Source organism: Manacus vitellinus, unplaced genomic scaffold (assembly GCF_001715985.3).
Source record: "Manacus vitellinus isolate BGI_N305 unplaced genomic scaffold, ASM171598v3 scaffold_1_pilon, whole genome shotgun sequence".
Classification (NCBI taxonomy): Eukaryota; Metazoa; Chordata; class Aves; order Passeriformes; family Pipridae; genus Manacus; species Manacus vitellinus.
This window is the reverse complement of record NW_021939396.1, coordinates 42905471-42977559: the sequence shown is the minus strand read 5'-3', so window position 1 is coordinate 42977559 and position 72089 is coordinate 42905471. Positions and strand designations below refer to the sequence as shown.

At 40.6% G+C, this 72089-nt stretch overlaps 1 protein-coding gene across 2 annotated transcripts; it reads right to left on the bottom strand.

Annotated features, from left to right (window-relative positions):
• Positions 1-15498: 15498 nt before the first annotated feature.
• Positions 15499-67079, bottom strand: KLHL14 (kelch like family member 14). 2 transcript variants are annotated; one of them, XM_029959456.1, is made up of 8 exons: positions 66998-67079; positions 62280-62401; positions 33187-33276; positions 28675-28753; positions 22140-22330; positions 21808-21966; positions 18984-19141; positions 15499-18229 (listed from the first exon to the last, which is right to left on the bottom strand). In XM_029959456.1, the coding sequence occupies exons 2-8, from the start codon at positions 62380-62382 to the stop codon at positions 18089-18091; spliced, it is 921 nt and encodes a 306-aa protein (XP_029815316.1). In that variant the 5' UTR covers positions 62383-62401; positions 66998-67079; the 3' UTR covers positions 15499-18088. The 2 variants fall into 2 exon arrangements, with proteins under 2 accessions (XP_029815316.1, XP_029815317.1); XM_029959457.1 differs by lacking the exons at positions 62280-62401; positions 66998-67079 and adding an exon at positions 42670-42769.
• Positions 67080-72089: the final 5010 nt, after the last annotated feature.

The following is a 72089-nucleotide window of genomic DNA, read 5'->3' as shown; positions in this document are numbered from 1 at the left end:
GTAAAAACAAAAAGCCATTCAGTTCTGATAGGGTCATGGGGATGTACTGGTCCCAGTGATTGATATGTTTCTAATTCCTGTATTAAAATTTTAACTGCCTCTTCATGTTCCTAATCCCACCTCCAGTTTTCCCATTCATAAAAGTGAATATAATGTGCAAGCAATAGTAGAAAATCCAGGCACGTTTTCTCCAATATCCTAAAATTCCCATTAGCTGTTGTAATTCTCTTCTAGGCTGGGACATCTGCAAGTGTTCTATTTTTCTTAAGGTGTCTGGAGAAATAACTGCACTGTCTGCTATCCACCAAGTACCCAAAATCCCTGCTTCTTTACTTCGTCCTTGACATATTTCTTAGGTGGGATCTCAACTTCTGCTTAATGCAGTGCTTGTCACACTGTTGCTGCTGCTCCCCCTACCTTTTCAGGTGAATCTCCTGCAATTAGAATATCATCTGTATATTGATATTATTTCACATCTTGAGGAAGCGAGACTGTCTGCAACAGTTCAGCAGGGTCAACAAGCACAGCATGAGCAATCATGGGTGAATGTTTGTATCCCCGTCAGAGTCTGCAAAAGGTATATTGTACACCTTCCCAAATAAAAGCAAATTTCTCTTTATTCTCTTCCTGTAAGGGGACCATAAAGAACATATCTGTTCTATCTAGCACTGCCATCCATGGGTGTATGACTGATTGTAGTGTGGCTATTAAGTTTTCAGCATTGGGTACTGCAACTGTTAGTGGGGCTGTGTTGGCATTTCTGGTAATTCCTAGTTAGTCACCATCTCCTGTCTGGTTTTTGAACTGGCCAAACCAATGAATTATATGAATTATATGAGGAGTGAGTTCTGGAGATGATTTTTCATTTTTCCAAATCAATTGTAAATTCATAAATTCTGTTTCATGCTGTAGCAAAAATTGAGTATTGGGGGTGTGTGTGGGCAAGATGGGGATGGAGTGAGGATGGAATGTACCACCACAGATGCTCCTTACAACTCTGCTTACCCTGTTTTCACAGCAGCCTCATCTATCATTTCCCACACACCTCCTGGGCTTTCTACCTTGCTTATCTCTCCAACATTGTGCTTCATGAGGCATAGGTAGTACCTGGTGTAATGGAAGGACCAAAGACGTGAGAGAAGCCAGGATGGGAGACACATTGGCTAGTGAATTGTTGGATTAAATATCAGTGTAATAAAAGCAACTCAAAACAGTCTTCAGCCACCGAATGTGACAATAGGATACCAATATCAGAACATCAACGTTGTAATTTCCTGTCCTCGGCCAAGTAGAGTGGGAACTGAGCCTTTGCATAGGCAATAAAGGCATCGGGCTAGACTATGAGATCACTGAGCCCTGGTCTCTGTGCTGCTTACTCCAGGGTCCAGGAATCCAGGCTGAGGAGGGTGAGGTAGATAGACAGAGCTTGTACTGGAGTGCAGAACCCATCCCAAGAGCATCATCTCTGTCCCTGGAAGAAGAGGATGTATGAATACCTTTTCTCCAATCCAATATTACCCTTTTCTTTCTTATTCCTGAGGCAGGAGTAGAAATACTCTTGCATGTTGCTCACCCCTTTGAGAAGCTTGGGCTGGCTTTGCAGGAGAGTGCGATGCCATTCCCAATGAACTTTCTCTCTGTAACTTTCTCAACAGACAAAATTTTAGCTATTCTTTTGCTAAAGTCACCTTTGTCGGAGGAATACAGACATGTCAGAAGAAAATTTGAGGATATATAGGGTCCTTCTGTGTGATCATGTGTTATAAGCCAACTGGATGGTGAATTGAAGATAATTGGATGCACTGAGATAATGAGCTAAAGACCTATGTGACAATTAATAATTCTTACTAAATAAAGTTCTAATTTGATATTTTTGGTAATGTAACACTAAATGTAATAGAAGAGAAGAATGTCTTCTTTGTCAGCTTTTCACAGATGAGTTAGACTAACCCTGCCTGCGTGCTTAACCTGACTTCAGCAAGGCTACTGGCAAATATGTGAATTGAAGCAGATGGACAAGCATGAATTTATAAGAGGCACTAACTGGTATAAGTAGAATAAAACCATCACATTCTTATGCTGTGTGATGTGCCAGCACTCATATAACTGTATAGTCTCTTTGGATTCCCCCATTTTGATCAGAGTTGCAAGTCTTCCTAAATACGGTAAATTTCTTTCTTGAAGTCTAAGATCACTGAGCACTGAGCACCTCTTGTCATTAACAGTAGAGGCTTTATAGCTGGGTTCCCTCCTGTCTTCTGAAGCCAGAAGTGTTGTACATGTAATGCAATAATTTGGAACTCCCTGGGGCAGAAATATCAAAACAAGGAAGAAAAAAGCAGCTGAACCTTCATGGTTCCACTGGGTCCCTAGTGGAATCACAAGACAAAAAGTTTAAAATCCAAATTGATTTTAGGTTTTTGAAGGACCTATTTGGTGATTAAATATTTCAGGTCTTCACTAAAGCTTTTGATAATATTACTAACATCAAAACTCTCTCAGAAAGATGAATGTATAATATCAATAAGAAGAATGATTTTTCCATTGCCAATTTGTTCTTTGCAGTCACGTGTTAAAGGTGAAATGCAGATATTTTCTGTCAATCCCTGGCTTTTGAGAAAGTATTTAGCCTCCATTGAGTCACTTATCTTTGCTGTTATCCTATCATTAGTAGTTATATATAAAAATATAGACGCTTCTCTCATGCGGAAATGAATCCCAATAACAGGTTTCAATTCCAATTTTCTATCATTTTTTGTGCTGTGCAAATAAATTCTGGTCTCTGTAAAAGTAAGGTTGAATAAATACAGGTTGCAATTCAAAAATGGTCTGAGGTGCACGCTTCTGGCTCTTGGACAGCATTTCAGCAGGCACAGATTTGCAGCTCACACTGAATGGCACATGCTAAATTCCGAATCATGTTGTAGCTGTGATACATATCTACAGATATGACAGACACAGACTGTAGGAAGAAATTATACCTTTTATTCTTCAGCAACTGATAGAGCTGGAAAAAAATATGCAAGCTTTCTGGCACAAACTTCTCCGCAGATAAAGCTATGAAGTTTTTCTGTGTTTTACAATCAAATAATAGGTCTAACCAAAGGTATAATGTCTCCTGACAGATTTGCCCAACGGCAGCCTGGGCAGCATGACTCTGTCCTTGCTGGTGGTGTGTGCTGTGACTCTGCTGGCACCTACTGTGGGACCTTTCATGGGGACTGTGGCCCTCGCAGACACAGCAGAAGCTGGACAAGGCAGGGATGTGGCAGCAGGAGGTGAGCGAGGCAATAAAAAGAAAAACCTCACCATTTGCCCCCATAAAGCCCACATCTATCCTGCAAACCCCATCAGGCTTTAATTTCCCCTCAGGTGCCCCAGCTTTGTCCCTAGTTTGGACAATGTCCTTGCCATGTCTATCCAACCAACCTTAGGTCCTGTTACTCTTGTTCCATCTTTCCCAGAAAGCCCACTCACCACCCCAGCAGCCTCCTGCTCCATGGGTACCAACGGGCAGCCATGACTTGCCACAGACACCAACGATGAAAAAGCAGAAATGCCACAGCTTTTCACTGAGTACAAGTTCAAAGCATTTCTTTCCAGGGAAACATTTAATAAATCAAAGTCTCAAACAGGAGACAGAAATTATAGCAGAATAAACCATATCACTGCAAGATTGATTCCAAAGTGCTGAGAGGCAAAACAAAGTAGGAACATTTCTTCTTAATGTTAAAATAAGGGATTTAATATTATGAAAAGAGTCTAAGGAGCTACTTAAAAGAAGGGCAGATATTTTAAATCACCTGCTACTTCTGCAGGCATGGTGGTTTCACCATCTGAATACTTTGCTCGAGTCAAGAAGTACTTCATTTCCTCCATTAACTAGACTGTATTTCCACAAAATGTGACTAAAGTACCCCTTTTTTGACCTCCTTCATATTTTTACATAGACAAAAGCTTGTGGTAAATGCAGAACTGGGAAATTTTTAGATGCTGAATCAAGCTCATAATGAGGAAAATAACAGAAATCATAAGAGGACTAGTATGTACAATGAATCTCTTTCACCCTAGAGCTGCTTCCACCTGTCTTTCCCTGAGCACTGATCTGGGGACACGGTGCCAGTACAAAATCATCAATTTCTACATCAAGTTGGTGTTCAGCAAGTGAGGCATTTCACGAGGCGGTGCTGGTGCTCCGGTGGCCATACTCCCTGGGGGCTGTTTTCTGTGGAACTAAAAGCGTCATCCTGTGCCCAGAGTAAGGGTTTTGCCTTGCGCTCAGCAGCTCTGTGCCCCAGCCGGTGCCTCGATCCCTTTGTTCAAGGAAGCCAAAGCAATATTGCCCTCCACTGGTCCTGAAACTAGTTTAACTACTAATGTGAGTTGGACAAAACTGTTGTTGGTACCATCAGGGATATTTTGAAACCAAGACTCAGATTCCTGGGATACTGGTGTAGTTCCATCTGTGCTAGGAGCTTTTACCTTTCCATCTCAGCTGTAGCAGGGACAGTCATTATGAGTGGCACAGCATGACTGCGCAGCAGGAGGGGGGTACAAGCAACATCACATCCTGTGTGGACCAGTGCTCTGTGAGGGGTCTTTGGTCAGGGGATCTGTGGCTCAGCTTTTGTTCAAAGCAGATAGAAACTTCACTCAGCATGAACTCTGGCATTGTCCAATGTAAGCCTCCCTAGTGACTGGATTTCCTCATGTCAAATAGTTACTGTCCCAGCAGGTAAAACCTGCAGGTCCACTAAACGTTTCAGATTTCTAAAGCTCGTAATATTATGTTGAATGCTCGCTTTTTCAACAGCTTCTCACTGCTGGCTGAGGAAGAGGCAAGGAGCCCTACTTACAACGCCCCCAGGCCCTGCAGGTGTCAGCACTGGCTCTGAGGCACCCAGCGAAGCCAGTGTCACTTCAATAACCCATCCAAACACCAGCTCTGTGCTAACAGCAAGGGAGATTAAATACTTCCCATCGTGCTTTGAGGCCTATCTTGAGGCAGTGCAGGCAGAGCTGCAGGTTTATTGCTTTGGAGCGTGGTGTGAATGTGTGGCACCGGTGGGTTTCACCCGCGTGCTGGTGACACGGAGGAGGTCTGTTAGATGATAGGTATTTCTGCTATGGTGAGCAGCAATGAAATGATTAACTGTCCTGGCATTTAAGTGACCATAATTAGGCTTCCTGTGAACAGCCCTTTGAAATAAATAACAGAAATTCACACCTATCTGGGTCCTACAGCTTTCCAGCCTATTTGGGGCAGGCTGAAATTGGGTGTGTAAATCTCCTTGAGTACCTTGGGCACTCTGCAGTTGTCTTAAGGAGCTCTAGCAGTTGCTGACTTTGCCTCCTTAGTTCAGTCTTTTAACCTGCTGTTCCCAGCATCACCTCCATGAATAAAAATGTTCCTGGTTTGCAAGGTATGCTTCCTGGGAAATTACTCTTCTAAGGACCCACAAATCTTACTTCTGTCTGAGCATGGCTTGATACACCTAGAATAGCTGTGGAAAATAAGTCCAAGACTACCGTGCATGGTTGAATTATGAAAGATTTTAATATTGATACACTTATTGTGACTTATTAAGAAAAACTCATTTAATTTCCACCATTAATTTCTTTCAATGAAGTTGGAAGAGGTGTATGGGAGCAGCTTGGATGTCAGCAAGATTTCTGGCAGACTTAAGGACTTAATTTTAGAGTAATTTCCAATAAGTTGTGAGGAAAGATTATGGGCTGAACGTTTTTGCAGGATATTAAGAATTATATCACCCCTTCCAGAGCTATCTGCAAATCCTGTGCTGGTGTGATAAATAACCCCACGCTTGTCAGAAGACAGGGAGCAACCAATGTCCTTGCAAACTAGAAGAGGTCTGTTTTCCAGACAGAGTGGAAATGCGAGCTACAGTTGTTGTTCTAATGCTGTTAATGGGTGACTGTATGCTAATTAGTCAGATTAACTAAGCGGGTGAGTCATGCAGTAACCCTTCTTGAGAGAAAGTGCCCATTTTGAGATGCTAAATGAGAACATAAATGCAATCAGGTATAGAATTCTTGAAAGATAAGACGAGAGCAGACCTGGTTGTTAATGGAGTCAGTGAAATTAATTCTGCTTTGGAGAGGGGTGCACATTTTCATATTCAGGGTTCATTTTAATGGGGAAGGGTTCAAAACCTTCAGATCTATACAATGCAAAGCTAAGTAGCTTTAATGACCTAACATAATAAAGAGATTTCTGATATTCTCTGCTATGTTTGTACCTTCAGAAAGATTTCTTTCTTTTTCTTTTTTTTTCTTTAATTAGAGGCATTCAGATGTTTCAAATTAAGACAAAACTATAATATTCTGAAAAAACACAAAGCCCTCTCATCTATGATTGATGGGAAAGTATTAAAAATGTTTATTGTGAATGCTCAAGCAGTTTTCCCACATTTGAGAAGTCGGCATCGATGCTGACAGGGACCACAGGTGTGGTCCTGCTGTGGTGCTGAGAGTCACCACTGCAGGTAAGGAAAAGAGGGCTGGATGCCCTTCTATGGAGAAGATCTTCATTGGTTTTTTTGGTGTGTTCAATCCCTTCCTTTCTTGGTGGCCACCCCCTGTGTGTGTGTTAGCCTATTTCAACATTTTTTTCTTCATTACTCATAGCACTGTAGGCATCAAGGAAGTGTAGCAGTGGTGCTAGCAGCCATCACACACTGTCTGTGATGCTCTGGGTCTTGAGCTAAACAGGGTTCAGACAGCCCAGAAGCCCCAGTCTCCACATGAAATCCCTATCAGCTGCCCAAGTGCCTGACATGGCGAGAGGAGGAAGCACCAGCCCGGGCTCCAAGTAGCTGTTCAATGACCAAGCCTGTAGATGGCATTTACTTTTGCCAGCACCTCCAGCAGTCCTTTAGGCACCATAAGGCTTGCACACTGCATGTGCACATGTGAGCCAGTGGGGAGGTCAGTGCTGCAAGGAGGGCTGGTGCTGAACAGAACTTCTGAGGGAATGATGCCTGGGGGGTTCTGTGGTCATCAGGACCTCAGGAGAACACACACGACCCTTGGGCACTGAATTTATCATGACCTTATTCTGCCTCACACTTGCTTTTGAATATGTTCTGTTGACTCATTATTTGCCAGAAATAGCCTTTTCTCTGAAAGATTTTTGACACCTCCAGTCTGATACCAAGGTAGGTGCTTGGCAGTGGGACTGCTAGAAGCGTTGGGTCCATGACCTTGCCTTCCTTTCTAACCCAAAGCCTTCCCAGTGCCACTGCAATGGCCACCAGTTTCCAGCCCAAAGGTGGCTGGACTGAGGTGATTGGTGAAGTGATCCCTGTATATATTTGCAATTCTCTGAAGTGCCTTGAGGCTTGCAAAAGGCACTATATAAATCAATTAATAACAGTATCGGGGTCAGTCAGCCAATAAGAATACAATTTAGTTTAATGAGAGATAAATAAGACAGACAGAGTGAGAGGGGAAGGGAGCTAGAAGGCTCCCTACTCGGTGCCAGGCTCTAAATATGCCAGCTCTTGGCTTTATCACAGTGATCATCAGAAACATGGAAGATAATTGTATCATCGCCATTTCTTAGTCCAGTGGAATATCTATTACTGGTTTTGATGTCTTACTCAGCTCTGTACCAGTATGATTTTAGAAAGAATGTACATTATTTCATGAAAACAAATATGAGCATGAGGAAGCATTTTTCCCTTGCGTGCAATTCCTACTAAAGAATTTACATTCTTCTAATTTACTGGTTTACTGCACCACTTAGTGCACTCCTGAGATGTGCAGAATGTCCTCGCAGTTAAGAATGTGCAGATGAAATTTACCCTTTTTGCACTGAATCACTCACTCTTCCCTTGGAAGTCACCACGCTCTTTCCTCCCTCTAAATCTCCTTTAACCACTCTAATAAAAGATTATTCTGCATAGTTACAAAATGGATCCAAAATGGATAGTTGGCAGTTTATCTGGATTTTAGGGTAGTTATAAATTTTTGTAACTAGTCTAGTACTAAATAGGTGAATGGAAAGACATGGTTTTACATTTGATTCTTCCACTGATATGGAACTGTGGATATAGGAATGAAAATTCTTCACTCTGGTGAGTGAAGACAAAAAGCTTGGCTACATCATCCTCATGAAAGCAGTATTTGATAAGTTGTCAGAAGATGAAGAGGACATGGGGCAATAACCCTGAGTGGGGTAGGACAGAGGATGGGGGAGGCCTGTGTGGCCAAACAAGGAGGGGTCCCATGTTTGAGCCACACCAGAACATAAGCTGCACAGCCTATTGCTGTGCCTGTGTCCACATGAACTTGTTGGAATGTACTGAATGACACCTCAGGCCCCACTGCCCTGGATGTGCAGCTGGAAGAGCTGTTAGGGAGGGTAGCAGCTCCCATCCAGCCCCTACACGTCCTTTATGGGCGTCCAGAGGGGGCTTGTGCATTGGCATGCGTTGGTACATTGAACATTGCTAAGGAATGTTCCAAGGCTCAGTATTACAGAAACAGCCATTAGCAGCAGAGCATGAAACATGTATCTAAAGCAGAATAAAGCAGTATGAAAACTCATGGTGAGCAAGCCCATAGCTGTAGGGCAAGACTGACTTGGGCTAAAATTTAACACAGTTTAGTGTAGCATCATTACATGCAGAATCGTCTCACCTGGTTATTCCTAGAAACTTTTTTTTTAGCTGTTTTTGCACTCACTGCATATCTCTGTCTGGCAGTTGCCTACAGTGTGCTCTAAGGGGGTACTTGTTCAGACCTCAACCCCTGTGGTCATGGCAAAGGGAGGTAAAGGAGGCAAAACAGACCTTCCTAAAGCTCTTTGACAAAAAAACCGAAGCCAAATGGACCTGACTTCACACACATCAGCACTTCCAAGGTTACATGCCCCAAAAATACCACTTACATTTTTGAGTCCTTTCACGTGCCTCAAAACAGCAGCCTGTGCAAATCTAGGGCTGTCTGCTTCACACTTAGGTAATCCATTTGCAGCAACTCAGATCTGGACATGAAAACATTGCTTCTGCAAGGGGGGCTGCTCTTTGTTCTCTCTTCACTGTGCCAAAAAAAGCCAGCCCTGAACACTGTGACAAAGGATTAGCTCAAGCTGAGGCCAGGCTTTAATGTAAATAGCCAGACAGAGAATAGAATGGCTTCTTTTATCAAACTTAACATCCCAAAGCTCTACTGATTTCATTGTCATTATGGTGGTGATTAATTTGACCCAGAGTACTGCCACCCACTGTTAAAGCCTTCGCTGCATCCCTGTTGATAGCTCTCATGACAGAGATTACAGTCTGCCACTGCGTTGTCCATAATTAGTACTTGTCAAAATGAGGTTTGCCTATGGTAGCCCACTGCCCATGAGAAACCCATTCAAAATTAAACATGCTTTGGAAAATTGAGGACAGTTCATCCTCTAATTGGAACCAATGAGTACAGAATGACAACTCTTTTTTCTCATCTATTAAGTGTTGTTCCACATCTTAAAAAATGATTTTGTGAGTTCTCTCCATAGCTATCAATAAGTGTCCTCTGGTGAAGTAGGAGGGTATTGATTCTGTTCTGCAGCTGGGTCCTAAAATGTTTATACAGTAAAGCAATGTAGTTTAATTGCTTCATCCGAAACAGGAATGGGGTCAGGGCACAGTGGCCATCCCTGACACATGGACGATGCCAGCCCTACTGCCATCCTGGAGCGACAATGGGCCCTGGGGAAGGCAAGAGCTGGGCACAGCCTGGGCAATACTTTGTGCCAGGGGTGACACTGGGAAGGGGGCACTTGCATGAGCTGTCACATATTTCCAGGGAGTGGAGGGGAGAGGAGGGAGTGAAGCTACACAGCCTGTGGCCTTCCCCATGGGCTAGCATAGAAATGTGAGGTTTATAGTGACTGAGGTGTAGGCTAGTCCAAGGCTTCATTCATCGACTTTTTTGGTTGGACTAGACATGGAGTCTACTACACAATTCAGTGTGCAGGCCAAGGCTATGACCCTTTGAGTTTTTCCCCAATGTAAGAGGAATGGACAGTGAATCTTTGCAACCCTGAATGCAAAGATTCAATATCCAGTTTCACTAATGATTGCAACAAAAGATTTTCTGATTAAACTTTGAACTACAGGGCCAGGAATGCATTAAGTATCCAAGTTGGAATCAAGTGAAGTTGATGTCCAATGGCATTTTTCACATGACAAACAGGAGAGCCAGTGTTTTTCAGAAGCATGAATAGATACAGCTATGAAAATAATTGCCTTACATGACCACCTAAAAACAAGAGGAGGGGATCCAGAGCATGACACCCTCATGCTAGTCAAAACAGACTGCTGTTGGAGAAATACATCTTTTCATTTCAGGTACTGGCAGCGCTCAGTAGCTCTTGAAACCAGTGGAATATATCATGGCAAAAGTGAATGCTTGGAGAATAATTCACAAGAGGTGATGATGTGCCAGACATAATTCTTCACCAGTGTCTTTCATTTTATTCCACTAGAAGAAGCAAAAGAGCTTAAAAGACAACAGTAATTTTTTTTTTCTGAGTGGTCAGCGACTGATAAAAGTGCCACACTTTCCTACAGCAGGTTAATTAATCTTTATGCAGTCCTGTATGTAAACTCCATTCACTAAAGTTTATTGCACTCCCTACCTGAATCTTGCACAGCCAGATAGCGGCTTTCATCCTTATCTTCAGTGGAAGTGCTGTTAAGAAGTGGATGTTTTGTCTTGAATATTGCCAAAATATCAGTCTGGTCTGTTCTGTTCTGGGCAAGTTACAAGGAGGCTTCCTAGGGATAGAAAGACCTCATTGCAAAGCTTTGATCTATTGCAACCCTGGGCTGCACTACTGTAAGTTAGACAGAAACCTCCTGGTCTTCTCTGCACTGGTCAGTGTGCAGCTGAAGATGTGGGCCAGCTGGAGATCAGCTAAAAAGGAAAAATCAGGCTGCTAATAGATGTAAATTCTGTAGTTGGGAAGGAGAGACTGAGTTACAGGCTTAGAGAAAAGTGAAGACTGGTAGTCTGGGTTTGCAAAAACAAAGCTGTTGCAAAGAGTGGGAATAAACAGTTCTCCTTAACCACTGAAAGCAGGAGAAGGAAAAGCAGCTTTGAAGGTTCTGTCATTTGTAAAAATTTTAGATTATTTAATTGTGGATTTTCATTTTTGGAAAATATTTGTTTCCTATTTTAGGTTCTTCCTGGAATCACCTCTTTGAACTAATGAGACATTTAAGCTAGAAATTAGGAAGCATTTGCTAATGATGACAATGACTGCATCCTGTCACACATTGCTATGAAGGTTAGGCAAGTCAGCAAATGTCTGCTGGGAGCGAGCGGGCTGGACATCGCTGACCCCGCCGTGGTGTGGGGGAGGCGGGGGATGACCTTGGCAAGCGCCAGTCAGTCCTGTGCCCTATCACTCTGGCAAGTCTGAAGATTTACTTTCACCCTGAAGGTAATCAGTCAGTCGTGATTTTGACCTACAGTTTAATGTGCTCTCTTATATAGTTACAGACACCATCCTTCTGGTTATGCTCCCTGCTGTGACTAATGGCATCTTTGCAGTTAAAGAGGTAGTTTTTAAAGGAAAACATCCAAGTTTCAGTGCTGTTACTGAGTTTATGTTTTAGCAAAAACAGTGGCACAGCTGTCCTTGCTATGGCCTGTGAACTTGACATTTTTTGGGTGCAAATGTATACATGTGTATTTATACACCTTTCTTAAAACCCCTAAATATACAGGAAGCAAGAATTTTTCTGCTACTGTTTGTGCAATGGATCATCAGTCTTGGTATTCATTATCCACAGTGAAGTACATTTTAAGTTCAGCCTCCACTCATACAAAATAGTCTTGGTCAGCCAAAGTTCTTTGAAAAATGAATTATTTTGCACAAATGCAAACAAAAATGAAAATGAATTTGCAAAGAATGAGGAACTTAATACCACAGAACATAATGAGATATTAAGCAAGCTTTGCAAATATGATCCTGCCAGTGTGGTTATCTGGAAGACGTTTAAGGGTAACATGAGGAACCATTTCTTAAACATAAAACCATAAGGATTTTAATGATATTTTGTAAAATAACTCAACCATTCATAACTATTCCTTTTTAAAACACTGCAATGATTGAAGGCAATTTTCCAAACTGAAGAATGGTTTTTTAGATTAAATGATGAGACTGCTTTAAATAAATTCAATTCATTTTTTTGTCTGTGTAGATGCTGAAAAAAAATTTGTGAAAATGCTACATTTGTTTAAATCTCCTTCCCTGGTTTTCACTTTCTAAATAGGTTCCTTGTATCTATTCACCTCTAAGCCCAATTAAACTCAAGGGCAGCAGATCACAAAAGCTAATGCTATTTGACCAAAATTTCTACTCTGTGTGGCAAGAAAATCAGCAGAAAGTAGCTCAAATTTTGCTTTTCTTTGCTATATAAGACTGCAGATGTAATTTAGATGCTAAGTGGAGTCATTGTACAATCATGTTAGATGCCCTGTTCTCATTCAATATGTGGAAGGTAACATAGTACCTCTGTTCTTCAAGAAAGGATCAATGACAGAAAGGTAGTTTTCTGCTGCAGAGAGAAGACAGACAATTAGAAAATCACTCTTTGTATTCAATCTCTGTTTACACTGGTTGACCACATCTCTTGCAAGCGTGCATTTCTCTCTAGTTTCAGACATACACGAATATATCAGCACCAGAAGTCTCCTCTCGTTTTAGTTTGCAATTCAGGATTGCTTTATTAATCAACGCAAGATGCATTCATTGAACTGGATTAATCCTGCATAAGTAATTTTGAAATTTCCTGCTGAAGTTATTTTTCATTTCTGGGAACAAATCATTTATTTGGATTTTCATATATCAGGATCACAGAGATTTGCCACAGTCAGATTTTAATTTTAGTTACATCTGAGCTGGCTTATATATTAGGGCACATAGTTTTGCATGAGAGCATCTTCTAAAATCTGTAATTGGTGTGGAACACTGACATGCACAGAATACATCTGACAAGGTCCACAGAGTTAGGTTCAGTTTCGCTGATCAACATCTATGCTGCAGATTAACTGAATCTTTTATGGCATTACAAGCCCTCCAGAATTCATTAATGCGCTTTCCCTTCCTGCTAACTACTCTGACCTCCAGTGCTGCTGTCACTGCTTCCTTGGGCTGGACCCGAGAGGCTGAAACACTGACTCTTTTGCCCTGCTGCGCCAACAACAGAAATTAGAACGTGTATCTTATAACTACCCAGGAGTGTGTATGTTGGCAATTACTGTCTTGGCCTTCTGGCTCTGTTTGGGATATCTGTCTCCTTTGTCTGTACCCAGAAAGCTCCATTCAAATTGAAATATGGACTCTTCCTTAAAGCAAGGGAACTAGAGTACTTTATTGATGAGTGATTATAATACAATAGAAACCGGTATATATAATGAGGTTTGGCATGGGTTTTTCCTCAGAAATTGGCTCACAGATGCAGCTAGCGGAGTAAATCATTGTACTAAAAGCAGAAAGGGGGGCAAACACATGAAGGAAAGCAATGCCAGTTTTGGAAGGTGGCATGTATCTTCTAAGACAGTGCTATAATTAATGAAAAGTGTATTTCTGAAATGCCATCTTTGTCATTCTTAAGGGCATGTGTACAGATTGCAAGTTAGCAGCAAGCCAGTCTTCTCACAGTTCTCAGGACCACAGGCTCAGGACCAGGGAAATAGCTTCATTCACCACTCTGTTGTTTTCCAGGTCCAGTTCATCAGAGGTACCTAGGCAAGTTTGTCATGCTGAGGACAAAATGGAGAAGATTAAGGTTTGGCAGGAAGGACAACAGAGAAGGAGAACCATGGAACAGTCCATGTGTCCAGCTCCCAAAGATGACACTCACCAGAGGATCAGAAATGGAAAGGGTGCTTCTCTCCAGCCCAGTAGGGACCAGGAGTTGTTACCCATCTGCTCTTCTTGTGCTTTTCACCACCAGTGTCAATTCTCCTTCCTGGTCACAGGTGTTGGTGTAGTTGGGTGCTCACCACAGCCCAGGCACTGCAGAGGTGCCTCTGTGCATCTCCTTCATTGTTTTTGCTGTGCTGAAGCCTGTGCATTGAAAGCTTGAACACTGCATCACCTAAGTATTCTGCAGATTTATCCTTCTGCTTGACAGCTAGACCACTGAAAATGATTTGCTGAATAGGAGCAGTATCATCACCAAGTGCTTATTTAGCTTAATGTTTATCTCACATCCTCTTTTATTGCATTTTCTCATGTTTCTCTTCCACTCTTATATCATCTCTCCTGTAATTTCTTTCCAGCCTTGCTCTGATATGTGCTTCTCAGAAACCATCTTTGCTTTCCTCATTACTCCAGCCCTAACTTTCTCTGTGCCCATGATCCACAAGAACTTCCTACATTCTCCTCTCACAGCCTCTTGTTTTCTGTTCTTTCATTTGTACCTCTTCTTTCTCACTTCATTTCTTTCCTTTCTAAATCATATCTCTGTGCACTGCTTCCAGCTTCTCCTCTTCCTTCTTCTCCCACACTACTTGAAAAAAAAAAAAGTATAAATCTCCCTTTCTTCCTCTGCTGAAATAAACTAATTAATGAAACAATCCTATTCACTGTGCTTTCTTATCATAGTTGCTATTGGCTCACTTTTCCCTTCCTCACAAAATATCTGAACAGGGCTGATTCCCTCTTGTTAGAACAGACTCTTTCATTGTGCCATCAGCCACCCCCTAGCACAGCTCACACTTGCTGTAAGCACGGGGGTCAGGGACCACCTATCAGTTTGCTCAGTGCACCCACCTGGTTTGCACAGGGCGATTCTGTTCCATGACAAAGGTTGGTAGGTATGAATAAATAATGCATGTAGTAGTATAGTAACTGGTATTGATGATGCTTCTGCTTTCTGGTAAAAAACCCTGCCTTTATCTTGTCTTTTCAGCCTGGAAATACCTCTTGTCCCAACTCCTCTACCGCACACCCATGCCAGCATTTCCCCTCCAAGAATGGAAATACCTGTAGTTAGAAGGGTTAATTGCCACAGGAGGGTCATTTTGAAGAGGGATGAAGTTGCCACCACTAGCATTAAATTCCCCAAAGCAAGACTGGGTTTAACAAAGCAGTGCCCTTTCCACTTGAGATAAGCTAAGTTGGTTAGAGCACGGTCTGAATAAACACCAATGTTGTGGGTTTGATCCCTGTATGGGGATGGCTCGATTATCCTTGTGGGTCCCTTCCAACTCTGACTATTCTGTGAAACCATGGGACAGAGGAACTGGGGAGCAGCGCAAGGCACAGACATTTCAGAGGCATGCAATTGCTTCTGTGGTCAGAGCAGGCACACAAGTGGAGCTTTCCCTGCTGGAAGCACAGGACATGCTCTGTGCTCAGGGGAAGACTGACTCACTACAGACTGCATTTACAAGCACTGGGTAATGACACTTGGAAAACAATGAGGCTGTTATGTAACACCACAAAATAAAAGAAGTTTACACATCTGCATGATAAAAAAAGTTCCAAAGAATTTAATGTAGATAATATTTATACATACACTTTATAAGTCAGAATATGGCAGACAGTTGAATTAGTACATAAAGTTTTATTTAAAGTTTCCCCCCTACAAGCAAGCTTCATTTACACAGTCTAGTACTGTACAAAATTTACATTCTTTGTGTGACTTATTCAGTTAGCACTTTTTCCTTGGTCATGCCTTCCTGAAAGATAGAAAGATTTACATACAGTCCTCATAAATCTTTAAATTATCTTGGTAAAAAAAAGAACCACTTAAAAGGACAAGAAATATCCTTTAAAAATGGTACATTTTAATAGAGACAGGTGACAGTCAGTGTTTACTGGCAGACCATTTAAATGTCATTCGAGGTTTCCTCAATTAGTGTCTTAACAGTTTCCTTTTTATATATATTTATATTTATATACTTTCAACAGGAAAGAAAAAAAAAGTCATGATTGCACCAAATATATTTTACAAGGGATCCCTTGGATCTGAACAATATAAATAAATACAAAACCAACTAAGATTGCACTATATAGTAGAAATGGATTGAGATTTCAGGATATACACTCCACCTTTATGAGTTCCTTAGTGATGCTCACTGGAGAACTCCCCAATGGCACATTCAAATATTAGCATCTTCAGATAATGATTTCATTTAAACATTTTTTCCAGGCATGCGGCAACCTCATCAATTGGATTATTGCATTTGTGTGGTATCAGTCTTTACTGCATTAGTCCAATTTTACAACTTGCATAATTCTGCTGCAAGCAAGGGAGTTGCACTGCAATAAAACTGGGCTGATGCCAGAGAGAAACAGTCCTGTGGTATTTGCTCTCTGTTATTTATATTGCTCTCAAGCATCAATATATAGTGTAATTTCTGTGTACATTCACCGTTTTTATATTTTGCAAAGCAAATAATGAATTCTTTCTCTCATCTATTGCCTCTGTGGCAGAAACCAACCTCCAGTAGTTGCCTGCTCCTTGCTTAATGCACTAGCATTAAGTCCTGTCATGAAAGATATGTGCAGGGTTGAAAATGCAGGATCTGAGCGTCCTTTGCCTTTTATCTGGTGCAGCCAGCTACAACTAGGCAAATTAAAGGCCAGATATTCAGCTGACATAAAAAGTACATCCATTGGCTTCAATGGAGCAATGTCAGTTTATACCAGTGAAGAGGATGGTCCTGAAGGCAGATGCAGCACCAGTAAACCACAATAGAAGAATTATGCATATACGTTACTGAAGTGCAGATGATTATGTCTGTGAACATAATCATAGGTGGTGAAGAATCAGGCTCAGATGTTGTCACTGCTTTTGCAAAGCCAGGACAGAAAGGCATAAGTTTAACACATAGACAGTCTGATTTGTGCAAGCAACTATGAATTCATGAAGCAAGTCCTAAATGCTACTGGTCCCATGTGGTAGCATTCTGACTCGCTTTGCAATGTGTAAATAATTACACAGGCTATAAGGCAGTGGAAAGTCTAGCCTCATATTACTTTGGATCAATAGTAAAAATCTCTCAGAGTACATCTTAAGATCAACCACACAGGACTACTTTAACTACTTAACAGCATCTCTCCAAAAATGTGCATAAGCATTTCAGAGTCCAAAGTAATAAATTTATAATTAAATGCAGTCTTCTTGTCTTTGGAAGCAACTAGCATGGATGCTGCTATCTAACAGGTTACTGAAAAGAAAGTAAGGTTTCTGGTACTTTGTTGAGTGGTCATAGAAATAACTTACTTTGCAAAGCCAGATTTTAAGGTATAGAACCCAAATTCTGTTATATTAATGTAGAAACAGTCATTTCGTGTGAGTTCAGGGAAATGACTCTGACTTTACACAAGTGTGATTAGAAGAATTTGATCCTAATCCCTAAGCTGCTATTGCAAGAAGTGCTCTGTAAAGCATGGCTTTCATTGTAGTCTGCTTTCTGCTGCACTTACAAATGGGGACTTTGAAGGCAGAGTGTATTAGTTGCCAAGCTGTGCAAAAACTGAATGATATTTCTTTACCTTTTATAATCTTCTGATGCTGTGTTGCTTGCAGAGCGTGTGAAGTAGCTGTAGGTTAGGATTACAAAGGAGGAGACAATTCTGCAATGCAGTATGAGCTTTTCACTATCTGAATTCTGAAGCATTCATGAAAACAACATCCTCATGACTTCAACACAGATCACATGCAGGTAGATACAATGCACAATACTGACCTTGTCTCTTCAGGCTATATTTGAACAGTTAGCCATCTTTTTTTTTTTTTTTAAGTTAAATTTGATGTGAGGAGTATCTCTGCAGCAGGAAAAGTTTAAATCAGTCTGAAATGGCAGTCTGTCAGCATGTAATGTTCGGTGTGTTTTAGCTACTTGCTTCATAAGACACCGGCACCTATCTGAGATGGAACAATGCTTGGGTTTTCCTTTCTTTTAGTTTGCTCCTAAAGCATAAATATGGAATGAGGGGTCGATTATGGTAGCTTTGTTTTAACAGGAATTCTGTTCTAATAAAATATTTACGTCACCCGTCATTATTTTCCCAAATGCAATCAGTGTTCGTATGAGTGCTCCTGGATTATCACTTGTTGTACGGTACGCAGGCTGGCAATACCACAGTTGAGCAGGCAGGTCCTGCAAGTGGCTCTGCAACATCTCCTTCTAGCTCTGTCCAAGTCCCTTTCTCAGGACTATAGCAAATAGTAGAAGATTTGTAGGCTCCCTGTAGTAGAACAAAATGTCATAGTAAATGTGGCTTTGGTAAAATCCAAGTCACACATCTGCTCTAAAGAGGTTTGAAAGTGGCTCATGATTTTGAGCTCTAACTTAGAAGTCCTTCAAGAGGTTTGGTTTTCATATGGGTTAAGCACCTAGCCTCTGCAAATCAGTCTCCTTTACAAGTGCCTCATAAGCAGAGTTATAAGCATGCAATGTCAATCACATTTTCAAAATTCCATCTTTTTATATTAGTCCATAGCAGTGAATACAGTCTAATAATAATTTACCTATGATTCTATTCTTAAGCTCTGCCAGGGGAGTTTTGAGTTGGATATTAGGAAGAAATTCTTTACAGAGAGGGTAATCAGGCATTGGAATGGGCTGCCCAGGGAAGTGGTGGATTCTCTGTCCCTGAAGGTTTTTAAGATGAGACTGGATGTGGCACTTAGTGTCATAGTCTAGTAACCACGGTGGTAGTGGATCAAGGGTTGGACTTGATGATCTTGGAGGTCCTTTCCAACCTGGCTGATTCTATGATTTTATTCTATGATTCTACGATTCTATTCTTATCTAAACAGAAAAACACAAAGGTGGAAAAACACTCCATGTTCTCCACTGAAAGCTGAAAACCAAACCAAAACCTACCCCTTCAGCTACCTCCCCCTCTCATCTCCTCTCCATCCCATCTGAGTATTAAATGGACTCGTTGCAAGAACTCAGAAGAAACGGAAAGGTCATTGCAGAAAGCAGGTACTCACCATACTCCAGCTGTAGCCTCCTACAAGATAAATACTGTCTTCAAGGACTGCGCAGCCAGGGCCACTGCGACCCTCCAGAATAGGAGTCTGGAGGATATTCCACTGGTCACCTTTTGGATCGTAGCATTCCACAAGCATTACATCAAGATGGGAGAAACCTGGATGACGGCATTGAGAATAGAGAACATGCTATGTTATGACATACATGTCAAAACATGTTATGTTTTTTTACTCATTTTATTGTTAAATTTATTAAATTACAGTTACAATTATATTATTATAGCATTATAAACCTTTTCTTTTAGAAAATATTGCCATATACATTTAAGCCAACTTCTGTAACAATAATGTCTCACTATTTCAGTTTAAATAAATCTGTTGAAGGTTTTTACTGTTAGTTCTACAGTCTTCTACAAATCATGAGTACATACAAAACCTGGCTACTTCAGAAAAAACTCATTAATAACTTATCAGCAATGCAATCAGATTCAAGGAATAGTCTTCCTCATCTATCAGTGTTAATACAAGTTTGAACATGTGGGAAAAGACTGTCCTGGCAGTCTTTCTCAAAGGTCAGTAGATCTAATCTATTCAAAAGTCAACAGATGCCCCTTAGTTTCAGAGGGACAAAGTCCTCAGCACGATGGACATGATGTGCAGGACCAGTTTCAATTTTCCAGATGATTTAAGGTATACCCTAAAGCACGCAGCTGTGATAAAGTCCTTAAGGCAACAAAAAATGTAACCACAGAAACAGTGGTCCCATCCCTCCCTGACAGGCCAAAAAATGCTCCAAGCACTTGCTGCTTTCTGATCACCAAAGGGCAGATGGGTCTCAGCTCAAGACTCTCAAACTGTATTCATTAATATGAATTAAGTGAGCTGAACACAGACATAGAAAACAGGAGTCCTGGTTCCTGCTCCAATATTTAGGCATTTCCCTATCTCAAACTGCTTTCTTTATCAGAGCATTGCAATAAAACTAAGACTTTCTTAATATGCTGGGATGCTTTACTTGACACTACTGCCTTCTCTTCAAGGTATGACAGCAAAGAGAAGTAAGATTTTCTGCAAAAAGGGTATTGGTGATATCGGCACTTCACAATGATGCTGCTTGCTAGAATATTATTTATGTCAGGAATGAACAGCTAATTTGAAATAATTTTTTGCTACTGTAAGGTTTTTCAAGAGGCCATAGAAAGGCCGCTGCTGTGCACCCAGAATCTGTCCAAAGCTCTGTAACAAACTGCAGTATGCACATGACTGGATGTGATGCGGTAAATGCACAGCTAACACTACTATCCAGATCCAACTTCACAAAGAATGGATTTTCCATGGAGCCCTGCTATTCCCTGCTGGTGGAGAATTTGCAGCATTTCATTTGTGCTTCAGTCCTCTTCCTCCTCTCTTTCCTTGAAAATCTTCCTTTTGTTTCACTATACAGAAGAAACCAGTTTTCCAAAAAGCCCTTCTACCACACAGCCATGTGCTTCTAGAAGCCTGGATGTTAAATACCTCTCCCAACAATGAGCAGTTCATACATAACAAAGGCATCTAGGGCAACAGCTGTAGAGGTAAAAATATAATGTTCATTAGAAGTAGGTGGAACTGCAGGAAAAAAAATCAGAAGACAGGAAGGAAGTAATTCAAGGCTATGCAAACCAAAGCATGTGCTTTAGCTATAGGACAGTTGTGACATTTTTTACTTTTGTAGGAGGAAAAGCCAATATTGCAGAACTCTGTAACCTTTGCAAAATTTGCAGGTGTTCCTGTGCAAGCAGCTTTTACCCCCTTCACCTACAGTCCAGTCCAGAAACACCCATCACAACTGGGTGTGGAGAACATAGTTGCAACATCCTGGCTGCAGGGGTTTATGCACCCATACTATTTATCAGGGAAGATTTACATCTGAGACTTTGTCCCCTACATGCTCCACAGAACTCAGATCTCCAAAAGCAGAATGTGGTTTTACAGTTTCATGGGGACCCAGGTGCCAGAGTCATACATGGTCTGGTGTTACTGGCAGTTAAGGTGTTACTTTTTCTTTTGTATTACAATTTTCTCTTTTGTTGTTGAGAGTCTTTTTCTTTTTTTTTTTTTTTAAGTAAGAAAGGAGAAAGAAGAAAAAACATGAATATAAACTGTCAAATATTGTCACGGGACAAAGGAGCAGAGCTGTGCTTTTTGTCTAAGTGGCTGGATTAAGCAGCATCTCTTTAGCAGTAACAGCAATGACATGTAGGCATTAAGACAAAAATACCAGATGCCCCAGCAGTAGTTATTTTAATATGAGACCTTTTCAAAAGATGAAAACAAGAGACCTCTAAAAAGAATTATAATTAACAAGCTACATTTAATACTAAAAAGGGATCTAAAGAGCCTAGTCCTAATATTTAATGGCTGGAAGTTTGCTTTTTTTTCTCTTCATTAAATAAGGCACTTGTTTGTGTGTGTTGCTGTGAATAAAGCTCTTTTTAACTGCACATTTTAGAAAATGATTTACAAAGGAAAATATTGCTGGTACTTTCGGGTCAAAGAATAATCTGTTTGTTTCATTGAATTCTTGGTAATGACAAATTGTCCATGCCTTTGAGTAATGGAAGCTCCCATTTTTATTATCTAAAGCATTCATTACTCATATATTTAATGTACTGTTATAATTTTAAAATAATTTGCATAAAATGTTTTTAAAATTGCTGGCTCAAGTGTCCTGTTAAATTGTGTTGCTTGATTTTTAATGTATTTAACAATGACTGTATAACAAAAATATTCTTTATCAGAGATGTGGGACACTGAAATGCTTTTTTGCTATTAAAAATGTGACCTTTCAAATGGTTTCCTCCAATTGCATACAGTCGATCATTCATTACGGCCAAAGTGTGGATTGCTCGTTTCGTGTTCATGTCCTGTTTTCGGGCCCAGACGTCCATCACAGGGTCATAGCAGTACAGCCAGGGGACATATTCTCCATTGTGAACGCCTCCTGCAAAGTAAATACACATCAGTTAATTAATGTAAATAAAGATGTTGGTTGCAGCAGGAATTTAACGCTCTGATTTTGGGTTCTGTGGGGATTTTTTCGGTTTATTTTTTTGTGGTTTTGTGGTTTTGTTTTTTTTTTTTTGTTATATAGCAGGAATTACACAAGACACTGGCCTGAAATATATATCTTGCCATTGTGAACGGCTCCTGCATGGGCTGCCAAAGGTTGCGGTAACGAAGACACGTAACGCCACTCGTTTGTCTCCAGGTTGTAGCACTCGACGCTGGACAAGTAGCCAGTTTCGTTTCTTCCACCGATTACATACAAGTTCTTGTCAAGGCGACAGGCATAGAAACTGGCTCTCCTGGAGGACAGGGCAGAACAAAAAAAAAACAACCAACAGCAAACCAATTAGCCATGTCAACTATTTTTCCCCCTCTACAGTTGACTCCCTGCACTAAGACAGCTGCTCCTTCAATTGCTACTTCAGAGAGAAGTGTCCAGGAGCCTCATATGCTTACAGCTATCCTAGAGACAATGTCTGCTTTGCTAATCAAATACACACTCCACATCAAATAAATACTTCATTTTTTGTGTCAAAACAATTAGGCACACGTAAACCCGGCAGAAAATAACCCTTTTCAAAGCTGTTTGTTGCTTTTTCACACTCGTGAAAGATAAAAAGGTGCTCATTAATGTTTGGGGCATTACCTTGTAAGGGATATAACAACTCAGTAAGACAAAGTGAAAAATGAGATAGATAATGTAACAATAATAAATTATCTTGACATTCACTTTCTTTATGGTCCTTCAAGGGTCATTGTTCCCAATTTACTAAGAGAACCACATCATCAAAATTTTTCTTCAATTATCATTTTTTTCTTCTTTCTGCAGTACTGCAAATAGAACAACTTTCCTTATGCTAGCCACAACACTACATATGTGCCCTTTAACTCAAAAGAGATCTGTCTCCTTCAAACTAACTCTGAGAAACGTTTTAGCCACCTGTCTGCTTTCACATGCAACTCAGGTGTACAAGAAAAGAATTAATTTTTCTGGCCAGGACTGCTAGGCATATATTAGTTTGTCTTCCTGATGCCTCCAGAATTAATGGTGAGTATTTGTTGCTGAAGTAAAAATTGAGCAGTAGATGATTTTGAGGGACCCTGTTTGGTGTAATCCACTTTTAGGGAAAGCTCACTAGATCATTCAGCAGCAGGAAGGTTTGCTAGAACAGAGACCTTTAATTTTCATCTGCAATTATGTGAGAAACAAAAATTGCAAAAGAGCACAGCTGGGCTAGGATGAAGAACTGTACTAAATATTGAATGACAAGAACTGTCAGTCCCAACACGAAATTTTCTTCTAGGTGAAACCAGAGTGACGTGGAGCCCAGGGACGAGCAGGCAGGTCAGACATGGCAAGGTGTAGCTCTGATCGCTCCTAGAAAGGAGGCACACTGGAGTGTGGCTGTAGCTTTCCAAATCCTGCTCCATGACTGTTACAATGCACTCTGGTTCCTGCCCAGGTGGCCGAATTTGAATCTGGGAGCAGCTGCATATTGCACTCCTAAATCATTTGGTAAGTCCTGGGGGCTTGATGGTTGCCTGCACCATCAAGGACTTGAACCTGCAGACCACTGCAAAACATTTGGGATGAGCAGTGGTCCACCTACAGAGCACAACACCTTCAATTAACAGCTTTGGTATGTCTCAACTCCTCCCAAGGCATCCCAATAGTCATCCCATGACCAGGTGAGCTAGCAAAGCCTGGTGTGCCCTGTCTCTAACCTGCTATCTAGCCAGGGACATCTTGAGAGCATTTTCCAGTGAAGGCAGGAATAAGATTTCTCTCTTCTACACAGCTATCTATTTTCACAAAATTAGTAGAGTCCTTTAACATTTTAGAGAAATCTCCCTCTTTGTTAAAAGTGTCTGAGACTGGCTGGTGGTTTATAAGTTGGAAGAGAAGTCAGCCAGACACCAAGATACAGCCATGGAAACAGCAGGGCTGGCTGGGCATTCAGAGAGCAGGTTTGACACAATGCTGCCTGTTCCTGACCTTACTTTTTGGATTTGGTGCTCCTCACCAGTCAGTGTCACTGAGCACCTCCTGTCTACTTCTTTGCTTTCACCTTGCCTGCACATGGGTAGCTTGGACAGTATGGGACAGCACCCCTTGCTGAATGGGGGCGAGAACTCCACCACGAGGATAAGACTACTGAAAAAAACCTTTTGTAAATAGGACAGGAATACTGCTAAGTGCTCCAAATCAAGTGATGAATTAAATAAGACCATTTAATTTATCTGTCAATGGGCAGATAGAAGCTGATGGCATATATTGCTCCGCATGGTCGGGCAGCAAATTGTGCATCTATGTTTTTAGCCTGATTTTCTATGGAAACAAAGCTTACTTGATTACACTGTACATGTGTCCATGCCTGCCTGACTATTATCTCCTCAAAAAAACCCCGTTGGCTAATTTCACTCTAATCTGACAGAGGGTATAGGTATTACAGGCAATCAAGTGCTTATAAGCTTTCTGAGAATAAGTGAAGGGCCAGAGGCAAGACAGCCCACAGCTTCCCAAAAAGTAGGAAAAGCTGCAGACATCACCTCCCATTACACATCAGAGACCATGCATAGGCAGGCATACATTCCCCAGTGCTCCTGTGTCCAGCAGCCGCAAAGCACAAATCCACAGGGTCCCTGTCATCAGTGCTCCCACATCCACTCCTCTGTCTTTGTGCCCTTCTCTGATGAACCCATTAACAAACTGCTCTCAGTACATTTCGTAGTTTCATTTTTTTGTTTTTCTTGTTTTTCTTTTTTTTTTTTTTTCAGTTCAGGTTTAATAAACAGAGATAGGTACAACTTCCAGGCATTATTCCATTAACTAGGATTTCACTGGCATTATTCTGTACGTGTACTCCTGGTTTCATCCACACAGTGTCACTATAAGGAGCAAAATGAAACCATCAGCACGCTTCAGTCTTCTGCTTGAATGTGAACATTCACTCAGTAGCTCCTGTCACAAATATTTTAAGCTTTTTGGTTTTTTACTTTTCAATGATACAGTGTGTAAGGGCATGCTGTTACAGTGTGTAAGGGCATGCTGTCAAGTGATGATTTTTAAATTGCTGTAAAATGTGATTCAGATTAAAATATAATACAGCAATCTTTGCATGACAACTTTCCCACAATACTGGGAAGACACGATCCATTCTAATCAGATAACTGGAATGCACATCAGGATCTGAATATGGACAATAAGACAATTATTTTGTGATTTTCTTCAGGACTTGCAGGTACTCAATGTTCACTGGTCTCTGAAATGCTTTTCCTTCACAACCCTTCACTCAACCATCAACCCAACCAACTTCTTCTTTCAAGTATACACACATAAAAGGGAAGATTTTCTTCCTGATTTTCACAGATGATTAATTTATGCCCTGAAACACTAAACAGAACTACCAGTCTGAGATTTGAAACTACCAGTGCTATTACTGATCATCGGAATATCTGGACCTGATTTCAGTCACTTATTGAGTATATGCTTTGCATTTTAAAAATAAATATTCTTAATAGGGGTAAACATTGCTATTATTAAAGTTGAAGACAAAAATAAAATGTAAAATTGTTTTGTCTCTTTTTCTGTGCCTACTTTCCTCAGTTCACTCAGCCTCAGAGAGTACACTGACTTGCTCACTTCCCACTTCCACTTGTGCTTCTTTAGAACCTGGTACAATGCTGTGCTTTTTGCTGGACTTTAAACAAAAACTTTCAATTCAGAATATAAGAAAAAGCAAAGTGTTTTAAATGTTAATTTGTTTCACACACCTTGAACAGCTCTGTGCTGAGGTGGCAAGATGCAACAGTTCTGACTGAGGTGTCCAGCTGAGGCTCACACCACAAGTTCAGATACAACTGCTAGACCGTCCTAGTCTCACTGATTTGTTCTCCAAAAAGCATCCCATTGTTATGGCATCATCAGGGAGATGTGTATTTCCAAGCTTATGAGTAATTTGCTGGTTCTCTAAACAACAAACTTCTGAAAATAGTACATACTTTTCAAAAGCTTCTATTTTTGAGATGTTCTTCAAATAAAAAGAAACCAAACTTGGCTTTAAAGAAAATACACTGAGAGCACTGAATCCATAATGGGATTAGACTTTTCTTTATAGCTCATACAGTAAAATCAATCAGATATGGATTTTGGCATATGAGATAAAAGTTTACTTATCAAATATTTCATACAGATTCTCGACTTGAGAATATACCGCCTGTGAATGAAACCCACATTTACCTGGCAGTCATTTCAAAGGAGCTATTATAATCCATCCAGCCAATTATTCTCAGACTAAAATTCCTAAGTAGGTTTTGACTTGATGGACCATAATGGCTCAAAAAACCCCCATCAAACAGTCTGTCTTGTCTATGGTGGCTGTATTATGCCGACAGAGACAGGGCATGACCCTGTACTCCTAGGGGGAAAAATAGCCTGTTGACTTTAATGGGAGCTTTATCTGACTAAAGGAGCTGGGAAGGGAAGCTGCATAAAAGCTCCCTCTTATTTGTACAATCTTCTAAAAACTGGGCCAGTCCCTACCTCTGAAGGCTGCAACAACTTTGAGGAAGTCATTAGTGATGAGCAAATACACCATCAAAAACATTTTAGAAAGTGATTTGAAAATCCCTATTTTCCAACAATAGCCCCAATGCTTAGGACCCTTTAAAGAAAGAAAAGGGGCAAGCCTACGAGCTATGTATCCTGGACAAAAGAGGTGATAATTAACGTTGTCATAGTAAAAGTCCCTTGCAGAAGGAACTGTGTATGAGTATTCCATTACTTTTAAATAATACTGCAAGGAGCTAAGATGCTAATACCTTACAGTTTATTACCAGGCAGCTGCGAAGCAAGCACAATGCACAGCTGAATTTCTGACTCTTTGTTGACTCTTTCCACCAGAGCACAAGGCAAGTCACATGCCACACGACTTTCTAGTGAAACACAACTGGCCCACATGGAGGTGGAAAAACTCTCACTGTCTCCCTTCTCCAACCCTCAGCTACCTTCTTCTGCCTTCCGATCTTTGTCAGCCAAATAAACCCAACAGCTCAGCCAGCCACACATGCCCTTCAGGAATTCTGCTTGCAGATACCCAGAGGGCTTAATTAGGACACAGATTAGGCTCCATGGAAGAGCTTCAGGCTTGGTAAAAACACTAGTCAGTCTCCTGGTTCACCGAGGATGACCTGCATGGTGATGAGCAATCTGATGCTCAGCTTCTGTCACCCCTCTGCCAACACCTGAGCCAGCAGTGACTCAGTGTGGGGAGCAGAACCCTCTGTTTTAAGTTAAACAGTCAGAGCTGTGAGGTTATCAGTGCTGGCAGGAGTGAGGGAGAAGGCTGGGGGCTACCAGAGCAGGGCCACCACTGTTGGGCTAACTCTATTAACAACAAAAAAAAGAATTTTAATAAAGGATTTTTAAAGTAAAAGATGACATTATTAATAAAGCCAGAGACTATAATGCACTGTGATGCTCTTTTTTATCTCTATTTTTATGGTTAATTTTGTAAGTGCACTCAGCTCCAACAGGGAACCTGCTCAGAACTGCTCCACTTGCACTTTTCTGTGCACTAGTAGAAAGCAGTATTTTTTTGTGACAAACACCACACGTGGGTCTGCATAAGGATTTAGGTCAATCAAACTGAATCCTGAACAAAGGTCCTTCTAGGATTCTGCAGACTGACATTTTACCTGTGGAAATTTGAAAAAACAGCCATATTTTCATGCATCTCATAATACACACCTCGAATCACAATGCTGCACTGAAATCAATATATTTATGACTGCCAGACACCTGAATACTGTGGACAGTCAACAAAGAAAGAGCTATAATACTGACAGCACATGGAATAAGGAGACCGTCTTAGGGAGACACCGTGAGATCTTTTGTACATAGAATCCATGAGAAGATGGGTGTTGAACTGAAGGATGAAAAACACTGAATGTTTTTACAACTTTGGATCTTCTGCCTGTGAGATTCTCCTTATGAAACATGCATTATTCAGTTCAGGTTTGGTGGACTTTTTTTCTGTCAGGATAGGATTTGGGATCCACAGTTAAGTTTACATCATCTTTGCAAGTCATTGCTCAAGTCCACATGCACCTTTGCTCTCTGGTACACAGCAAGATTAAAACATGAGCTACTCTAATATGCATTAGCTGACAGCAACTTCACTCAAGATCACCTATGACAAGTGGAGACATGTTCAGGAGAGCTTTTCATGGCTGGTGTGGTGAAACAGGATGGAGTCAACATGTGAGGGTTTCAGTTCCCTCTAAGATATCTGACTATAATTACTGCTTGCTTACTGCAAACTCATCATGACAGTTCAGCCAGGGAACATGACAGGACACTATGGAGACTTCATAAAAATTCTTCAGACCGTACTCAGGCAACCAGTAATTGCACAAAGTCCATGGCCATTTTGCATGAGTTAGCACTGCAGGATTTGGCATCTAGAGTTCTGAATTTGGAAAGTTTTAAACATCAGGAGACGAATGGGATGCAACTGCATGCTGCAGTTTTATCTGTGTTTTCAGTGCTTCTGTAGGCCTCCTTACTCCCAGAACTAAGCCAAACCTCAGCTGCTCCTAGGATGAGAAAACAGAAATTGAAAAACACATAGCAGGTTTTTACCTCTCTTGCATGGGTGGAAGTTGTATCCAGCTGTTAAACCTGGGATCGTATCGGCTAACAAAGTTTGTACTGTGTTTCCCTGTAAAGATAGATTATTTTGACACTCAGCTGTTTGTTTTCATGTATTTAACATCATGATTGTAATATATATATCATATACTTCACAAGTTGACAGCTTTTATGAAGGATTCCCCCTTTTACAACAATGTCTGATTACACTATGTGTACAGTAATAATTCAACAAATGGGGCACTGCAAGGTTTGAATTAGCAGTTGCTAGCAGTAAAAGCAGACAGAGATTATTCTTGCTCTCTGTAATAAGATCTTGAAAATGTGTATTTAAATTTACTTACACATGCTGTGTATTTTCACAGTCACAAGAAATCACAGCACTAAACAACATCACTGCCCAAAAGAGGGCATCCCCACAATATTTTTATGACTGGAGTATTTTGTGTCAGGTAAAAAAATTAAAGGGACAACACGTGCTTTTCTTTCTTCTCACATCATCTCTACATGAAACATGGCAAAACACCCTTGTGCAAATAACCAGGAGCTGCATAAGCCATCAGCATGGGGTATGCAGCATTTGCACTAGATGGTTTATTCTACTATGTACTTTCAGTGTAAGTTAGAAGGAATTACAGATGTGCATCGAAGGGGGAATACACTCTTAGAATTTTATTCCAAGTGTGTTAGCTAAAATATGAAACATGAGCAACATACACAAGCTAACTAGCTTCTCCCTTCTGTCAAGCCCAGGAACTGTGTTCATGTCTTCACGATATTAAGATTTCACCTTATTTTACATGCAGATTGACATCGAAGTAAGAAAACTGAAGCAAGAGAGTGCATGGCAATTTCCTGTAACACCTGAGACTTTAACAGTTGAGCATTTCAGAAACAAAAACCTTTGTTTATGTATGTATGACTAAAAGATTGAATTAGAGGCTTCACAGGCCAGCAGAATAACCCAATAGCGTATGTCACAGTTCTATAAATGGTCACTAGGTATTCTACAAGGTGAATATTTTTGAATAAGACAAGCCTCTTGCAGGATTGGCTTTGCCTGCTTCATTCCACACCTACTTCATCATGTGTAAGTAGACCATCAAGATTGTAGAAAAGAATAACAATACAGCTAGAATTTGTATTTGGAATAATTTAAGAACATCTTCTACAAGAAAACAGAGAAAGAAACCATGATGACCACCCTGGAAGTAAACTCATTTCCTTGCTAATGTTATAAGCATGTTCTGTATGAGGAGGGTGAAGCAGAGGACTAATAACTAATGCAGTATTTCCTTTCCAATCCAACATATAGCCTAATAGGGACCATGCTTGGCACCATTCAAACATATCTCAAAATACAGGGTGAGATCCCCATACTCTAAGTGCAATTGGTCATTCTGCCACTGGGTTTAGATAAGTGAGACTTTGCTCTTGGTGCCTATCTGAATTCCTTTAGTCTATATAAACAATTTACAAAAAGAGGCATTGAGAGCTATAACGAGCAGTAAAACAGTAACAGCAGACATCTAAGTGCCTCTAGGTTTCACTATTTAGGACAGTTATTAATCTATTTGTATTTCAAAAAGTAGGATTTCAAAACAGTGTAAGTATTGACCATAAGTTTGGACTTCTACTAGGAGGTTTTAATGCTGCCATATTCACTACATCTTTCAGAGTTACTGGGGACTTCAGTGGTCACTGGTTATACAGCAGCTTTTTCAATGTTGTCATACAAACCTATGATTTGGAGACCTTGGCACATGTTCACCAAAAATACCACATATATAGAAGATCGTAGAGTGCAGGGTAGAAAGAGAAGGGTTTAGTAAGACTAGAGTAGGAATACTGGATACAAATCTGGTCCCTTCACAGGAAGGGAGATGAAATCAAACTAGAACAGGCACAGAGAAGAGCTACTATGGTGACAGGAGGAACTGAAAGTTTACCTTATGGCAGGAGACAAAGAACTTGGCCTGTTGCACCAAGGAAAACAAAAGCTGAAAGGGGATAGGAGTGCTGTCTGTAATACTTTAAAGAAACAAATCTCCAGAAGGGGTAGAACTATTAAGATAAAGGCCAGCTTTGGCATGAGAACAAGGTGATTTAGACAGCCAAAGAATACATTTTACTGGACATTAGAATAAGGCTCCTAGTCATTTAGAGCAATTGGATTCTGTAACAGCTTTCCAACAGGAGTACTTGGGGCTAGAAATCCAACTGCTTTTCAAATGTAGCTTAGAAAATTAACAAAATGGAACTATAAGATGCCTGTGATGACAGGAAAAGGACTTGATGACCTACCTAAACTGCCTGTTGTAACTGGTTTGACTCCAGTTTAATTCAGGACTTAAAGAACTGTTTCTACTTTTTTGCCTTGTTCATTAGTCAGGAGGTTACACAGGTTAGGAAGCACCTGTCAGAACACAGAACTTGGGATAAGTGATCGGAAATCAGGATTAGCCAATCAGGATGATGGGACAAAAGGTGGCAGATACTCTGTGCTCTACAGGAAGGTCTCCGCAGCCATGCCAAAAGGTGAAGGGCTCTGAAGGTTATGAAGGTTGGTCTTAAATCCATGTCTGTGTTGTGCATCGTGGTTTCATCAGCATTTACTCATGCAGGGACCCCTTGTGCCTGAAAAGGCATAGATATAGGAGGATCCAAAAAGTGAGAAAAAATGTCTCCCATGCTTTCTGCATTGCCAGGAAGCCAGAGGAGCATGAAGGAGGCATAAGCACTCCTTGGGGACCATACAGCTTCTCAAGAATCAGACAGTCTGATGGCTGAAGCAATGTATGGTGCTCTTTCCATTGCTACCACTTCAAGGATAATTTTTTACGCTGGAAAAAACACCTGGAACATTCTCATTCAAAGGAAAAACCTTCTAATGCCTTGGCAAGACAGTTCCAGCTAGGTCTGAAGCCCCTTCTGTGCTACAAGAATAGCATACAAGCAGGTATGTGCGAGTTGTTCCCCTGTAGTTGCACATTTAGAGCAAACTGGTTCCAAGAAAGAACTAGCCCAGCAGTAGCACAGGATGTAGTTTATTATTTCAGATCCACTTTTTGTGACAAGTATGATCCATTTCTCTTGGGGTAAATTCATTAAGAGACCAGTATATCAATGCTCCTACCTCTTTCGTTGCTGTCTTCTCTACAGAAAATAAACTAGCCCTGGTATTCACAGAACAAGGAAGTTGTTAGATGTATTCAGTAACATCTTCAGCTCAGGAGTTGATCTAGGCAACCATAGACCTAAGTTACTATTCATCTCACAAACAACTGTGCTTAACTCCTATCTCAGATGCAGGACATGTACCCCTTCTAATCTCTCTTCATCGCTTTGCCATTCAGTTTCCATGTCTTTAAAATGCGGGTAATTATATTTCTTTTACTCTTCATGTGACATGGCCATTTAAGTATAAACTGTCTGGAACAAGGTCTGCCTCTTACTATCCATATGCCTACCACCAAGCACAACGGAGGCCCTCAGTGGATGGATATGGCCGATGATCCCCCCCAAAAAATTATCATTAATGATACTGTGCTGTCTCCTGTTTAATATAAAGGACATTCAACAATAGAACTAAGGGGCTTGTCTCCTAAGACATTTAGTGATATTCTTAACTACACCAGAAACATGCTTATAGGGTGGACTGGATTGTTTGTCTCAGGTTTTAGGAAGTGAACAGATGTAACAATTTTCTATAATTTGGTTTAGTGCAGATGCTGAAATGGGGCATTCACAATAAAATATATTCAGTATATGTAATTTCAGCTGGATCCTCTGGTGTTTTAAAGTAAAAATGTGTACCTGCAAGCTGTTTTATGGTTTCTCAGTCATAATTATCTCTGTTACACAGACTGCTACAACTACAACTCTTTCTTTGTGTGCAAGCTTTTTAACAATGTCTTGACAATTTTGTGAATTTTGCAAGGCATGGTATTCTCCTTTTCCTTTGCTCAGAAGCCTGTTAAATTGTTTAATTTCTCTTTGCGGTAAATTTATGAAGTAATCAAATCAAAGAAGGTAGCAGCAGATAATCTATATGAGAAGCTCCTCACAAGACTAAAAAAAGGACCAGTGTAAGAATCTCAGAGTCTAGATAATTAACACATTAACAACTTGAGCTGCGAGTATCTTGTTTGACAATAGAAAAGAAGCATTCATCTATTGCTATTGCATTATTATATTATGACTGAAGGAGATTGGAAATGAAGGTTAAAATTCTTAACAGCTGCTGCCTGGTGCATGCACTTGAAAGAGTCTGTTCTGCTGCCTGTGGCATTTCTCAAGGGATGTGGGAGCTGATGAATGATGGAGATGATAAAGCAAAAGTACCAGATATTCATTACATCAACATCTAAAAGTAGCCTTTAGTAGGTTCAACAATTAGGCTGAAGGTCCTCAAAATCCCTTGCTAATCACTACAGCAGCTGACCTGACAGACAGACACAGGAAGGCAGATGGTGCTTTTGCTTTTAAGTATTCTATACATACCATTAGGGTTCCATTGGTCTTCTCCTCCCAGCACGAACAAGAAGTTTTCCACTTCCACAACACAGTGATGGGCACTGTTATATGGCATAACTGCAAGCAAAGCAAGAATTCTTTGTCAGCTTAGGACACTGATTACATCAAATATTTCCAAAGGTACAAAGTACAGCACAGAGATTACACCTGTAGGAAATGATACGGGAACGCATCACCCCAAGCATTTACGTCCACTGACTTAGCAGCAGACAAAGCCACTTATTAGTAAATTTATGCTATTCAATCTTGCAAATAATTAAGAAATAAAGCAAGAATTCTGGTCCCTTCTGGGTCCCCCCTCACCTGCCCAAGTGCCATATATACTGCTCTAAAAACAGCTTGTAAAAAGGGATGAAGTTCCTTGAAAATAAGCAGATGCTAGGAATCCTAGTACGCTAGAAAACATTAAAAAACCTCAGCCCAGCTTTGTTCTGCTGGCAATGTTTCCACAAGAAGAGTCAGTATGTTCAGTAGCTTTCTATTACACAGCAATGAACAAGCCGCATTTCCATACAGTTTTAAGTTTTTAAATTAAGGTCCTGCTGATTTAATGCCTTTTCCAAATGTATACGCTTAATTTCCTGTACAATGTCATTAGCAGCACAATCACACATCTTCTATTCATCTAATCAGGAAGCCCTTTGTTAACAAAGATCAAAACTGTGGCATTAGGTTAGCAATATCCCCTTTTTTTTACAGAGGTCTCTTGATTACTGTGGACCAGCTACAGATGCAAACATCTATTTTTTAAAATTTATGTTTTCCACTGTAAATGCTAAAATGCAAAAATAATTATTATATATACATAATATTCACATATCATTGCAGTGTGCCATACAGAACTATAATGATATTATAAGATAAATGTAAACTTACACAGCATTAGTTATCATACCACATAGAGTAGTTTTGGCCCAGTGACACCAGTAGGAAAAATGATGTCCTTGTTCAGCTCATCATATGGGCACCTTAAATCTAGGTGAGGACAAATGGGGTGGTGATGTGCATGTACAGGCAGGGAACTTATTGCTTGACACGGATCAACAGAGCACTTAGGAAACCAGTGCAGTGGGAAATCAATATGACTCAGGGCCAGCTTTTACTTTGTGCTCTTTTGCCAATGCCAAAAAAAAAAAAAAAAGAGGCAGCCTATCTCACACTTGGATTATTTTGGGTGATATATCTCTCATTTCATTTGTTTTATTATCTTTTATTTTTCTCGGAATGCAGTTGTGCAGTATAGCATATGCAAATAATAATAAAAAGAAATATGCACAGCTTTGTTATTTAAGACACTTTTTCTTAAAGATCAAGTGGGCTCATTTAAGCTTCTTATTGAAGTTTTTGCCTAGGCGATGATGAATAAGGAAGGTATGTTTTTAGTTTCTAGTAAAGGTTGAATATCATTTTCATACTCTGTGGTCTTACAAGTCATGTAAGTGAAATAGTTCTCAAATTAGGCAGCCAGTACAGTGAAAGTTCATTAATTAAGGTTATTTGTTACTGGTACACTTTATATTAACTGAGAACTAATCCTATACCAGACACTGCAAAAGATTTTATACTACCCAGAGATTCTCACAGAGGGATGAAAAAATTAAATAGATTTTTGCTATCTTTTGAGCTCTCATATCATATTTATCTCATTCTTTAGTCTCAGATGTTTTTCTGTTTTAAAACCTCTCTCCCAAAACTCCAGCACTTTTCTTGATTTTGTGGATGCTTGTAGTACATAATGAATTTGGGTCTCTCCCCTGAGAAATTTGTTGCCTTCCTTAAATGCTTTTTGGGACCCTTCATCTCAAGAAGAGATTCCCCAGGATCAGTCTGCAAGAGCTTCAATTCTTACCTAATCCAATGCTCTATTATGGTTTCCAGTTAGGTCCAAGCCAGTAGTTGCACCCTCAATCTCTTCTGTTGGTCAACCTGGAGAGCTCTAGCGTTTATAAAAAGAACTGTCTGCAGGCAGCACACATGCATGTTTTTCACATGTTTTCACTTTTGCAAACACTTGTGTTTATTTATACTCCATATTAACACAAAGAGGGTCAGTAGAGGAAGAAATTCTATTTTAAGCTTTTCAGCTGTTCCCATGCATATAAGGTAAGCAATAAGACTCCCATACTTATTACTACAACTAAACCTTGAAAACTAATGGCTTAATCCTGGCTCCTACTTAATTTGACGGCAACATTCTCACTGATACAGGATTGGGTCCAAATGACCAGAACTACCATCATGGGAAAGCTAAAAGGAAGCTTGCCTTAGAAGGAGGGTAGTTTTTGGGCTTCAGAAGGAAAGGTGACTGCAATAAAACACTGCAGACCTTTACTGTGACCTTAGTTTCTCCCAGTGCTTTGGAGAAAACTCTGTTCTTGGTCTCGTGAATCTGCCCATGGGGATGAAGGGAGTGGGAAAACACAGGGAGGATGGAGTGACACCTAAGAGGGAAGGAAGTTTTGGGCACCGAAACTGTGAAATCACCAACGTCACAGTCTTTCCCCTTGGCCATTTTCAGGTCCCTCAGAGTCATGAGTTATACACAGAAATCAAAGCTATGGGAATGAAGATTTTTTTTTTTCCCCACCATAAAACATCCCTTGAAAGCACCAGAAAGCTTGTGCTGTAAACTATAATTCCTTGTGAACACACAACCATATAGAACTTAGATTTTCATAGGTAATAGTCCAAATTACATGGCAGTGAGCGTGCTATATTTGATGTCTAGTAGGAACTATCTTCTCAAACTCACTGGGCTTGACAGGGTGTAACGGGAAGAATTTGGCCCATCACAAAGTCTGGCCAGGCTGCTGCTTTCAATAATTTTACATGAGCCTTTGTCTGCTGTTTTGCTTTAGTAGTATGAAAATCCCATCTTCTCATTTTTCGATTTCAACTCACTGGAACACCTGCCTGCCCCACAAAAAGGGTATTTGAAGAGAACTTTGTACGCCACGCTCAAACACAGCTCAGTGTGAGTTTTTAGCGTGTCAGTCAGTGAGTTAGAGGGAAAGGGTAAGGAGAAGCTAATCAGGATGAAATGAGATTAAAGGCTGTCTAATTTTACAGCAACTGTGATCCATCAGCCACTGTGAAAGTGACAGTGGAAATGAATGATGGAGACAGACAGGTGGGGCTGTACATTTCACTGATTTATCCTCAAATGCACTGGGCCTTATTTTATTGAGTGAACATGACCGCATTTATCATGACTGTCATCTAAACCCACTTCCCTCCATTTAAAAAGGTCACTTTACTAGAAGGGAGTAGGATAGAGGCACTTTCAAAACAGATTTGAAATTTAATAACACATGTTTATAAACCCCTGTGCAAGAATTCTCAACTTTATTAAAGACCAATTTAAAAAGAAGGGGAAAAGAATATTAAAAAGAGAAGAAGATGAAAAAAGCCATGGTCATCTGAGAAACATGGTTAGCTACCAAGGTGATAGGTGCCAGAGAAATATGTGAGATAGACAGATATAAACAGATTAGTTGGAGGGAGCAGAAATCACCTCTTCTAAGGCTCTGCCCCTCACACACACTTCCCAAAGCTCAGGATGCCCATGCTTTCCTGGACCAAGAGCACAAACAAGTCCAAACAGCCCCACTGAAAGACAACACCCCCACCAGCCCTCCTTCCATGCAATTAATATAGGATTGGTAGAAGACCCTTGGTAAGGTGAGAGGCAATTTCCCAGGTATGTATGTAACACGTAAAGCTTCCTAGCTCAAAACTAAATGGATGATTTATGCTTGAGAATGATCCAGAAGGCAGTGAAGTCCAAGACTGCAGCAGCACTGCACATCAGGATAGCTATCCCAGGCAGAAACTCCTCACACATGCCAAAGCTTAGCTAATGAAAGGTACTAGACAATGTTCTGGGACCTACTTTCAAAAACAGAGACTACAGTTGACAGTCAAACACTCACAAAATGAAACACTCTCAATTGTAATGCCTATGAGGACAACTAGACACATCGATGCTTCAAAGGCACCTCCATGATACACCTCACTCACCTAACAAACAATAATGTGTGCTCTTTGTCTTACCCAGTTTTGTTTAGTTTCTGCCAATAATTGAACATTTAGGAAACAGCATCTGGTTGTTCTCCATACATTAATAAAAGGGTCATCATTTCCTCCTCCTCCTTGCACCTTCCCCTGTCTATCATCACTTCAGCACTAATCAGCAGGGAAGAAGGGGGAACTGGAGTAGCGTTTCTCAAGACAGGAGGAGGCATAAGCTCTGGTCCCAGGAGAACTGAAATCTGTGATACAGTCTATAGCCATTCCCCCACTCTGCTAAAAACTCCTTTCAGAAACTGCACTTGATTTTTCTACAAAAAAAAAAAAAAGTGCCCACTCCCCCCAAGCCCCTGCAACCCCCCCAAACAAACAAACAAAAAACCAAACTCCACAGATTTTTTCACTGCCCTGAACCATTCAGTTGCTTGAGATACAGGAGGTACTGTAAGGAAAGCCAAGAAGTCTCTTCCTCAGCTACTGCACAGCTTGAGCACAGCCCTTCAAGACTCAGTACACACCAAGAAGTCATGCTTATCATCTCTAATGACCTGTGCAGATGACGCAAGAGAAGAGTGTGCTTCCAGAATGAGGATGTCATTATCAGAGGACATATGGAGTCAATAATGACCTTCCATAATATTAACAGCCTATCCTGTTGGCTACATAATATTCAACTACTGCTACTTGAAAGCTGGCTATTTCTAAAGCTCTGAGGAGGGCAGGGTAACGAGAGATGCCTCTTTCTAGTACAGAAGGCACCTACAGACTCACTTTAGGAGACTGTGATTTGCTCATGGCAGAGACACAATATTCATTTCATTCCCTACCCTCCCTGCAAAATGCTGGGGGGACCACAGCTGGTCCAATTGTTTCCTGAGAACATAATATCAGATACTGTTCACCTTTCTGTGGTTCATACATCATTTGCAGGAAGTCTATGCATTTATTACTGAATACTACTTGTTATTTCTCACCAAGGAGGTTATATAAACAAATGCTAGGATTCCTCAGTGAATTGTTCTCTTCAATTGTTTGTTATTTAATAACTGTGGGGAAAGACTGACCACAATAAGTATGAAATTCTAGCCTCAGTGAATGTGGTGGGAGCTTTGCCATTGACTTTAAAGGCATCAGGCATTCACCCACTGGTATTTTCAGTTCAAAAGATAATGAAATAAAGTTAAAAGAAGAGAATAATCAACAGTAGGTGGCAAATACCTCTGTTAGCATTCCTGGTCAAACTGCATTCTGTGACCTCAAATTCAAGCAAATACCTATGAAGTATTTTTTTCTAGTAATATACCAATGCCAACCTTGAGTCTGAGCTCAGCTCAGTGGGGGAAGCCTGGGACAGTCCAACAGCAGTTACCATAAACAGAGAATCTTAAGATGAAGCACTGTGCCTTAAAGTCACCTTTGAGAAAAAATAACTGGTATAGCTGTGGTCCAGCTGTACCACTGAGAACACCATCAGCTCAGCTAGAAAGTTCACCACCTCTTCATTCCCATGCCAAATTTGAGGCAACTTTGTTCAAGCCATCACAAGCAGGATGGGTACAGAGCTGCTGAAGTCATCTAGGATATAGTCTGTACTTCAACTGAGGCTGCAAGTAAGCAAAGGTAAAATGCCACCCCAAACCTACCCTCAATTAAAGATAACATAAGCTCCAAGAAAGAGAAATCTGAGCAGATCAAAGTCCTTGGAATAATTCACAACACAGTGAATGGTATTTCATATAATGAAGATGCTTTATATTAATTAGGTATTTCTCATTATGAAGATATTCCTTAATAATGAAAATATATTTTTTTCATTCAGATGTCAAGAGTTACTCTTTTATACATTCTCTGAAGTAACATGAGCCAGGTTCTTCCAGATGTCAGGGGGTTTCTCAGTTTAGTTTTTTTAATGGGTTAAAATTTTCGTATGTGAGTTTCTAAAATAAGATTAAATTCTGACACACCAGATTAGGCAAACATAACATCAGGAATAGCTGCCCTGCTCAGCTCTCTCCTAAAATAAGTTGCTTTAAAGTTATTTGAATACAATTTCTGAGTACAGATCTGTCTGTTTCCATGGGTGAAATTCACCCGATGGCAAAATATTCTACTGGGTTTTCAGCAACATATACATTTGGCTGTTTGAATGAACAATATTTATTCATACATTTCCAAAGCTGCAAACCCCCATTTGGATTTCATTTGAATAATAAAGCTGCCTACTTTGATCAATAATGTTTGAGTAAAGTAGGAAAATCCTACACTCCCACCTTAAAAACTGGTGTTCCTGTACCAAAATCCTGACACAGTCCTTCCTGTGCAATGCATAGCAAACCTATGCACACTCCTGCCTTCCTCACAGAAGTGACTCCATGCAGCTGACCTTGCCAGGTCTGAGAAGCACATGTAAGTCAATACACCAAACATCTTGGCACAACGTGGAGCAAGGGATGTAAAACGTGGTCCTGTGGAAAGGTTCCAAGTGACAATTCTCCTTGTTTTTTTATTCCCTGCTTACCCACATACCTGCTGAAGGTTGCCCCTGGCAACCTAGTTGCCCCACCGATTTCCACAGACTATTTATCAGGACACACTTGTCCACCAGTATGAGTTATGCAATGTTACCTCAGTTGCTCCCCAGTAGAATATGTTGTGTACCTACTCAGGCCCAGATTTACAATCTCTAAAGTAGAGCCCAGTATGTATTACTGGGGAATGACATCTCGTCACATCACAACAGTCTCACGATGTGACATTTTGCACAACAAAATCTTCTCATGGACGAAATGATGAATAGTCCCTGGTGGGAGAAAAACACAGCAGAGTTGCCAGAAAGCACTGGAAAGAAATACTATCTTGTCCCACTGGAGGCTTTCAGATCCTCCAAGATGTCAACTCAAGGACATGCAATCCCTTCTCTAACAGTGCCGCAGGGCAAAAGACCACAGCCAGGAATGGCGCATTAACGTCCAACTGCCTGTGACCAGTTGCATCCATTTATGGCTCAATTTCTATCTGACCTTGAGATGCACACACTCTCCCAGTCTCCTCTGAAGATAACCTTCCAAGCTCAGGACATTCACAGCCACTGCTTGAATTTTCCTGATCGGATCCTGTTGACGTTGCTGAGGGACCCACGTCTTAAAAAGAATGCATCACATGCAGCAATATCCTACTTGGCCCCTACTACCCCAAAAAATGACTCTTTCACAATTTTCTCTCTCAGTCTCACTACTTCCTACCCTGCTCTCAACTCTTGACTTAACATTTTATTTTAGAGTAACCAAGTCTTGAAGTCATGCCAGGAGAAGAAGAAAAATGTGAGTTTCCATTTGGAAAACTCTACATGGAGGAGGGATGTGCCCATATTTTGCCATATTAAAACACCAGTTTTGATACACTTAAGTTCACTCGTAACAGATAAAATGAAACCTTCACTGCTACAGATTTTTGTATTTTTTTTCCTTTTAAATACTTCAGTATTTGTAAATGAAATATAGCAGAAGAGGGTGGAAGGATCTGTCCAAAGCTTACCACCACGGGAAAAAAGCTGCCTTTCCCAGAAGACATATACCTTGTACAGGTATCTGAAGAAAAGCCCGAAACTCCAACATGCCTAACTTCCAGCACACCCAAGGACAGCATGCAGAAGCAGGAATGTCTACACAGGTTCATGTACTTAGGCTGCCTAACAAAAGCTCAGGAGTCCCTGCCAGGGATGGCAAGAAGGCTCGAGTTAATCCGTAATGGACAGGCCACTCAGAAAACATTCTGTCAGGATGATGAGTGAGGGCACCAACAGGACCCAATGGCCCTGACCAGCCTGGAGTTCCCTCCAGCACCACTTGTCCATGGGTGCAGGAGCCCCATTTCAGCTCAGGCCTAGGCACCCAGACCTGGCCTGGATGGACCCCATGCAGGGACACTGTAGTGTGTCTCCAGTCCTGTCTTTAGCCTTGTCTTCTGGATGGACTTTTGGCCTGTTCTCATGGAACCAGCAGCCCCATCATGCCCTGACACATACCCACAGGCAGGAATGTTGCTCCCTGAGCAAGGACTGCAGGCCAGGCTTTACTCTGATTCTGCACATCCCTGCCAGTGTCCTGAGAAAAAATAAAGGTACATGGACATGTATCAGCAGAACTTAATGTTCTCATCACCAGCAAAGCAGTCATTCCTAAGTACCAGCAAATGCCTGTCTTATTGTTTACACTTTTTCCACAATGGACAGAATTAAATATAATTTATAATATTCTTTTTGCTCAGGATGGACAATAAGAGCCCACTCTAAAATGTACTAACCACCAGCCAGATAAATGCAGAAGGAAACACAGGAATCAATCTACATAAATTAGGTAACACTAAAGACTGGTTTCTCCAACAGAAACCAGGCGGAAATGTTGCTCTCCTAGACCTCCCCCTTCCACAGATGGGGTCCTAAGGAAGGAAAATGGCAAACCCAAAATGGACAATTTTCAAATTCAGGGAAGAAAATTTGACCTGGGCAGCAAACCCACACACTTACGTAAAACTGGCACGGATGACTTACTTTGTAAATCTATACACAAAAGATGAAATAAGAATGTAGAGCTGATAAAAAAAAAGCACCATTAATGGGTGCAACCAAATTTATGTTGATTTTCTTCTGCTTTGTATGAAAACAGTACTGTTTAATATTTTCAGAAAAAAATGACTGTGAAAATTGTGTTGGGGTGCCTACTCATAACAATCCAAAAAATTCACTCCATATGAACCTGCATTCCAGAAATTTTGTCCCATCTCCTCAAAAACCTTTTGTAGATTCAGAAAACATCCACTCACGAAGCAGAAGGAAAACCAAATTTCTCAAAACTGGAGACCAAGCTGAGTATCATAGCACAAGCAGTCGCTATTTAAATCAAGAGGTGTCAAAATTCATGGGCTGAACCACGTTCACAGAGAATCACAAATAATTCACAAATCACACACTAGTGCATGGTCATGGACTGCTGACAAACAAGATAAAAGGTCATGGTAATTCAAAGCACTGGTCACGCTGGGACTGCAGGATTGGACATATACAGTAGACTAAAGTAAAGCTCTTGTGATCAATACCAAACATTTTAAATACACATAACTAAGTATCCTCATCCAGCTTGCATTTTTTGTTGAAGACATTGATTTTGCACAGAGTATTGTTCAGGAAAATATAATCTTCAGTTATTTAGGTTAAGGAAAGAGAGGACAGAGTCCCCATGAAAAAAACTGGGACTCACTGTGCTAATAAACATGGTTTGGACCAGGTTCTGGTGGAGACTGAATCGAAGAAGCGAATGAAATGGAAAAGGGCAGGGATAGGTCAGGACAGATCAGAGGGGACATGGCAAAATGACTGAGGCTGGAGGAAGAGAGAGCAAAACCTGTGAACACAGCAGCACATACAGATCCAGAGCCCAAAGTTCTGCAGTCTTCACACTCCTCTGTTGTCAGCACATCTAGGTGGAACCTTGTCATATTTACACCCCCTGGGTTGCAGAGATGTGTACCACAGATCTACAACACAATGTCTCTCAATACACCTTGAAAAGGCCAACTATGAAAATCTGTGAAAATGCTGTGATGTGGAGCATTCAGACATTATGAACTGTCAACAAGAGAGGCTGCAGTGCACATCTCCTCTGGCACCTCTCTGTGTATTTATGCTGGTGTAGTCCTTAAACAGCTCACTGTGATGCTTCCCAACTGGCCATCTTGCTGAAGGTCCAGATGCAAACTAGAGGTTCCATTACTCTTTGTGATGGTCGATGCACTCATGAAGTCAAGACACAAACAATCAAGAAACTGCAGTATTTCTTTAAGGTACATAGAATTACTAAGCTACCCTACCTGGCCTCACAAACTGCAGTGAGCAGGAGTGCAAGGCCATGAGAAGGGAAAGACTGATGTATCAGCAGCAGCACCAGTTTGGATCAGCTTGTTGTGGTTGTGAAACTATAACCTCAACTTACATAATACCAAACCATTGAAATGGGTCTAACCCAGCTTTGCTATGGCCCTGTTGCTCTCCCAGCCCAGGCAATCCAGGCCGCTCTTCACACTAGCACAGTCTTTCCTAGGCACCCCTCAGTGAGCCCTTTCAAAACAAGAACTTGGTGGAAAAATAACCCAGAAAACAGGAGAGTATATTTTCATTTTGATTTAATGCCCTAAGCAGGCTCACCCAGGAGTCAAATGAGTTCTAACACTGACATGAAGGAGAAGATAAGACTATGGGATGGGGTTTGGGTGGAAAGGGACTTGAAACAACAGCAACAGTTTCACCTAGAATATAGCCACAGCCCTTGAATGAAGTAGGTAACAGTGAACTTGACCTCTGACTGCAAGAGGTTGCTTCACTTTTGGAAGATGTGTAGGGAGAGACTGAGGGCTGAAGGAGCAGATGGGATTTCTCACAGATAAGGTAGCTCTGTCCTGAGCAGGAGGATGGAATACTGTCCCTGTCTTTGCCACATATTTTTACTGTGGTGCTAGATAAATCTCTTAAGCTGGTTTTTTCCACAGCTACTCTTTTCTCCTGTTCTGAGAACACTAATTACCTGTACTTCATTTTCAGAATGCCTGATCTGATCCCTGTGCCTGATATGTGGAAGTGCCCTCTGCTCGCTGCTGTAACAGAAGTATGTGGGAGAGGCAGTGTGGAAAGGATGGTCTAAGGGGTCTTGAAATGGGCACCCCAAAATAAAGGATACCTTTAACCGCATTACACCTCTCTTCCTCATCTGCAAAATGGGAACACTGACGGACTGCGCTCCTCACAAAGAGGATGGTACAAAAATACCACAACAAATGTCCATGAAGCAGTTGGCCTCTGTTGTTGTGAAGTCTGTGAAGGAAACCTTGTGAAAAAATTCTTCTGTCTATAGAAGATTTCAGAAGCATGTGACAGAGAGGATCTACTTGCTAAACAACAGAGGGGAAATGCTGTGAGCAAAAACTGAGCGCAGTTCCTTCTGTGCACTGACATGTGACAAAGAATAGCATGTGGTATCATTGGAGATTGTATCTTAGTGCTTATGCAAACACAGGCCGAATTAAGGTTGCAGAAGCAGCTTAATTCTCACATTTCTTACTCCAGAGGGCTTAGTATTGCCACCTATCTAACACTCTTTCCAAGCTTGGTGCAAGTCCCTCGTGCGTGATCCACGCCAGGTCTGACAGACAACTAACACCTTCCTGGTCCTGCAGCTGCTTCAGCATCTCTGAATCACCCATGTAGGTGCTGTGGAGTCCGAAGTCTACGAAGCACATGGCCGGAGTTGCAGGAGCCCTCCTCCTCCTCTTCCTCCTCCTCCTGCCGCATTTCCTTCCAGCCGGCAGTGTGAGGCTAAGCCACTAGATGGGGTGCGGCGTGCTCGGCAACCCCCTTCCCCTGGGAGAGGCATTTCAATCATCTTTTGGCTTCAGGTTTTGCAACCAACTAAAAAACAAAAGAGGTGAAATGCAGCACAAAAAAAAGTCATAGCCAGCTTCCTCCCAAGCAGTTAACTTCTGCTTGTTTCTCGTGTTCGGCGTGAAAGGGAAGAAATCAAACGAAGTACACAAGCCCCAGCGAATGCTCGGCGCATCAATTCTGGAGGATGCTGAGCCCCCCCCGGCTCCCGCTGCCTGCAATGGGCATGGCAGGTGCTCAGGCTTTGGCACGGGTATCAGTCATACCTGCTTTGCTGCGTCTTGTCTCAGCTCCTCGAACCCAGACTGTGCAAGGATCAGTCAGCGATTTCTCTGGCAGTCCACACACATCTGCTTTCCTACTCCACGTGCCAGTCCCAGTGAAATATAGCAGGCACAGTTCCCGTCCCCACCAATACGCCGCCAAATTTCTCTCCCTCTCTCTCTTAATAATGATCTGGAAGCTGGGTAAAAACAACATGCTCGCTTTTGACAAAGAGAGTGCTTCCGCATTAGAGGGGTAAGGAAGGGGAAAGAGGACGTGAGGAAACTGTTATACAAAAAAATAACCTACAGAATTAAAGGGAAAAAAAGAAGAGTCCTTTGTAAAAGAGTTACTCCTTTCCAATGGAAAGACAGTGCTTTACTCAGTTAATCCCAAATTGAACTGCATAATGGTGACCAGGTTACAGCTCTCTTCTCATCTCCCTAAAGAATGATTTTTTGGGGAGGGAATGCTGAAACTGAAGTGTGTCTATTCCATCAGGAAGGTGCAGAGGGACTGGTATTTACCTGCATACCCATCATTGCTGAATTATGCCTTCTCTCACTCTTCCCCAACTGCTTACAAGAACTGTCCCTCTGAAGGTATCGTCCATCCCAGTAACACTACTTATTACTAAACCTATATATAAAATACAATCAAAAATACCGACATCCTAGATCCTCCCTTCTCAGGACCCAGCTCAGCCTTGGAAGCTCCTATAGACTCCTCTTCTTCTTCTCCATGGCCAAGAGGAGAGCAAAAAGCAAAATTGCAAAAAGCAATTTTGAAGTTGATCTTTTCCTTGTATGGTATGGGCAGAGGAAGATTACTTGAGGGCAGCTTCTGGGGACGCTCCTAACACAGGGCAGCAGTACTGACAGGGGTAAGCTGAACCATCAGTTCTCCTCCCAGCAATGGAACAACTTGTGTTTTGCAGCATGACACAGCCAGTACTGCACAGATCCACATCCTTGCAAGTGTCTCAAAAGCCACTCTTTTTCAAAAAGAGCCACATGCAGGGATGTGCCCAAGTGGCAATGCAGCACTTGGCTTTGGCAAGATTAGACTTCAATGATGAACTGGGAGATGAGCACGGGCAGAAAGATTTGTGTTGCTCAACAGTATGTCCTGCAGGTGAAAACTCAATTTAACTTCAATTCCTGATGAAGTTGGGTTTTCAAAAAGAGAATCAGATGTAAAAAACGTGGCCAAAAAAGAAATACAAGGGAAATAAAATAAGAAAGTGCACTTAAGCCGTTCTTTTGTTAATTCATTGCAAAAACACTGATAAAATGCACAGTGAATCATTACCAGACATTAATGCAGACCGATCCTACCTAAGGAGTTTGCAGTCTTCCTTTAAATTAATAAAGACAGAATATAATCCCAACTGCAGTGCATTTGATCATATATATTAATATGGAGACTGCTGATCCACATCTGGCTAAAACAAATGTGTTTTTACACAAATTAGGTTACCACTGATACAAACAGTTTTGGTTCATACTACAGAACAGGAACAGATGATCAACGCTATTGCTTTGGTTTAGCACTGTGCTTGTGAAAGTCACCACTTATCAGCTGGGCTGCAGTAATTGCTTTTAGTCTCTTACAATTAGAAAAAGCCACAAGCTTAAACTGTCTTAAAGCTTACGTTGTTTAGAAGTGCACATTTTACCTTACATTTGTAACCACTCAGGAACATGAGCACTAGCAGGCATTGTGGCTCAGCTAGTAGGGGCTACCTTGGGGAAAAGCAGATGAGTTGGATCTCTTGCAATCCTTTGACCATAACAAAATTACAAAACATATAGACTCAATAAACTTCCACAGATGACAAACAAACAATAGCAACTACCTGCAAAATGAGCTGGTGGAAGCAACCTACTCCTTATGTCAGTGCACCTTATTTATACTTTATAAAACACTGAAATTTTGCACTGACTGTACATATCCCAAGAAGCAGTGTGGAGTTTTTATTATAGAAATAACTTCATTAAAATTCTGTAGAATCCTTAAAGTCAAAATTTAGACATTAAGTCTGCAAAGGCAGCTCCATATGATCAGCTGTATGTAGGCTTTCAAAGAATAAGTCCTCTGAACAACTAAAAAACCTGTTTGAGACACTTGCTGAAATCCATTTCACTGGAGGTTCACAAATACATTGATTCCTATTGCAGTACCAGGTTGCATAAACATAGTTTTGATAAAAATGAATACTAAGCAATTTTGCAAATATTTTGTCTTCAAATCACATTAAAAACCTTGAAGGCTTTATTTGCTCCCTACTCTACAGTACAACTGCTGATAACCCAAAACAGTTTCAAAAATTACAACCCACATCACTAAATCCAAGACACTACATGTGCTTGGTGCCCCTTCAATGTACTTTCTTCAATTTACTTTCAATTTACTTTTAATTTTCAACCATAAGATCAAAACCTCCCATTTGAAAAACAATCAGTTGAATCACAAAGCTTTGTCTTAATATACCAAATGTGCAAGATCAGAGATAAAATTGTTGGCAGCGCAGCTAATGCAACTCTGCAGCAAGTTCCCTGAAATAATCAGAATTAGGTACTCAGTTGTGCTTTACTTGGACACACGACAAAGGGCAGTATTATTGTTGTGCTCTGAGGGGACAGTCTCAGGGTAGAACTGTGAGTACTGAAACTGTTATCGTATGGTGTAGTGATACCTGAACTAACTTCATGTTACCGACTTAGCCCCAACAGGTGAACTTTCAAGTTCTCCTTTATTCTAAAGGTCCCTGTTCGTTGAGGGCCTGAGTTCAGCAGGAGTTGTATCCACTGGTGGCAGGAAACAACACGTTAAAAAGGTATATATAAATGATCAAAAATGGGTAAATTGGGTATTTCTTTCTAGTTTTTAGTACCTGTCTGCAGGTTGTTCTACTTGACAACCACAAATCATTTATAAGTAGAACAGACATTAAATTCTTAACACATTTCATCCACAGATTTCATGGTGTGATGTGAATTTGGTCCACACAATTCACTTTGCTCTAATCGCCCAAACCCCCCTTTGCTTGTGGTTTTTTTTTTTCCTGTGACACTTTCCTGACATTTTTGCACCAGCCTCTGGAGTCCACTCCGGAAGAATTTCAGCTCTGGACTCAGCGGGCAGGTCTGGTGTCTGTCTTCATTGTCCAACCCAACCAACTAAAACCAGTCACTCTTCATCCCCACCTGCACCCTCTGTGGGTGGGGTGGTACCCAAAACTGGTGCACAGCCATCTTCCAGTATTTTGGTGTACTTCTGCAGCCTTCCTTCTGCAAAGAGGAAGAGGATTCCCATCCCTGGATGTGCACCCGTGGGCCATTCCAGCAGCTCACTGAGACCTAACCCCTGCAGCATCCTGCAAAGCCTCTGAGCATCAGGGGAAACACAGAGCTCTCAAGAACACCTTTTGCACACTGCAAAAAGGCAATTAGGGACTTTAGAAGCTGAGGCAAAAAAAACATGGTATCATATGGTTAAATGGCCAGCCCTCAAAGAATTTCTTTTTTTTTTTGCGAAAATCAATAGAAGGTGATAGATCAATAGAAGTTTTCTGTATAAAACATTTACTCCTGAAACAGCGCTGTTTTGTGCCATGTAAAACCAGAACACTTTTCCCTAAGGAATCAGTTATTTTCTCTGATGAAAATGAATTATTTTCCAATATTGAAAGTTTTAAATGAAAGCCCTCAAATGACTGCAACTACTTCAGGTGGGCACCAGCACTGTTTTACCTGGGGGTGGAACCCCTTTCCATGGCAGCCCTGCCTCTCTGAAAGGAGGCCAGGCTGCTAAAATAAAGCTGCTGGAGTGAAGCCAAATTATGGCTTCAGGAAAAGGGATGCTATGTCAGGGCTTTATTGATGTTGTAAATCTTTGCAGTTAAGAAAAATCAAATTTCTGAGTGCTGAAGTGATCATTTCTTGGAGAGGCACTGGAGACAGCCTGGGAGCTGACAGGAGGACAGTGGCTCCAATCTTGCTGGATGAAATGTGACCCGTTGCAGAAAGCCCCTGAAACATCCTGCATGTTAACAGAACTTAAGTTGGAGGCTTGAGCAGTGTATAAACCCTTACATGGGACATCTCTCCCATAGACATATCTTTTTTTCCTGAAGCTGAAGTTAATGGGAGCCAGTAATGCCCAGCTGATTTCAGCAGTTGTGATTCTGCTGAATAAAATAAAGTTTAAATGAGCTTGTGCAGACATTAGTGGTAATGCAGCTGGGAGACAAGGGCTGCACGGGGACTATCCAGAAGGCTGGGATTTGGACACCACAGATCATCCAGCTCTGTGTTACTGGCTGCCACAGTACTTAAAATAATTGTAGTTCTCTGGAGAGAGTATATAGATAAACTCTCTCTTATGTTAATGCACCATCATATCGAGTTGTTTACAGGCAGTACTTAGTAAAGTACTTAAGAATGTATTTAAACACACTGCTGAACATCAGTGTGATTAATACTTTGCTGAATTAGAGATATGATACGAATATATTTTTCTGCTGTTGCAATTTTTCATTATATACAGTTATAAGCTGGTCATAAGGATTTTCTTTCAGTTTTTGCATCCAGTAAATGAGTTAATTTGGGAGTCAAATTCTGCCTTAGTTATTCCTGCACAATGCCTTTCATATGCATGAGGGAAGAAGACTGCTCTGTGACCTTTAATTGGACTTCTTTTTGTTAGTCTTTAATCAAGGAAAAAACAAATCTAGTTCTTTCTTTCTGATCCTGCAGCTCTTTGACATTCCTTTCATGTCATTTCAATCAGAAAAGTATCTTTTACATATGGTTTGTATGTTTGTTAAAGCTGTGCATACAGCAGCTGTAATTCTTGACCAGCAAGCAAGCAGCTACTGTTGAGCACAGATTGGAGTCATACACTCTGTTCTTCTGGCATGTAAAACCAGGGGGGAAGGAGGAGAAGAGCAGAAACATGGCCCTTACATCACTCATCATGGTAATTCTATTTAAATCTATTTTAATGATTTCTAATAACATAATTTGCCAAGCCTCCCCACCTGAGAGTGATTCAAGCACATCTCTCTCAATTTTCCCTTTCCTGCTTAGCCCAGGGAGGAACATTTACTCTCTCCTAGTTTCAAATTTTAGGGTCAAACCTTTTTTTTATTCCTCTTTTTTTTTTTAATAAGAAGAACTCAAAGCATTTGTCTACTCATATAAATTAAGGTATTGGTTATTGTCATCACTGCAGAACTGTCACTTCATTACTTGCAGTTTCTGCTCACAAGGAAACAAGCTTGATTTAATAGTTTTAGTGATAGACATTTTAAGAGTTGAGGACTTCCCCCCCCGCCAAATTAATGCTAAATCATGTGCGTTACATACATTATCTACTTGTAATAAAATGGGAATATTTAAAATGATTCAGTCACAGATAACTTGTTACTGAAAATGACAGGTTCACATCAGTCAGTGGACGCTCTGGGTGTTCGCTGAGCTCAGTGAGCTCTTGGGTAGGCTTACCCACTTCATGGAAAACAGATGTTCACACTGTGGAAAAGATTCTGACTCCCTTTCATGGTCCCAAGAATCCTGAACAGGAGTGTCTCACACAAAACAGCCACGGTACTGGGCTCACTCCCACACTTCAGCCCTCACACACAGTTCACACAGATGCAGGTTAGTCAAGGGCACTGCAGCTAGAAACCAGGCATGCCTCCGTGACAAAAATACTGCCCAGTTTATTTCACACATGGCTCTCAAGAAGCCAGCACAGCGATTCTCCAGAACAGCTCTGGAGGGGCTCAAAGAGCTGGCTGATGTCATCACAAAACCTCTCTCAATGATTTTTGGGTGGTCTTGGAAATCCAGCTAACTAGAAGCTGGCAAACATTGTCCTGATCTTCAAGAAGGAGGACCCCGGAAACTACAGGCCTGTCAGTCTCACTTCAGTGCCTGGTAAAGTTATGGAGAAGATTACTCTGGGAAGTATTGAAAAACACCTGAAAGACAACGCTGTCATCAGTCACAGCCACAACAGCTTCATGAGAGGAAAGTCCTGCTTATCCAACCTGACTTCTTTCTGTGACAAGGTAACCCACACCTAGCCGATCAAGGGAAGCCAGGTGATGTAATCTTTTTGGATTTCAGTAAAAGCTTTTGATACTGTCTCTCACAAAATATCCAGTACACAGCTGGATAAACACACCATGTGGTGGGTGAGCAATTGGCTCACAGGTCAAGCACAGAGGGTGACAGGGAATGGGGTAACATCAGGCTGGTGACCTGTCTTAGGCTACATCTTAGGCCTGTGCTCTTCAACATCTTCATAAATGACTTGGATGCAGGACTGGAAGGGATATACGCAGTTTGCAGAAGACACAAAACTGGGAAGAGCTGTTGACTCCCTTGAAGGCAGGGAGGCCCTGCAGAGGGCTGGACAATCACCGTGACAAATTAGAGGGCTGGGCAATCACCAACCATATCAAGTTCAACACGGAAAAGTGGTGAATTCTGCACCTAGGATGGGGCAACCCTGGATGTTTGTACAGACTGGGGAATGAGATGCTGGAAAGCAGTGCCATGGAAAGGGACCTGGGGGTCCTGGTTGATGGCAAGTTGAATATGAGTCAGCAGTGCCCTGGCAGCCAGGAGGGCCAACTGTGTCCTGGGGGCATCAGGCAAAGCATCGCCAGCTGGTTGAGGGAGGGGACTGTCCTGCTCTGCTCTGCACTGGTGCGGCCTCACCTTGAATATTGTGTGCAGTTTTGGGCACCACAATATAAGAAAGATATTAAGCTGTTAGAGAGAGTCCAAAGGAGGGCAATGAAGATAGTGAAGGGCATGGAGGACAAGCCATATGAAGAGTGGTTGATGTCACCTGGTCTGTTCAGCCTGAAGAAGACTGAGGGGAGACCTCATTGCAGTCCACAACTTCCTGAGGGAAGAGGAGGGGCAGGCAGTGATCTCTTCTCTGTGGTGACCAGTGACAGGACCCAAGGGAATGACCTGAAGTTGTGTCAGAGGAGGTTTAAAATGGATATTAGAAAAAGGTTTTTCACCCAGAGGGTGGTAGAGCACTGGAACAGGCTTCCAGGGAAGTGCTCACAGCACCAAGCCTGACAGAGTTCAAGAAGTGTTTGGATGATACTCTCAGGCACATGGTCTGACTCTTGGTGATGGTCTTGTGCAGGGCTAAGAGTTGGACTCGATGATCCTTTTGGGTCCTTTCCAACTCAGCGTATTCTGTGAAAGCTATCCCTTTTTTCACCCCTGAGGATGATATATTCACAAGCAGAGGGGGTATGGTCATGGGGCTAGGTAAGATAGCTCATACTACAGCTGCCTTTGTTGCTCCTGCCTGGCAAATACCAGAAGACATCGCCTGTCTAGACTAATGGGAAGGCATATGTTAACGCAATTAATTAATCTGCCCTAAAAAAATTGAGGCCAGGCCAGGATTTGTCCCTTTCCTAGTGCTCAGTCTGATCTTAAGCAATGGGATTTCCACCATTTCCCATGGGAGATTATTCCACAACCTAATAGATCTCAATGTCAGGAAGTTTTTTCCTGATATTCAGCCATAATTCATATCCATGAATTATGAGCTACTGTCGACATCACATCCATTGAGGCATTCCTAGAGCCTGCTTCATTTAAAATTATATGCTCTAGTTATGCAGGGTTTCTGTGTACTAGGGCAAAATGCTTTTTCTGCAGGTTAATTCATTACTATTCAATTTGTTAACACTTTTTTTCTCGGTGTGAACAGTCATTCTGCAGTTGCATACCCTGTAGTAGCACAATCCCCATTTGGGAGTAGAATCACAATATATAAATATGACAAAACAACATACCAAAAGCCATCCCTGTAAAGACATATTAGTCTGTTCCTGCAGATACTCCAGCATTCAGTTAAATGAAAGCAGTAGCTCATACAACACCTGGTATGAGACAGAAAGCTTAGAAAAAACCCTTCTCAAGTATGTAATAAATTTTATTTCTGTCTTAAACAGAGGGAAGGTAGGGGAGTAGGGGGGCCAGTAGGGAAGGGGAAAGGGATAGGGAAGGGAAGAGAGAAAGGAACTTAATCAAGCTGTGAGAAAATAGAGGAAAATTGAAAAGAGAATGACTTCCTTCAAACAATGAGCCACTAGAATGCAATAAGGGCATACAACAGCAAATAAAGTTGAGGATGCAAAATGTTCACCTCTTGTCATTATAGCACAAAAACTGAGACAGCTATGGCAGGCTTCTGAAATCTGTATTGCAAATAACTGTGTACAAAACACTTCTGGGAAGGAAACTGCCTTCTCTTTTAAGAAGGTTTGAGAAGAGAAAATTTATAAAACATGTACCAATTCCTCAAACAATCCTTATGATTTCTATGGGAATTTTTTATTATTACATTTTACCCAGCCAGCAGTACTTTGCCATCCTGTTTGCAACCCATCTGTACATAAATGTCACATTAGATACTTTCCAAAGTAAGCAAATATAAACATACCAGGGTTCATTTTCATCTTCATACATGCCTAGCTCCCATTAATGCTACATAAATCCCAGAGCAAGTAGGTAAGAATAAACACATAAATTTTACCTGGAATCACCTGAAAACCAGAAAGCAATATTTGGATGTGCACTGAATTTGCACATTCCCATATAATTTTGTGTGAAAGTTATTCCAGATGGCTGATTTTTTTAGAGGCAGTGGTCAAATAGTATTGAGAGATCTACACAAACAGATCTGGTGAGAACATTTTGACCATATTACCTTTCACTAGAAATTACATGGCTTTGCTGAAATCTGTATCTAGCCAGGTGAGACACATGCTTTGGACAGAAGACAGGACAATGCAGCTCCCAGGATATCTGTGTTCACAGCAGACAGACAATGCCCATAGGCTGAGATTACTCAAAATGTTGCAGATCCTCTAGGGCAGCATTAAGCCCACACACCTACACTCTGCTGATCACCTGGGTTTACCAGTGAAGTCACAGCAGCTTCTTACTTGTAGCTAGGCAGTTTCTGGTTTGCAGTTAGCCTTGCAAAGCTGGACAAAACTTTCTTTGGTGGGGCTGTGAAGTACCCATTGGGACATATATGAAAAATCTGGAAGCTAAAAAATTGTACTCTGACTTAAGCAAGGCAGGGACGCAAACCTCAACTGCTTGCCTCTTCCCCAGCCCACAAGAGATGCTGAGAAGAGAAGGGATGTTCTGATATGACTCTGGTTTTGCAAAAACATTTGAAAGAATTTTTGTTTGTTTTGCCTTGGAACTAAGCAGTAGAAGTTGCTGCAAAATGGAATCGTCATCCTCAAGCCACCTGTAAAGATATGAACCCAAGTAGAGAAATTACTTAGTAAAAGGTAAGCTCTGTGATCCAGGAAAAAGGTTTTGAGTCAAAGGTTCCAATGTACTAGCAAGGATACAGCAAGGAGTGGCATCTCCAGAAGCCAGCAGCTTTCTTAGTAAGATGTCCCTAGAGAAGCCTGAAATCAAGCATCTCTTGCAGGAATGGTACCAGCAGCTGATAGCTCATCTGTCTTAAACCTGTTGCCTTCTTACATGGGGCCACCCAAGGCTCAGCTCTGCACTGTCTCAGTGCCCTGCCTGAGGATGTCTCAGAAGGGGGTTGTGTCCTGTTCTCTTGTCCCACTTAGGTTTTCAACCACTAACAGTCGTGGTCGAGCATAGGCAGGGAACAGGACATTCCATTAACGCTTCTGGACTCTACCTGAAAGTAACTATTTGCCAGTGGAGTTTCTGAGCATGAAGGTGAGTAGATTCAGACATCTTTGTATGTGAAAGGAAATGAACAGCCTGATTTCCAGAGAGGTGGGTGTTCACAAGTCCATAATAAGGGGCAGAAAGCAGCCAAGAGAAGCTGAAAGACTGTTGAGGGCTTCAGCACAAACAGATTGAATGCAGAGATAAGACTTGTCATTTCAAAGACACAGCACAGCAAGATGTGAGGGGACTGGGAATACAGGAAGGGAAAGCTATCCAGAACCTACAAGACACCACACTTACAAATAAGGCACAGGGTAAAGAAGATATAGACAGTCAAGTAACCCCTGTGTAAAAGCAGAAGCTAACAACATTGTAATCAATAGGAAAAATGCACACAAAGAGAGCTGACATTTCTTGAAAATTATCTCAAATGGTAGTGCAGAGGAAAATAATATTTAACACATAAATACGGCAACCACTGTGAGAACATGCTATGTTTTCACTAATTCTTAGACTTTTGTCCTGCTCTTAGATATGCAGGCATGCACTGTTAATGGCACTTCCACGTTTGAATTGCCAAGCATCAACCTCAGAATGGGAGCTGTGGTTAACCTAAGGTATGCCACATGTGAAAAAACACTCTTCACTGTATTTCTGTTTCTCACTTCTATACTCTCACTTCTCTGTATGTGTAAAACGTGGCTTACTGGCAGTGCATATGACCACCTGGAATTAATCTCCTAAATCCAGGCTTGAAGCTAGATATTCATACCAATCAGTCAAGTTTTCTGTGTATGAATCTCTCTTCCTTTGTGACCATATTTTCCTACTTTTGAACCTTTTAAAAGGGTCTAAGTATGACGATGGAAAATATAGATGGAATTTATGTTTAAAATTAGCTTTTAGTGCAAGCAGTGTGTTTATTTAAGGAGTATACATATTAGCACGTGCATATGTATATATGTACAACTTCTGCATACACCTACCACATTTATTAAATCTGTCTAGTGGCTAATATAAAGACTACTGCCTTAGCAATATGCTAATGCTTGCTCAAGCTTTTCAATGCAGTGCTGAAACCATCCTTGACACAGCACTGAAGCAGAAGCTGCAGCATCCCCAACTGCTGGATAAATGGAGTAAGAGAGATGAAATTTATCAGGGCTGCCAAGAAGTGCTCATCAAAACATATTTTTTGACTAAAGTAAGTGGGCACTGTTCTCACAAGTGACAAAAAAGGGGGAAGGGGAAGAAATTAGAACAAGCATTTATCAAGAGAACCTGTCCATCTGACTTGACACATTTTTTGCAAACATCACTTCTTTTATTCAGTTACCAATTGATTTGGGATTAATTGAAGGAGGAAACCCTTGCTTCTAACACCCTATCATTCTTCAAAAAAGTAAAGGCTTTACATTGGATGAATGTATTTACTTAAAAGACATAGCATTTCCAAAGGCACACTGTGCTAAGCTTCAGCTGACACTTAAGCCTTTGAAAATTTCTCATAGGACCCTCTGATGTGAGCTATAATCACACTGTTTGTCTTTATAACTAACCAGCCCAGAAAAGACAAAACGGCATAAAGCACTCCAACACATGAAGGATTGAGAAGTTCTCAGAGTTTCCAAAGCCATTTCAGAAAAATAGGAACAGGAGTTTTGTTATTAATTTGCTCAGGGAGAACAAAGTATCATTCTGTCTAGGAAAGGCTGATACAACTGAACACCACAGAACTGCCAAAGAAAACATGGAAGAAATAAATATAACCTATTGCAGCAGAAACAATGCAGGTTGGGGATTGGAGTTACCAAGGTTCCCTAATGCTGATTAAGACATGAAGCAAATCATTCTACCTTCCTTTTATTTGACTTTGCTTTCGATAAAATATATAAATAATAATGTTCAAAGGGTTTTGAGAATCACCAGAATGCCTAAGAGCTGGCCTGACATTCAATGTTACTGAAGATGGAAGACCTCTGCAGTGTCACAGAACATGTTTAAGGGAAATTTAAAAAGTCAAAATGACAGAAATAAAATGATATTGCATTCAGACCAGACTGATTCATGTAAAAATGAAAGCACAGCCAACCTGGTTGTGGGGAAGGAAGGAGAAGGTGGACTGTCTTTATCAGAGCATTGAGGATGAAAAGGTTACTGGCTGCTCATTATGATCAGCAAGTCAGAGGAAGACAAATAAATGGGAACTCCTTGATATTGTGTGATTGCTGCTGGCAGGAAGGAGAGGGAGAGAGAAGGAAATCAAAGTGCCTGATTCGTTGTTGTTTTTACACATTGACCAAACACAACAGACTTAAATACACCTAGCAAAGAGCAGGAAGGTCAAGATAACAAAAAAAAAAAAAAAGACAGACTACGGGATAACTAGAAGAAGTACCTTGAAGAGAGATGCTGGTCATCCTGACTAAACTCTCCAGTCTGGCGATGTTCTGGACATTTCCCTGCATATATTTCCAAATATACTGTCTCATTGGACAACTATGTTGGCTTTTGCACTGGATTAAAATCTAGATCTACTGCAACCCCTAAGCATAAACACATTATTGTCTATACATATATTTGACACTATTGTGATGTTCACTGAATCATCTCTGTGGCTCACCCAGATGATGTGGAGAACTAGGAAGGTTAAGGAATGTTACAATTAACATCTTATTGAAAAAAAAAAGGAATGATATGAAAGAAATATCTGCTGCATCTTCACATGGATGGAAAGTACCATGAAAGATTTCAGTAATATTTCCAATATTTTACCGTTTTGTGCTTTCAAGAAAAAGGAATTTTGCATTAAGAGGAGGAATAGCTGTATATCTAAAAACTTGTAAGACACGGTTTCTCTTCTAGTCATCACTCCTAATCAGACAGATGGATAAATTGCTATGGAAAAAAATACAAAAAAACCCCACCTAAAACAGTGACTACATCATTTTTATCTATTTCTTGCATTCTGTGTTCACATAGCAAGAAATTTAATTCCAGTTAGATCATTCTCTTGTGATATTTTTTCTTTCATTTAATATATTTTTTAAATGCTTAGAAGCATTATGACAGAAAAGCATGTATTTTTTGCCCTGGTTTATACCCATCATCCTTACCATTACAACAAGACAAAAGCATTAAAGAAAAATTAATCATGTCAAAAGATTTTAGCAAAAAACAAGAGAGACCATGCATAAAGCATCGCTTTGTCTAGTGTGAAGTCACGCTCTGATTAAAAACATATAATGAAAGTGAAAGTAATACATCATTGCCTTAGCAGTAGGGTTTTTGGGAAAGCTATGCAATTCTGAACACAAAAAATCTTTATAGGCTCTGGATTTTGGAACTTGCAATTATTATAGAATAATTCCAACAAACAAAACATTGTTTCACTTCTTTAAAGTTTAATTAATCTTAAACACTGCAGTTAAAACAAACAACCAAAGGAGTTCTAGAATTAAACAAGGACTCCTGGCAGGACCATAGTTAGTAATTAAAACTGAACCAGCAGTGGCTGGTTCTGAGCAGTGAGGCATGAGGTGGTGACACAGAGACCCCCCCCACTGCCCCACATCCAGTAAGTAGTTATGAAGTCTGCAAAATATCATGGAATAATGAAACCCCATTACTAGTGCAGAACTTTTGCTGCTACTAAGGACTGTCAAACACCCATCAGCTCTTCCTTTTCTGTCACTGGGCAGTGGTTGCCTGTTCCTGATATATGATACTGGTGTTTCTGCACATGTAGGGAAGCTTGAAAAGAAACCACGAAGTGAAGATATTTGCTGTACTTTGCCATAGTCTATAAAAGCCTCTACTTTGCTTAGGCACAACTGTGCAGTAAGTGCTTCAAATTAAACAACAACATGCACATTATTGATGTGCATAAATTATATATAATCTCAGATTAGGATTGTGCCCACATCAAGTCAAATTAGGTGGCAAAAGGTGTTTGTAAAATGCCACTTACTTTCTCCTTTTTTTTCCTTTTCTTTATTTTGCCTCTGTTCTTTGTTGTCAACATTGAAAAAATAACTCTGAGAAATACCAGATAGGAAAAATACACAGTAATACTAGACTGTGAAAAATCTACCGATTCCTTGAGCCATAGCATTCTTGCCCATAGATGATGACATTAAAAAATTGGAAATGGGTGCATGCTTCCCCTCCTCTCCTGGGTCTATGAACAAGGCAAGTTGTTTTCCTGATACCTTTAGAATTACTCCCATTAGTACTGATGCATTTGGTGCTTTGGCTAGCCAGGCAGAGAGAGGTGGGCAGGATCCCCTGCCAATAGATCTAGTCTTGTCGTGGAAACAAAATGAGATTGCTACTCTGCTGAGCTGTCATACTTGATAGCTTGTGCTGTTTCACCTGCAACCATCTTCATAGCTCCAACTGCAGTGCCACAGCTTACATGGAGTCAGTAGTTTCTGATGGTTGATCTTCTCCTGTTCCTCATGCATCACACAAGGCAGGACACGGAGCCCTAAGCAACTGAGTATTTGCAACACCCACTCTCCACACTGAGAAGGAAAAAGGCAGCAGGCCAGCAGCTCCCTCTCAAATGGGTCTGCAGTCCCTGACAAGGAAATTCTGGGGTTCCTCTGAGTGGAAGGTGACAGGAACAGATTCAAGCTCCTCTCATCCATCTACTCCTCAATGGCCCTGCCCCTGTACACAGGATTAAGTGTTTGCAAGCTTCTTTCCCACCTTCCCTATCCCCAAATGCCACTGACACAAAGAGCAGAAAATGAGGAATGTAGGTTGGCTTGGAGGAAGGGAGAGGGAATTTCTGTGCACTTTTACATTGCATCAGTAAGCTTTTAAGTGCAAGACACGGCATTTTGTTGGTGTGTGTGGGAGCCTACTGGTGGGCAGAAGGTTAAAGAAAAGACTTTTTAAATGTTTGCTGGTAGAGGAGGAAATCAAATACACCTAAGGCGATAATAAAATAGAACACCTTAAAATACCAGACTAAAAGAACTGAGATTTTTCCTATCACAGAACCTCATGAGCAGGAGAGCTTTTCCTCTATCCCTGTTCAGTAAGGAGCAAGTTCCTCCTTTGTACTGGTGAGTTGAGGGTGAACTGTGGCCTCAGGACTGACAGCACTGTCTAAACAAGTGAAAAAACCAGAAAAAAAATCTCTTCTACCTTTCCTGCTGACTGTATATCTCTGATAACTGTGCACTGGGAGTAAAGAAAGAAAAAAATTCCCTTCTTCCTAAATTGCAAAAGGTACAAGAAAAATAAAGCTAGAACAGTGTCCCTAATTTCCCACATAAATGTCACAGTATGTGATAGAACAACATGAATGCACTGAACTATCACTATGTTATAAGCTGATTAGTTTGTGGTCTTCCCTAAAACTTCTCAGTCGCAGTTCTTCAAGCCCCTGCACTCCTATGCTGTAGAGTCCTTCACTGTTTTATGGAAAGGACAGAAGTTCTACTTGAACTTGTCTCCCATTCTCTCTTATATTAAGTTAGAAAATGAAGGGGATACTTGAAGCTCTTACTTCACCTTTTTTTTTAATAGTTATTGTTACCATTTGGTGAGTAGCAATAATATTTTTTAAGAAATCATTCTTCTTAACATTTTGTCTCTTTCAGTGTGAAAAGACAGGCATTCTACTCTGTGTTCTTCAAACTGCAGACCAGGCCAAGAGGACATCCTTTTCTAGAAGGATTTGTAAGAACAGGATTACTCATGTCACAAGAGGGCTGCGTATTTGACAGCCATTGTCTCAGCCAACACTGAGACAGATCCTGGGACCTTCAGGACTTCCAGTGCTGAGCAGCAAGCACTTGAACATGAGCGAGCTAGGACTGTAACAGTTGAATTGATTGTGTCTTAATCACAGCATAAAATGTTACATGCATTAACCATAACGGAAAGAGAATTTTTCTTCACTAGTTCTTAGATGTAACACAGAAAAGGCTACATTCTCTACATAAAATTATTCTGAAACATCTCTTAACACCACCATAGATAGTGGTGTTATTCAAATACTGGTGATGGACATTAGGCCAGAGCATTCAGGAATCATACCTCTGGGTAGTTTCCCACACTCTTGGAGACAGCATCACAATGTAACTTTTACACAATATAACTAAGAGCTGAGTAAATGTCATTCTTACAAAATCTCACATATCTACATCTAGGTAAGATTCAAAATAAAGCTTTTTACTTTAATTCAGTGGAGAGTTCAGATCTTGAAGCAATAGATCCATTCCTCCTGCCTCTCCTGGTGAGCCACTGGATTAGACACAGCAAATGAAATAAAAACCTGGACACTTCTGCCTTAGGCAGTATCATTGATTTTTCACTGACTTACCATCTTCAGACTTTTCTTAGAAGTAGTGTACAGAGGTGAGCATCATATCTCATTATTCTGAAAAATGTGAAGCATAGTATGTTCCCTAGCACAGATGCTGTAGACTTTTCTAATGTACAGTTCATATAACCTTTTGTAATTGTCATTCTTACACAATACACTTAACTGTTAGTCCAGGTCATCTATACCTAAGCAGTCTTTATGTTGCACCATTTTGCGAAAGGCTCCTAAATCTTCCATGGGGAAAAGTAATTTGCAAGAGCATTATTTCAGTCATCGTAGCAGTCTTCTGACTTTTTTCATCCTAACCTGTGGATATATTATTAATGTGGATGTATCCCATTACAGGGCTTTGGATAAGGGAGAAGAACAGAATTCTGTAAAATGTATTTTACCGGAGAAAAAAAAAAAGCAGGTTTAGCAGGAAATCCAAGTTTTACCAGTTGTCCAGTTTTAGAAGTATGGCTTTGATTTATGGATCAAAATTGCTCATTTATTATTTTACCTATACTGCTTTGGGCAATTTTGACGGTTAAAATTTAGTTTTATTGACCAATGCAGCCAGTTTAGCCACAAGGGGACTAATGCACACACAGCCTGCTGCACTCAAGAAGCTATGATTAGATTCCATGACCAAGTCAGACTGGGAATCGCAACCAACATAACAATAAGTTCCAAATCTCAATGCTCGAGGCAAAATACTTACTCTAAAACACAATCAACCTTTAAAAGAAGGTGAGAAAGAATTTTGTGATAGCAGCTTCCATGCACTGTTTATTGTAGCTGACATATTCCACCAATGCTTCTGTCAGCAATGGACGCAGAGTAGTACAGAGGAAACCTTTCTTTAATGATTGTGGACAACAGATAAAGCTGGAAGAAGGAAATGAAAATGCAAAAGAGAATCAAAGGTGTGCTCTAGTACTATGGCTTACCAGGGATCTGACTCTAAGAAAAATGTCTTGAACGCTGCCTTTGTTTTTTTTCCTAAACCAGATTTTATTCCTTTATACATAAATATTCATAGATTCATGTTGCAGCATGAAAGACAAGTTTACTTAAAAAAACTTACTGGAATGATTTTAAGCCAATGTTAATTTAGGCCTATCCTATTATAAAATTAGCATCTTTTGCAATCTCAATTTATTGCTCCATTGTGAAGCCCCTTGTGATATATAAACAAATCTCTGAAGAGAAACAAATCAATAAAGTGTCTAATTTGATTAACCATGTTTTTAAATTCATCAAGACAACTGTACAAAAATAAACCACTTACTTGTCAGTATTTTCCATGTCTTCTTTTCATCATCATAATACTGAACCAAATTGCTGGGTAGCCGGTCAGGTCCGGGAGGCAATCCTCCAACCAATAACAGCATTTTCTTATTGGAACGAATTCTTCACCCAAAACAAGAGGAAAGATGAACAACCACATTACTGAGGAGTATTTTTAGTGGCAACAAAATCATAACCATCAAAAGAATGTTCACTGCTTGCAGTTTTCTATTTCATTTTTTTGTGTTTCTTTTCCCAATCATGTCTCAACAATTTCTTGAACCAAGCAGAAAAATGATCAGAAAAGCTGCGTATCTCTCTACTCATGGAATAATAAGCTTCCTTTATGCAATTTGTTAGAGGTTCATTCTAGAACGACCTTTTTCTTATATTATCCCTTTAAATCATCACTCTTTACAGCTGAATACACATGAAATGCTCTGGAGTTGTACTAAGGTTAAGCATTAAAGTTGCATGTCAAAAATCGTATTAGTCAAAATCATTATTATAAGCCATTCTACACTCAAAGAACCTTGAAAAAATTAAGGTTATGCAGAGAGTTTGTGAGCCAACTCTTTAATCACACACTGAACTTCAGATATATAGTTTAGTACAATTAGCAGCACTGGGCTAATGGTTATGGGTTAAATGCTACTTACAAGCACTTTTGTTTGTTTAATTTAGTCCAGACTCTTGCTTTCACTCTCGCCCCCGGCTCCCCCCCTTCTCTTTGCTCTCCCCCTGTGCACCACTGGCTATAGCAACACCAATTGGTAAAAATGAGACTGTGATGTTGTTGTGAGCCTCCCCAGAGTGGAGCCCTGCCAATGCTTGCCACTGATCCAGCGGCATGAACCTGCTCAACTGTGCAAAGTCACTCTAATTCCCTCCCTCTGTTTTTCTACCTTCTCCCCCAGGGGGCAACCACTGAAAGGAGTGACTACCCACCCATCAAGAGCTGGCAATTCGCTGCTATTAACCGTGACCGTGATTCCCAATCTGCCTGGCAGTTCTTAAGAACAGGACTGCAATGTCTCATCTGCAGTAAAAGCGGTTATCTGCACCCTGGCCTCCAATGCTCCACCTGATGAACGTACGATTTCTTTGCAGCATTAAGGGATTTAGCACAATTGTAAGTGAAAACAGGAGGGGAGGCCCAGACCCCCAGATGAGCCCTGATGCTTTAATAGTCACTTCGCATATAATTGAACTTTCGTCAGTTATACAAAGCTTGGGTGAGATAACATTGAAATAAAAGTCTAGGCTCAAAATGTTCCTGTTAAGTAGTAAGGTGACGTAGCCTGGAAAACATCCATCGATACAAATGAAGTGCAGGAGGACCATGAATTTGATGGAAAGCACCCTTGTCAAACACCAACACTTTTCCAAACAGGAAAACATCCCTGTAGCACTGTGTGTGTAAGTATGCAGCAAACACCTCTGGCCAAGAAAGGCATCAAATGCCACGAATCAAAGCCCCACCGCAGCTGCACACAGTGGGGTCAAAGCAGCACCCAGGAGCTCCAATCTCAGCAGTGCACTCTGGCAGCAGGTACTTTATTCCACAGCTTACCCACATCCATAGCTTCACTCCAACCACTACCTAGAATGCGTGTTGGTGACTCATCAATTTATACTTGTAGTAGGATTGCAGCCTCTCTTGAGAAGAATGGGCCAAATGAACTAGGTTGTGCTGTAGATATGCACTGCCCACAAGGAACCTCTCTCAGGAAGGGAGCTGAAGGCCTGATCCACACAGTGCTCCAGAATAAAATCTGTTAAATGGCTATCCAAAAGACAACTACAGACTACAAAGGCATCTGTGACAAGGAAGGTCATCTGGCAGATGGCCCTGTTTGCTTTTAAATGGATTTTGGTGGAGGGATTGACAGTGGATGATGAAACAAAACTCTCAATGCAGTGGCAGGAGTTACACCACGGGGCAGTGACGGTATCCCATGTTGTCCTACCCTCTGTTTCTCTCCTGACTTAGGGAGAGTCCTACAGTCCCTCAGTCTTCCTGACAAGTCAGCCTTTGATGCCTGCACTGCACCTGCTATGTACTGTCAAATGATGACTGTTACCTGCCCACCAGACTGTAGCTGTGTAGGATATCACATCGTCTCATGATCACTGTCGGCACAGACTCAACTCAGTGAGACCAAGCTCTGGGGAAAGCTTTCAAAAGCATTGTCAGTGTCTTGAAACATTCAATCTCCCCAGTAAAGTTTTTAATGAGAGAACATTTGATAAAAACTATGCAACATGGGAGTATGATAAACTGTTTTTGGTATGAGTTAGGGATGACTGCACACATAACAAGTGGCAGAGCAAACCAGGGCCATAAGTCAGTTATGCATGGCCATCCCTAACGATAGAGAACAAATTGTTTATTCCAACCCTCCTGTGTTCTATGTTATATCACAATCAACTCCCTGTGTATTGTAAAATTCAGAATGCCCTTGCAAGGTTTACTTGATAAAGGAGTTTATTTTGATTTTCATCTTTCATCTGTAAAACTCCCTTCTAACTCCAAAGCACTGTGAAAATCCAATGAATGGCCAAGGCTCAATAGTTAAGGTGAAGAATGAAATGTCAGATATAACTCTGAGTTTCCAGACTTTGGCAGCTGCAACTATCCTTAACATTACTTTTTCAGCTAAACAGTCTGAGAACCTACTGTTTCTCACTTCTTCCTTTCTGTGTGGCTATATGGGAATATTTAAAAAATATTTAGTTTTTTTACATATTTAAAATGGGAAGTAGCATGAACAGAAGACCTTAATAAAAGTTTGATAAGAACTTAATAGTCAGCAAAGTCTCTACCAAAAGCACAGGGAACTCTCACATGGCAAAGAAGATGCAGGTTCTTTTACTCAAATAACTAGTTCATCTATATCATCTATATTGAGAGCTTTTCCAGTGAATTAAGTAAAGCTAATACAGTGGCTAAAGATATGCATGTTTTGTATAGATGTGTTTTCCTTGGAGCCAATTTCTGCTTTTTAAGTTTTGGTGTGAATTACCACAGTTTAGGTTTTGAAAAGAAATTTTCTTTATGATGTCATATTTATGTTCCATATTGTACTAAGCAGTACTGTTGCAATCTTAAAATACATTCTAAAATACGAAAAAATGTAAATGATCACTGCTTATATGCAGAAGACTTTTCCAAATATTAATAAAAATGTAATTCAGTGAAATTCTACAATGAAGACAGGATTTAAAAATATGTGTAATACATTAGCAATATAAAGTTTCTCCCTTTCTTGTATTATTATGTTTGTTATTCACATAACTCCAGATTACGATGTGAAATGCTCTTCATTATATCTGAAACACTGTTTCTTCATAGTCCTTATTTCACAGTGTAATATACTATTTAGTTACATACTGTAGTTCATAGTGTTCCTGCCAAGGATACTGTGGCCATTTTAAGTTCAACTAACAGTAGTGGATCCTGGCTGAGGAAGACTAAAGTAATATTAACTGTGGACAGGCAGACTGATGTCAAGGTAAAAAAAACTGAGATAAATTTATCCATATCTTGTTCTCGAAAACATTTCTTATACCTAGACTCCAAAACTCTAGTTCCCACCAATGAACATTCATGTACTGTTATTATTCTGCACACACTTTGCAGTTTCTGTTCTGCTAAGACTTTTAAACACTTAATTCACCTTAATTAAGTTCCTGGGTACCTCATGTGGTGTGAAATTTATTTTGTGTACACACAAGACTGGAAACCAAAGTCTATTTCAAAGTCAAGATTTTCAAACTTTTATGGTTTCCCTCAAACACATAAACCAAGGAATTTGGGTACTCAGATAAGTGGTTTCATTTTCAGAGACACTGAATAGCTATCAGCATAACTAAGTCCTACTCACTTCAAAGGTAGCAGCAGATGCACATCAGCTCTAAACTCAGGTCACTAGTCCATAGTCTAAACTAAACAAAAATATGCATAACAAAAGGCTGAGCCCAAGAGAGTTTATCAACTCACAAGGAATCAGTTGAAAAGATCATGAGATCTCAATACTCCTGACAACCACTCCTACTCTTTTGCAACGTTGATACCCTTATCTTAATGGAAAACACTCTTCTTGTACATTGTTTTTCTTTATTAACATATCCATCAATCTTTTACTGATGGGTTTTCCTTATCTGGACAATTAGTAGAAGTACATTCTACCAAAGCTGGCAAGAAAACAAGCCCCAACAACAGGTTTGCTCCAGACTCTTCCAGTTTTTAAACAATGCAATAAGGCTTCCCCCACTGCTTTAGGGAATGAAAAAGAAAGAATACAACCATGAAATGGCAATCCTGTGGTTCTTAATGCATCCAGTGTAGTGTTACACATCAGAAAAAAGTGCATCTTAAGAGGTACAGGTGATCATGGTCATCAATGGAAAAGAAAGAAAGAAAAATAACAGTATTCAACTATACTTTCCTCTTATCTCAGGGCTATAATAAACCCAAAAGCCTGGATCATTAATTATCTTTTAATATAGGTTATCACTATGGCTTTGAGTATGGATAGAGCCAGGTAGCTCTTCAGAGCAGCGACTTGATAGACACGATGGCACGCCTCGCTCCTGCTTCAGTGCTGACCTTAAATGCAGCAGAGCAAAATCAAACTTCAGGTATTTGCCCACTGAACTCAGGCACAAACAAAACGAAACAGAAGACCAGGTCAATGTGTGGTGAATTTTACTTACATCCACAAATCTCACTACATTAAAGGATTTGAGAAACTGAAGTCTGACAGTGATACTGTCAAAACAAGTAGCAAGAATCTCAAAAAAAGTGGTTGTATCAACCTGCAGCAGAAACAAAATATTTCAGAGAGGTTTAGATACCAACCTCAATGTAATAAGACAAAGAGATACATACTATCCCAATCAGCATTTCAGTTGCAGACCTTTTGCTTGTTAACCCTAAAGACTTAATTCCATCTTCAGAAATCAGGATGGACCTTAGCAACCCTTTAGATACCCTCAAAAGGTATTTGAAGAAGTGCTGTGTCCAACAAAAATGTAATGGAGAATCTAGTTGCAGCCTGAAAATCTGAACTGACATTCTAGGCATCCATTTGCCCATGACTGAAGAAAATGTTTGGCCACATGTGATGCGATCTCCAATAATTACCTTACTCGCTCCTGGATGGACATTTCAGTGCAACAAAAGTGTCATATGAAAACTGCTTATTTCAATGGATTTTGGCTTCCATAGTTGACTGAAAAGATAGTCATGATTAGCAATACATGTTTAATAGAGAGGAAATATAATTAGCCAGGAGTTTTAACTATGAACTTGATGAAAGCCATAAGGTACAATGTAAAATTTATTTTGGACAAAGGAGTTTTGTGAGGTTTTGTTATTACATAAAATGAATTAACGAACATCACAAGCTATAGGTGAATAGGCATCCCGAATCTCTTTCTAATCCTATAGTACTGCCATGGGACAGACCTGAGCTCTCACAGTCTGCAAGTCCTGAAAGACCAAGTCCTGCAGATCAGTCTCCTGACGGAACTCTGACCCACCAGGAATATCTTTCTCCTTACGGGTAAAGTACAGACCTAAAAGGATATACTGAATTTGTCAAAACCTAAATCATGATAAAGTCTCTTGCAAATTATGACCAATAAATTATTTAGTTCTTCAGTTCAAAGAATGTTCAAAAATGTGCTGAATGTATGAAAGTTGCTTTATGAATGGATTTTTGTGACAGTTCTAAGCCACACCTACTGCCCAAGGCACACTTAAAAGAACGCAAAAGAAATTTCTGGCAACACTAAAAACCTGGAAATCATTCTGATAATGAATATTTTGGGTTTTGTATTTTCATTCTCAGAGTGGGCATGCTTAGCAGAAGGCCCCAAGTGCAAGTTTTCATTGCAGCAGAGCTCATGGTAACGTTCACTGAAGATGATGCGATGCCCAAGAGATGCTTTCCTGCTCATTTAATACGTGTCACTGACCACTGACAGAATGAAGTTTAGTAACATAAATACTAAGTTGAGAATGATCTGCTAAGACAGATTGATGGGTTAGTCCTCTGAATCTACTACAACTTTTCTTTAATTTTTCCAGTACTTTAAAAAAAAAAAAAAGGAAAAAAAAGCACTGAAAAAAATTACATCACTGTTTGCTTTAACAACAATCATTCCTTTTCCTCCTAAAATGCAGAAGTCTGAGGGTAAGTGAATCTTTTGTCTGATAGACCCCACTTAACTGTTATAAAGTCACCTTACAAGTTGAAGTTTCTTTGTTTCTAAAGTTGCCATTTTTCCATCCCCTGTATTAAAATAAGTAGAATCTGTTTGGAGTTCTGAATACCCAATTTTTCTTTATGAATCCATTCCCACTACTGTTAGGAGTTTAGGACAGTCTTTAAGTAAACCTTCAAGAGCTAGCTTCCAGCTTTTAGCTGGAAGAGTTTTGAAAGACAATGTCCCTTCCTTTTGGGATAAAAGCCTCTGACATGATAGGTAGCTTCAGGGTGGGCAACTATCCTGGAAAAGTGACATCTACCAGCAGTGCTCCTTTGGGAAGAACACAGAGGAATGTCCTTCTTGTCTTTGTCTCCCTGTATTACCAGCCTATCTTTCATGTTGACAGGTGACTGGTACCGTTCCCCAGAAAGATTCTCAGTAGCTTTCCCATACAGAGTCCTTCCAAGGTTGCTGTATTCATACACAATACTGTTGTCCATTAAAGTTTGAAACTGGCTTTAACAGACATCTTGCCTATGTAAGATCATGGATAGTACTTCTATAGTGAGAATATCTACATAAATAGATCATTTGAACACAAGCTGTTCAAATCTGACTGCTAAAGATATCCTTACTAGACACACAGTGAGTATCTGGAGCACTCTAAGGGATGTGAATCAAATGAATTGTACTAGGAAAGGAATCAAATGGATTGTACTAGGAAAGGAAAATGGTAAATGAGACACAAAACCTCCCGTGTCATGAATCTTATTGGTAAAACTATGCAAACAACGATTTTCCATACTGATGGAAATTCTAAAAAACCTTTACGTAATTCCTTTTATCCAGATTACTTAAAGAAAAAAAAAAAGTGAAAGTAAAATGTTTCATGTTTTTATAAATTGCTTTCTCTTCCCCACCTCATCTTGTTTGGCCTTATTTTGGGTTTGGTTGGTTGGTTGATTTGGTTTTTTGTTTTTGTTTTTTTTTTTTCAGACAGAGATTATAAAATGGAAATGCTTTATAGAACGCCTCAAAGTGGTCAAATTCTCTTTTTTTTTTTGCTAGGAAATTTCAATCGACTCTTGTTTTTGATTTTCAGACTGCGAAAAGTCAAGAAAGCCCTTTTTGTCTGATTCTATATCAGATATCCATGTCAACAGGAGGTCTCTGCATCAGAGGCTGTGTTCTCCCCAGCTGAGGCTCCTCTTCCTTAGGAGGCCAATGAGAAGAAACACACCTTGCTGCTGGCTCACCCAAGGTATGACTGTTTACCTTTTCCACCGCCCTTTTTTTTTTTTCCTGAAAGGACGCAGCATTTGAGGAATGCAGGAGGAACCAACTGTGGCACAAGTTTCTATTTACTTCCAGCTTCACTGCAAACCGTCTGCTTCCATTGAACTTGGCAGCTGATATTTGCTCAGTTTATTGTCTGCTTTCCAAGAATACAGCAAGTGTTGCCTACTAAGTACTAGGCATGACAGTCTTTAAAGAAAATTTCAGGGAGGCAACAAATATGAAAAAATTACGCCAGGAAGTATCTACTAATAGCTTTCAACTTCCCATATTCTTCACATTCTTTAAATAGTCCTTTGGTAAGCCTGTAATACACACAGAACCTGTTTCAACAAAACCAGAGAGATGTTTAGAGAGCAGGGAACCTCAAAACCTTCTTTCAGGATTCCTATTAACTTCACTGCTCAATGTTTTCAGGCCATGCTGAGCAAAGGATAATAACAAACCTTGTTCTGATTTAGAAAACTACTTGTATTTTTAAAACACAGGAGTTGTTTGAAAAGATAAAACAGTGTTTTTACAGATTAAACATGGGTTTACCAGAACCAAAGCTTTTTTCCTGGCGAACTATTTTCTGTTGATTTTGTGTTCTACGTTTGCTCTCCTCACTCCCCTTACCCTCAAGGCTCGCTGTTCTTTCTCTTCAAGTACAAATCCAAACAATTACACCATTACAGCTCTGTTCCATTTACTGCTCAGCAGTTACAGACTCAGAACCTCCATATTCTTCTGCCATAAAGAAAAAACTATAGTGACCCCAGGCCACAACATGCCATCTAAGACTCTCTCCTTTCTATCTCCTCTCTCCACATGAGGGGGATGCACATCAGGCAAAGAACAAACAGAAAAGTCTCAGATCCGTAGCCAAGATAGGTGTGTGTGATGCTCACCATGATCCTACAGTGCTCCATTTGTAAAAGGTACACTCTATAAATCACTCCCAGGGGGACTTTGACTAAGATGGAACTTCCTTATCTAGGAGGCCCTGCACTACCGTGACCTATGTACTTTCTGACAGAACAGTCATGGATTGTGTTGCCAAAGGATGGACAAGAACAGCACAGGACCTCATGGGGGACAGCTCTGCTTTTAAGGACCTGCATGATTTGTAAATCTGCTTCATAGAGTGTTGCAGGTGGTGGAAAAGCGCGTTTTTGCTAAAGCACAGCATTTGAGGAACAAGTTCTCATTTTCATAGGCACTTTGTCGTTAGTTTGAGTGGCTTAGTAAGACTTTTTTTTTAACTTAGTTTAATTTTCCCTCTAGAACAAGATGTTTTAAAATCCAGTGAAAGATTTCCCCTTGGAAAAAGAGTTTGGAGATGCAGATGCTTGAAGCTGCTTCAGGTGCTAAAAGGGGCAGGGTAACACAAAGGCAAGGAGCAGCACAGTCCAACAAACTGCAGCAGCCTCTGGAGATCCAAGCTGAGAGGCATGGAGCAGTGGGCATTTGAGGTGTGTGTAAGGTTGGGAGCCTGGTGGAAGGGGCCCTCAGGAGTTAGGGGTCATGGTAACAGCAGATGCAAGAGAAGGGACAGGTGGAGGTGAAGGTCACGTAAGTTGGATCTGGGGACGAGTCCTATCACCTCAGGACATAAATCAGGAGGGACTGCCAGTTCACAAAGGACACTATCCCAAGTAGGACCTCTGACCGGGAAACTGGCTGGCAGGGCAAGTACCTGCACAGGGTACTTGGCAACCCTTCTTCACCTACAGCTGTTGGAAAGATGGTTGCCCACAAGAAAGGTCATTAAATGCTCTCCATAAATTATATTTCTCCTAACAAGTACTATAACTGAGCCAAGAAACTGGCTATTACCTATGCCACTGCAGCTCCCAAAGATTTTACCAGCCAGGACATACATGTCTTTAAGAAGGCTCCTAAGGACTGTCCTGACCTACAGCAGTCCTTTTAGACTATAATGCTGCCTCTGTCCATAACATGAGCTCCACGACTTCTTCCCTCTTGGACACTTCATATCTCTCCACTTATACTTCAGGATGAGCCTGTCTCCAAAGGCAAATGAATGTACATAAGGTAAGCAAGAAAAGTAGGTGACACTAACTCCAGAGACTCCAGGTCTCTGGTTCACTTCCCCATAGCCTCTAATATATCAGTCTCCCTTTTGCAGCTCAGCTGAGGGAGTCCTGGCACACATACAATTTCCTGATATTAATTTGGGTACATAAAACCTGATCCAAAGCCACTAAAATAAACCAGAGCCTCACATTCACTTCATCCATACCACAATGCAAAAGTTAAGAATTCACATACATATTTTTTATCAGGATGTTAG

Coding starts and splice junctions, on each gene's coding strand:
- KLHL14 (XM_029959456.1), bottom strand. CDS start 62,382: ATGCTGTTATTGGTTGGAGGATTGCCTCCCGGACCTGACCGGCTACCC. Junction 21,967..22,139: donor TGGCAAGATATATATTTCAG/GCCAGTGTCTTG, acceptor TTTACTTTGCAG/GAGGCGTTCACAATGGAGAA. Junction 19,142..21,807: donor TGGAGGAAACCATTTGAAAG/GTCACATTTTTA, acceptor GCCGTCATCCAG/GTTTCTCCCATCTTGATGTA.